This window comes from Lathyrus oleraceus, chromosome 2 (genome assembly GCF_024323335.1).
Source record: "Lathyrus oleraceus cultivar Zhongwan6 chromosome 2, CAAS_Psat_ZW6_1.0, whole genome shotgun sequence".
Classification (NCBI taxonomy): Eukaryota; Viridiplantae; Streptophyta; class Magnoliopsida; order Fabales; family Fabaceae; genus Lathyrus; species Lathyrus oleraceus.
Window position 1 is genome coordinate 1,512,396 of NC_066580.1, and position 72,089 is coordinate 1,584,484.

Below are 72,089 nucleotides of genomic sequence, written 5' to 3' on the forward strand. Positions count from 1 at the left end.
TGTCTATTGCTGAGCCAATTGAGAAGAAGTCTCCTTCATTTGCTTCCTATCGTGATGCGAAACTGGCCATTGAATATGGTGCAGTTGCTGGTTTAGGAAAAATGATTGAGCTTGAAGATAATAAGTCCCGGTCTGGCATTGGCTATTCTTCTGGGGTCTTCAACGATAAAGGGTTGTTCAAGAGTGGAGGTTTCATCCACGCCGATCAAGCTGAAGAAGCTGCTGCTATTTTGGAAGAGGATGCAGAGGATATTGATAATTTTGTCATCCCTGGCGGGATCTGCCACAATTGGGTCGCTGTGGATGTTCCTACGGTCATTCATAAGTCAGCGTAATATGTTCACTTTGTTTGAAAACCCTTCTCCCATGCCAAAAGGAGAAGTGATGACATTGTTGGCAAAGCATTTAATACAATGATATTTTCATTCGATTAACGCATGTTAAACATTTGTTTTTCCAATTGTTTTCACTTTTTGCTTTTTGCATGAAATCGGTGATCACAAAAAACCCTGAAAAACAAATAAAAGCAATCTTTTCATCTGCATAATGATTTGCTTGTTTGTTTTCAAAAGCTTTTTATTATCCAAAATCATTATGCAGGTTGATTCTAAAACCCATTGAACATAATGATCCAACGCCATCTCCCAATCTTGAATTCCCTGTATTTGAGGCAGAGGAAGATGATGTTGAAGGGATTCCTGATGAAATTTCTCGTCGCCTTGAGCACGAAGAGAAGGTCATTCAACCGCACCTTGAGAATCTGGAAATAGTCAACTTGGGGTCTGAAGATTGTGTTCGATTGGTGAAGATTGGGGCACTCCTTGAAGAGTCTGTCAAGAAGGGGTTGATCAGTTTGCTACGAGAATATTCTGATATCTTTGCTTGGTCGTATGAAGACATGCCAGGTCTAGATACAGATATTGTGCAACATTTCCTGCCTTTGAAGCCTGAGTGTGTGCCTGTGAAGCAGAAGCTCAGAAGAACTCATCCAGATATGGCAGTAAAGATCAAAGAGGAAGTTCAGAAGCAAATTGATGCAGGGTTTCTGGTGACTTCTACGTATCCTCTATGGGTGACCAATATTGTGCATGTGCCTAAGAAAGACGGAAAAGTCCGTATGTGTGTTGATTACAGAGATTTGAATAAAGCTAGTCCAAAAGATGATTTCCCTCTACCACACATTGATATGTTGGTAGACAATACAGCTAAATTCAAAGTCTTTTCGTTTATGGACGGATTTTCCGGATATAATCAAATCAAGATGGCACCCGAGGATATGGAGAAGACAACATTCATCACACCATGGGGAACATTCTGTTATCGAGTGATGCCCTTCGGTTTGAAGAACGCCGGAGCCACGTATCAACGAGCTATGACTACCTTGTTTCATGATATGATGCATAAGGAGACCGAGGTCTACGTCGGTGATATGATTGCTAAGTCTAGAACGGAAGTTGAAAATATTGAGCATTTGTTGAAGCTTTTTCAGCGTCTAAGGAAGTTTAGACTTCGTCTGAATCCGAACAAATGTACATTTGGAGTCCGTTCTGGCAAGTTATTGGGTTTTGTTGTCAGCGAGAGAGGTATTGAGGTTGATCCTGCCAAGGTCAAAGCAATACAAGAGATGCCTGCACCCAAAACTGAAAAGCAAGTCCGAGGTTTTCTTGGCCGCTTGAACTATATTTCCAGATTTATATCTCACATGACTGCCACATGTGCGCCGATATTCAAGCTCCTCCGGAAAGATCAGTCTCTTGATTGGACCGAGGGTTGCCAGAAAGCTTTCGACAGTATTAAAGAGTCTCTGTCTGAACCTCCGATCTTGTCTCCGCCTGTAGAAGGAAGACCTTTGATCATGTATCTGACTGTTCTTGAAGACTCGATGGGTTGTGTACTTGGTCAGCAAGACGAATCGGGAAAGAAAGAATCTGCTATCTACTACCTGAGTAAGAAGTTCACTGATTGTGAGTCTCGATACTCTATGCTTGAGAAGACGTGTTGTGCTTTGGCTTGGGCTGCTAAGCGTTTACGCCAGTACATGATAAATCATACAACTTGGTTGATATCCAGAATGGATCCAATCAAGTACATCTTTGAGAAGCCTGCTTTAACTGGGAGGATTGCCCGTTGGCAGATGTTGTTATCTGAGTATGATATTGAGTATCGAGCTCAGAAAGCTATCAAAGGTAGTATCTTGGCTGACCACTTGGCACACCAGCCGATTGAAGATCATCAGTCTGTTCAGTACGACTTCCCAGATGAGGAGATTCTGTATTCGAAAATGAAAGATTGTGATGAGCCTACACTTGATGAAGGTCCGGAACCTGGTTCCAGATGGACGATGGTGTTTGATGGCGCTGTAAATCAGTATGGAAATGGTATTGGGGCAGTAATCATTACTCCTCAGGGCATACATATTCCATTTACAGCAAGGCTAACTTTCAAATGCACGAATAATATGGCAGAGTACGAAGCCTGCATTATGGGACTGGAAGAATGTATTGATCTAAGGATCAAACATCTTGATGTTTATGGTGATTCGGCCCTGGTTGTCAATCAGATCAAGGGTGAATGGGAGACGAATCAGCCTGGTCTCATCCCGTACAGAGATTATGCGAGGAGGATTTCAACGTTCTTTACAGAAGTTGACTTTCATCATATTCCTCGAGAGGATAATCGAATGGCAGATGCTCTTGCTACACTTGCTTCAATGATTATGGTCAAATATTGGAATGAAGTTCCCAATATCACCGTGATGCGCTTGGATAGACCAGCTCACGTGTTTGCAGTTGAAGAAGTGAATGATGACAAGCCTTGGTATTTTGATATCAAGAATTTCCTTTAGAACCAGGTCTACCCGCCTGAGGCATCTGTGAAAGATAGGAAAACTTTGAGAAGGTTGTCAGGCAGTTTCTACCTCAGTGGTGAAGTGTTGTATAAGAGAAATTTTGACATGGTTCTGCTCAGATGCGTGGATAGACACGAAGAAGACCTGTTAATGACTGAGGTCCATGAGGGTTCATTTGGTACTCATTCCAATGGACATGCCAGGGCTAGAAAGATGTTGAGAGCAAGCTACTATTGGCTGACAATGGAGTCTGACTGATGCAAATACGTGAAGAAATGCCACAAGTGTCAGATTTACGCGGATAAGATTCATATTCCTCCGACACTTCTGAATGTGATTTCATCACCATGGCCTTTCTCTATGTGGGGAATTGACATGATCGACATGATTGAACCGAAAGCGTCCAACGGACACAGGTTTATTCTCGTAGCAATTGATTACTTCACCAAGTGGGTTGAAGCGGCGTCGTATGCGAATGTGACCAGGCAGGTGGTCGTGAAGTTTGTCAAGAATCAGCTGATATGCCGTTATGGTGTGCTTGATAAGATCATTACTGATAATGGATCTAACCTGAACAACAAGATGATGGAAGAGTTATGCGCTGAGTTAAAGATTGCACACCATAATTCCTCTCCTTACAGACCCAAGATGAATGGGGCTGTTGAAGCTGCTAATAAGAATATCAAGAAGATTATCCAGAAGATGACAGTTACGTACAAAGATTGGCATGAGATGCTGCCATTTGCTTTGCATGGATATCGTACATCTGTCCGCACTTCAACAGGGGCAACCCCTTTTTCTATTGTTTACGGCATAGGGGTTATGCTCCCAGTAGAGGTGGATATCCCATCAATGAGAGTCTTGATGGAAGCCAAGTTGACTGATGCTGAATGGATTCAGAGTCGTTATGACCAACTGAATTTGATTGAAGAGAAACGTTTGACTTCCATGTGTCATGGTCAGTTATATCAGCAGAGAATGAAGAAAGCATTCGATAAGAAGGTCAAGCCTCGTGTATTCCGAGAAGGTGACCTCGTGCTCAATAAAGTCTTGTCTTTCGCGCCCGATTCCAGGGGCAAGTGGACTCCAAACTATGAAGGTTCATATGTTGTCAAGAGAGCCTTTTCAGGCGGTGCTTTGATTCTCACAACAATGGATGGGGAGGATTTCACTCGTCCTGTGAATTTAGATGCAGTCAAGAGATACTTCGCCTAAAAAGAAAAACAGAATGGCTCGCTAAGTTGAAAACCCGAAAGGGCGGCTTAGGCAAAAATGAGCGTCTCGGTGGATAACCCGAAAGGGCTATCCAGGCAAAAATTCGAGACATAAAAAAAATGAATTTGCATCCCGCTAGATTGAGTACCTCACCCTGGGGCAATCTAGGCAAAAAGTAGGAATTTGGCAAGTAACTGCATCCTGACAAGACTTTCTGTTCCACAACCGTCTTTTCGTCAGAGATTCTCGCTCAGTTGTCGTCAACTGAAGCTTCAAATAAATCGGATTCAATTGGTAGAGAAAGGATCATTATGTTCAATGTAGCCCTCTTCCAATATATATCACCGATTTCAAATTTGTACAGATCTATGGAGTCTTTCCATTTGCAGGCTACCATTCCATCAAATGAATTTGAGCTTTTATCCAATTATTTGCACTCTTATTTGTTTCAATTCAACAAATGTTTTGCATGTTTTAATTGATAAAATGTCATTGTTTTAAACAAACAAATTTTTCAAAATTGTTTTTAAACAAAGTGAACATTCACAATGATGAAAGGATACTTAAGAATTTCTCAGTGCTCTCCCAAGGGTGGCATGATTCCCAACAGGGTAAGACATTTGTTCATATTCCTGGCATGGTTGTATCCTCTTTCTCCAGATTGTTGTTGGGATTGTTCCCCAAGCAGAGCTTCTATTGAGATTTTGTGTTCCCAGAGCAGAGTGCTTGTTGGAAACTTCAGTTTTCCTCTCCAGCAATCTTCTCTCCCCAGCATGGGTGCTTTCCTTTTGGAAGATTCGGTAATTGGTGGGTTGACATCCCGGTATTTCGTCGTTTCCTCAGTGAAGTCGCCAGCAGAGTTGTTGGTATGATGTACTTCATCTATGCTATCTCCCCAACAGAGAGTTTTGTTGAGGTTTTCACCTCTCCTCCCTTCAGCAGAGCAGTGATTCTTTCCTCCTCACCAATTGTGTTTCCTTTTGGAAGATTCAGTTTGGTGGTTGATCCCCGGTTCTCCTTCTCTGCCTCAGATAAATTCCCAGTAGATTCATGGTGACGGATTGTATCTATGATGATTCCTCCCTGCAGAGATTTGGTGATTCTCTGATGTTTCGATCCCCAGTAGAGTGGCTTGTGTGCATAACCTACTTGTGTGATCTTTTCTCCTTCAATGGATTTATCCCCAATGGAGTTGCTGACAGTATCCCCGGTAGAGTTGCTTGTGCGGCCAGATTCTACTTGTGTATGCTGTTTTCTTCAGCAGTTTCTGCTTATGCAGTAAACTCCTTTTCTCAGTTGAGACTGATGATCCCCTTGCAGAAATCTCGTGATTTCTCCACTTCCCCAACAGATTTGTCTTTGTGGCAGTTTCTGCCTGTTGTGGACTTTTGTTCCCCGGTTGGGTTGATTGATGATCCATCGCTCAGAGATTTTGTGATTTCCTTGACATCTCTGGTTTTTTTTCCAGCAAATCTTTGCTTTTTAGCATTCAGATCTCCAGCAGATTGGCTTTCCAGTTGGATTTCTTGGTTTTTCCTCTGGAAGTGTAGTACCGGGCGTTTGATTCCTGGACCTGTTTGTGTTAGAAATGTCTGTTTTGTCAGCATTCATCAAACATAAATCACGCATATTCATGCATACTTTCAACATTCAGATATTCATGTTGCATTTTTTCCATATATCTTTTGTTTGTTGTCTCCTGCTAATGGTGATATAGATCTCTCCAGTAGATCTCCCCAAGCAGATGTCGGGTGTTTAGTCTCTCAATATAGAGTCAGCCCCATAAGCAGAAAGTATCTGTCTTTTCTTCTGCAGTTCCCCACTGAGATATATCCTCGTGGATGACGGTTGTTTCCGTTTCCTCCCAACACATACATTGGGATGGATTTTCCCTATTGAGTTATATCCTCATTGGGACGAGTCTTGATTCAGTTTGCCTTTTTGGTTTGATCCTGAATTGGCCTTTTTTCAACTGTCTCTTGTGCTTCCCTGTGGAATAAATGAATAAATTGCCCAGTAACCGGCAATAGTTCATTCTATCCCCAGCGAAGTTGTGGCCTTCTACCCAGTAACCAGTAGTTATAAGTCCTATCCTTTTGGGCCTTCTACCCAGTAGCCGGTAGTTATAAGTCCTATCCTTTCGGTTTTCTACCTGGTAACCGGTAGTTATAAATCCTGTATACCTTTTTTTCCTTTTGTGGAATCTGTGGTTGTGAACTTTTTGTTCCTCAGCAAGAGTCGGTGGTTTTCTACCCAGTATTCGGTAGTTGTAAATCCTATTTTCTTGCTCTCCAGCGGAGTTTAGTGGTGTTCTACCCAGTAACTGGTAGTTATAAACCCTATTTTGTTTTCCCCGTGCGGAGTTGTGATCCTTTCGCTCCCCACGCAGAGGCTTTGGTTTTCTACCCCGTATTCGGTAGTTGTAAACCCTATTTTTGTATCCTCATCAGAGTTTTGGCCCTCTACCCAGTAACCGGTAGTTGTAAGTCCTATCTCTTTTCCCCTAGCAGAGGTAACCTTTGTGGTTCATCCTGGTTGATGGTGGATTTTTTGGTCTTCTACCCAGTATTCGGTAGTTGTAAATCCTATGTATGTTGTTGTCTCCCTATCGGAGTCTTTGCTTTCTTGTGGATAATTGCCGTATGCTAGCAATTTCATCCTCGGCTGAGTCTTTGGTTTTCTACCCAGTAGTCGGTAGTGGTAAACCTCTTGTTTCCTCAGCCAAAGCCTTTGGTCTTCTACCCAGTATTCGGTAGTTGTAAAATCCTTTGTTCTCCCCTTTGCAGAGTTAACCTTGTTGTTCATCCTAACCGATGATGGTTACTCTTTGTGGTTATCTTCATCCAGTATTCGATGTTGATATTCCCTTGTTTGGGTAATTGCTCTGAGTAAGCAATTGTATCCCAACGTGTTTTTGTGGATAATTGCCGTATGCTAGCAATCTTATCCTCAGCGGGTCCTTTCACCGTTTGCTAGTGATTTGTTCCCCGGATCATTGATTTTTATCAATGCATCCCCAGTGAGTTCTCTTTCGTTTACCCTTTTCATTGGTAATGATTGTTACTCCATTTGATTGGTCATCATTATATACCTAGTTTTGGTATCCCGATGCCTTTCTTTTCGGTCGATTTATCCTTTATTAACCCAGTAACCGGTTGTGGATAATCTTCCATGCGAGTATACTATCCACGTTCTGACGGTAATGGATAATATATCTCATGCACTCTTCAGTCGAAGCCTTTTGTGTTTCCCCAGTCGAGTAAGATCCGTGTTCCTTTTGCGGAATTGAATATTCTTGTTTCCCTTTTTTGAGCGTATATCCCAGTAACCGGTGATATGTCTCCTGGATAATTGTCGTATGCTTGCAATTTATCCCCCAGCGAGTTATCTTTCGTCTACCCTGTTGTTGTTGGTAACGATTGTTTCTCCTTTTCGGTCGGTCACCTATTATATGCCCAATAACTGGTATCCCTGGTGTTCCTTCCATGCGAGTATATTATCTATGTTCTGACGGTAATAGATAATATATCTCATGCGAGTATACTATCCATGTTCTGATGGTAATGGATAATATATCTCATGCACTTTTTGGTTGAAGCCTTTCGTCCTTCCCCATTGGAGTAAGATTCGTTTTTCCCGTTGCGGAGTCGAATATCCATCCTGTAAGTCGATTTGCTTTTTCAAGCCCTCCTTTCAGATGATGAGTGTTTTGGCATATATACCAATTCACGCTTTGGTCGGTCACCTATTATATACCCAGTAACCGGTATCCCTGGTGTTCCTTCCTTTCTGCTCCCTATTATGACCTTGGTCCCCTGTGGAGTCAGATTTTCCTGAGTTGACGTACCTTTTTCAGGTCTTCCTCAGATGTTGTTTGGTTGATTGATATCTCTCACCCTTATACCGGTCTTAGATATTCATTCTTCCTGAGCTTGTTGTTCTTTCACCCAGTAACCGGTGTTTAGATCACATGTCTCTTTGAGCTTGTTACCCAGTAACCGGTAACACCTCATCTTGCAGATTTTCCCCAGGAGAGTCTCTTTGTTAGACATTCCCCAGCGGGATTGCTGTTGTGATTTTACCCTTTTGTTGTATTGGCGTTTTCCCCAATATATGCAATTTTCCCCCAGGCAGGGAGGTTCTGTGTGAATCTTTTCCCCAGCTTGAGTTCGGATTTTTATCCGAAGTATCCTTTGTGGATAGTTGTGCTGTGTTGGTGTTTTCCCCAATACATGCATCTTTGAGTCAGCTTGTGTCTTTCCTTTGGAATTTTCTTTTCCCCGGTTTGAGTCCTTTACTCCCTAGTGAGGTCTCCAGTCGAGTCGTGTCCTGCTCACGCAGTGTCAGTTCTTGTTTACCCTAATTCAGAGTCGTGTCCTGCTTACGCATTTCTTTTTCTTATCCCCACGAGAGTCCTGTTAGAGTCTTTGTTCCTGGTGAGTGTATTACTCCGATGGATCGTCTTTTCTTCTTTGTGGACCCATATTCCCCACAGAGTTGTTTCTTTTGCATACATACATTTGCATCATGAGGTCTCTTAGAGACCAAAATTTGTCTCATTATTGTTATTTAAGCCCATTCTACCGCATCGAGATGAAAATTTTAACCTTCACTTCTCCGGCTAGAATGACCTTAAATAGGGGCATCTGTAAGACCCCAATTTTGTCCCTAAGATCCCTCATGGCATCATATCATATCATTGCATTGCCTCAAGGATCATTGGACACCTTGCTTCCTTCCCTGTGGGTGGGACCTTCCTTTTGAGAGTGGTTCTTGATCACCAAACATTGCTTGCATTTGTATATCATTGCTTTTCTCTTAATCTCTAACCAAAAGTACAAAAATATGTCATTAACCCTTGTTACTTGCAGCTGAAGCATTTGCAGGTCAAGCACATCAAAGGCATTCATTGAGCAATAGATGGTGGTTATTCTTGAGATTTGGACCCCATGATCATTATCAAGAGTTCATATGAATTATGATGTCATTTTGAAGCAAAATCCCAAGGGATAGAGGCTTAAATCTCATCAGAACATTTTCAGGTCATTTGAAGACCCAGAAAGTCAACTGCAAAGTCAACTGTGGATTTGGAGGTGGGAAGTGATTAGAAATACTTCATTCATGTTCAAACAAGTCTCATTTGACATTTCAAACACTCACATTGAAGAATTTGAAGTCAAGGCAAAAATTTCCCAAAATGGAAAGTGACCCATAATTTGAAATTTCCAAAAATGGAAGGGTTTTAGACCAACTTCAACTCAATCTTACATCATCAAAAAAGCTTCAAATGAAATTTTGTTGAACATGAAAGTTATAGATCTTTCTCTCCCATTTCCAAAATGTCCAAGATCATGAGCATCTGATGTGTGGTTGAGGAGATATGATCCGATCATTGCCAAGTGTGCATGGAACTTCAAATGGCCATATCTTTTGATCCATAACTCCAAAATTGGTGGTTCTTTTTGCATTTTGCTTCTCATGACATGAGCTTTTCAAAACATTCACCACATTGCATAAAACATTATCACATGATCATTTGTTAATCCATGCCTTTTTTGGAGGGAAATTGCAAAATTCAAAAATGGTGCATTGTATGGACTTTCTACCATTGCCAATGAGTTTAAAAGATGATTTTAAGTGACTTTGATGAAGGGAATGGTACTGTTCACGTGTAATTAGTCCATGCACCATGCATTTTTGAGATTTTGCAAAACACCTCATTTTCATTAACCAAGTTAATCATGGATTAGCAAGGTGATTAGGAAAGCATATAAATACCTAATTCTAACAGAATTTAGGAGGTTAATCACAATTCACCATTTCTAGATCTAGTTTTCATCTCCCTCCAAAAATTTCCTCAAAATAAAATTTCAGAATTTTTCAACATAACACCTTGTTTTTGTTGAAGATTCATGATCAGTAACTTGGATAGAGTGTGAATCAAGTGTTGGTTTGTTGAATTCGTGCAAGAATCAAGCAGTTGAAGCTCATGAAGTTGAAGATGGAAATTCAGAATTAAGCTAGATCTACACGTGTTCAAGCTTTCTTTTCTTCATCAAACATCATCACAAGCATTCTGGATTGGATTTGGATCAATACAAGCTGTGGATCGTGCATTTCCAAGATTCTGCTCTTCAAGAGGTCAATTTTCGATCCTCTTAATTTTGCAATTCATGTACATATTCTGATAGATCTTGTTTCTCTGATGATTCTGAGCTAAAAATCGTGTGAATTGGTGCATTATTGAGCAAGATATGTGTGATTAAAGTTTTGCACTCAAAAATGTTTCTCTTCAATTCTCCTTGATCATGTGGATTTAAGCTTAGACGTTAATTGATCTGTAATCTCCTTGGCAATAGCTTTCGAATGGCATAATTTTTGTTGATTTCTGGAAATTTCTGGAAAATGCGTATGAATTTCATGTTACTGTTCATCTTTTTCCTCATGAAGAAGATGAAGATTCATAGGTAGCGACGGATCCTTCATAGTTAGCGACGGATCTGGGCAGCGCTAGGGTTACAGGCAAAACGATGTCGTTTTGGCTTGGCGCACGCTCCATTTGAAATTCAACTTGGTTCGATTCTGGCGCATGACATTTTTAAATGTTCATTCATTTTATGCATTTCCCTCCTATTTTCCATGTACATGTCCATTTGGATTTTTATTTTTTTTCTCCAACTTAAAATTCACAACAAATTGAAAAATGATCCAAAAAATGCCTGGTTTTTTGCTACATGATCCTTAGGATGTCTAGAATTTAATGATGTTAAATTTTGAAGTTGTGCATGGCTGGATTTTGATTGGTGCTAGAATCTTTGATCATATGTGCATTTGTGACCTTGCCTTGCTCTTTCTATTGTGAAATGCTTGATTTTAATCTAATGGACATGAAATTTTACATGATGATTCTTGATACATTGATGGATGTTGTAGGCTTGGTTTGGTATTTTTCTCATTTACCATTTCTGTTTTATACATGTGTTTGCATGGTGTGACAATTTGTGTCACACCTTTGGTTGTTCAACTTGTGCAATTTAATTTCCATATCAAATGACTTCTGTTGATCCTGATTTTTTATATGGTGATTGTATTGGGTGTTTTGGATACTCATGAATTTTTCCAGAATTATTTGAACCATTTCTGTTTTGTTTTGGAATTTTCATCCATGATGATCATATATGAGCTTTAAAATTGTCATTGACTTCCTTTGCACATGAAATGCTTTTGCTTATTGATTTTGATGTGATCCTTTTTTGGATGTGTTAATATGTGTTTGAAGTTGCATTGTGTTGAATTTCAGCTCCTGTTTTGGATTTTTTCTTCACCTTTGACCCTAGGCTTTGACCTAGTGGTTTATACTTACATGTGAGCTTTGAATTTCAGGTTCAAGCATCCAAATTCCATGGTTAATGTTGCTTCATCATTTGAATGTTGATATTTGCTTTTGATTGCTAACATTTTCTGTTTTGTAGGTTGTTGATAAGTCACTTGAGTTTGCCTCATGGCTTATGTGTTGTACATTGGGATTGTCTGTTTGTTATTGACTGTTGTCTGTTTGTCTGAGTATTGTACTGATTTGTTTAGTTGTTTTCACAGGTACCTAAGTTGCTTTAAGTTCATTTGAACTTTGCTTTGCTTTTGTTTGTGGTTGGCATACCACTTAGGTATAATCCCTTGATCTTCATGTAGTCTGGAAGACCTGCTGTTATTGGCAGGCACCTGTCTGAAGCCCTCCTTAAGAGGCCATGTCTTTGTATATTTATTTTTGTGCCAAGCAGGTTAAGTCCTCTTAAGAGGCAATTGGCAGATAAAAGGGATGTGTAATCCATCCCATGCTATTCTGTCGTGTCATTCACTTTGCTCACACCATGTGTTGATGCATTGTGAATAAAAACCCAAAAATCTTGTCATAGAGTCAGTCATTTGTGGAGAAGAGTTCCTACATTCTGAACTCCCACACTTTCTATTGTTTAAAGCTCTCCCAGACCAGGGATAAGAGCTATGAGGCATAACCCTCATCTCCATTTCATTTGCTTCACCCTAACTCTCAATGTTAGGGTTAAGAGCTCAAAACACCCCATTCCAGTTGGCTTGTTTCTAAAGCCTAACCTTGCTTGAGCCCATTGATTGTGTATAGTGTGTGATAATTGACCTCTTGTTTGCTTATTTGCCTATTTGTGCATAATTGTTTGTGTGTGCCTCTGTGCATTATCTTTGAGCATTAATTGTACATCATTTCATGACCATTGTTCATTGCTTTGTGACATTTTGTTTTGTCCATTGAGGAATCAATTGTAAGTCCATTTATTGGTAGTTGTTTCCTGTGATATGGTAGGAGACTAGTGTAAGTCCATAGATTGGCATCTGGTATTCATGTTTTCTTTGCTTTGTGAGACTAGTGTAAGTCCATAGATTGGCATCTGGTATCCATGTTTTCTTTGCTTTGTGAGACTAGTATAAGTCCATAGATTGGCATCTGGTATCCATGTTCTCTTTGTTTTGTGAGATTGGTATAAGTCCATTGATTGGCATCCGGTATCCATCTTTGTTTTGTGAGTCTGGTATAAGTCCATTGATTGGCATCCGGTTTCCATTTTATTTTGGCTATCTCTGATACCATGTTTTACTTGCTTATTGCTTGTTGCCTATTCCAAAGGAGTCACTTGGATCATCTACATATGATCTCAAGAAGTGAACAATTAAGAAGTTTTGCATCCCTTAACCTCCCACCTTTTATTTCTTTACAACCTCCATTTGCATGTTAACCTAAACCAAAAACTTTGTGCAAACATTTTCATCTGTTTTCAAATTAGAAACCTAGGCCTTAGGCCTTTGATTTTCAAGTTTCATTTTCATAATACTTCTTTTGAATTGAATTCTAATCATACTTTGACCCTCTTTTGTGAATAATTCTAATTGATTAATTCCACTCATTCAATTGTTTTGTGGCTCAAGTCCACTTCTTGATAAGTTTTCATACATTAGCCATAGGTTTGATTTATTCTAGTGGTTGATGTTAATCTCACCTTTTGTCCTTAGTGATTGAATTGTAAGACTTCCTTGCTTATTATAGGGCATGGTCCCTCACTAGCAAGTTGAAGTTGTTCCCACATGGTGGACTTAAAGCTTTTGTTTTAAAATCAATTCACCCATGTTTTGGAAATCTTTTAGCCGAACTACGAGGTTTTGATCCTGTAAAGGTACGTAGGCAATAGATTTTTCCATCCAAACACAAAAATAATAAAAATTGTATATTCTTTTCTCATCTCCCCAATCAATGTTTGCACAAAAATATTTCATAAACAAATAATTTTACAACAAGTTGTGAAAAGAGGTTCCCTAGGAGTACCTAGGATGCATTGGGTGCCTAACACCTTCCCTTTGCATAATTACCCCCTTACCCAGATCTCTGACCTTTCATTAGTTTTCTATGTGTAAAACTTCTTAGGCTTTTGTTCGCTTTTTAGCCATTCCTTTGGATAAATAAAAGTGCGGTGGCGACTCTATCTTTGTATGCTTTGCTTTTGATTTAGTCAATAAATCATAAAGTGACGAATACACCGCTACAACATCCATCATAGTCCATGTCTCTTTGCTTTAAAGTCATTGGTTGACTATGAGCAAAGAAAATTTGCTCAAGAACACGAAGAACCCTAATTCTTCAAAGTAAAATTAAATGATGAATACGAAGAATAAATTTCAGGTAAGTGAGGGTGTTTTATCAGTGAATTAAGATGAACACACTGGTAACTTGTTTGCTCAGAAATGTAACTGGTATCTACCTTTCCAGTTGAAGTTTTAGAGGTCAACAATGGTGAGCCTAATTCAAGAAGTTTCAGAGCACGACAACGCTTCAGTCAACTTCAGATGACGTCGATGAGGGATTATGGGCGAAGAAATGAAGCTAAAAGAGCTTGATTCAAATAAATGGTTAACTGATTTTTTTAGGTATCAGGTTCAAATGGTTTCAGAGTTTCTTTGGCTATACAAGCTTGCAAATGAAGGCAAATGCTTCCTCTATTTATAGGAAAAATGTTGCTGATTTCACACATGTGAAATAGATATGAATTCGTGTTAATGGAGTTGGAATTTTGTGATTTGTAATCCGTGTGAGAGCAAGGATGAAATGCGTGAATTGATGATGAAACCAAGTTGTTTTACACTTGTTCGAATGTGTTTTGCTTTGCCAAAGAGGTTGCACATGTGTAGGTGGTCCCATTTTGAGATTGGCATGAATTTCATGACCTGAAACTTGCGCAAGAGCAGAGATTAAGGTACCATTTAGAGCTTAGGCCAAATGAAATTCACTCGTGCGTTTTGATATATTCTTCATGCCAAATGAACTCCTCATGATGAAGAATCAAATCAAAAGGATGCTTGAGTTGAAAATGATATGGATGGAAAGTTGGGGTCGTGACCTGAAATTCTAGGCTAGGAATTAGGTCAACCAGGTGTTGGGCCTACTTTTATGCATACTTGGGCTTCTTGGAAAATTCCAAAATTGATGGACTTAGAGGCAAAATTGATGTTTGACCCTTAAAGCAAAGTTGTAGAGAAGTTCATGTTGGTGTAAGCCCTAGAGGCCAATACTTTTGGTACTTGTATCGAATTATTTAATAATAATAAAAGGCTTTTTCTTTATTACGGTTGTTTAATAAAGTCCCTAGAATAGCTAGTCCGTTTAATGCATCAAGTGTGACTTGATCATGAGACCACATTAAACATAAGGACACTATTCTTAAAGTATCCGTAGTCGAGCTTTATTGTGAAGTGGGATAACATTAAAGCATTGAGACTATTATGTTTGTAGACTGATGATCACATCTCATGGATCATGGATAAAGAGTTATCAAGTCTTAAACATAGGTACGAATATTAAGAGTAATATTTATACCGGATTGACCCGCTATGAGAATACTATATATAAAGTTATGCAAAGTGTCATAAGTTATTCTCATGGTGATAATGGTGTATACCACTCTTCGACCTGAAACCACTATGGACCCTAGATGTAGAGTCGAGTGCTTTGTTGTTGATCCAACGTTGTCCGTAATTGGATGACCATAAAGACAGTTGATGGGTACTCCACGAAGCATGTTGAGGGACATGAGTGTCCTAGATGGAATTTGCCCATCCTGCGTAACATGATAAATGTCTATGGGCCCAATATTGAACTGGACAAGGATGACACGGTCTATACCTTGTGTTCAATATAGACATAAGGGTAAAAGGGTAATTATACACATAATTATTATCACAAGAGGTTTTGTCAGATCACATGACATTTTCGTGTCTTGGGTAGCAGTGATGTGTTGCTAGATACCGCTCACTGCTTATTATGTTAAATGCGTGATTTAATATAATTGCCAACGTCGCGAAAACCTACAGGGTCACACACAAAGGACAAATTGATGAGAGATAGAGTAACTAAGGAACATCGTAAGGTACGGTGTACTTAAGTAGAATACGAAATATGGTAAGGTACCAAATACTTAAGTGATTTTGGCATATTATGAGATATGAGCCAAAATACACTTAAGTGGGCTTTTTGGCTTGAAGCCCACACAAGTGGTTCTATAAATAGAACTCTTGTGCAGAAGCATTGTATGGGAATACAACACAATTGAAGAGTTGGAATTTCGTATCTCTCTTTCTCTCACTCAAAGCCTTCATTCATAACAGCTAGCACTGCGATTGAAGGAATCCGTTCGTGTGGACTGAGTAGTGACGTTGTCATCGTTCAACGTTCGTGATCGCCACAAGAGGTAACGATTCTATCACTGATCATGCCCATTCGTAAGGATCACTAAATGGAGAAAAAATTTAAATTTCGCTGCGCCTTGGATGGCAATTCTCCTTCAGTTCAAATATGACATTAGGGTCAAAGTAGATTCCAAAAATGTTGAGAAATGAGAGAGTTATGGTGTTTGTACCATATGATATGCCATACTTGATTTTAGGTCAACCAAACATGTACCAACTTGTGATTTCTTGCCATTTCCTGCATCCAAAGGCCCAATGATGAACACGTGAACCATATTTGAATCAACTTTAAAATTAGGAACCAAACTTGAACTTATCTTGATCAAATGATATTGAATGAAGCTTGACATGAATGTGACCTAAGATTATCGGTCACGCCTTGAAATAAAAGCTCTTGTGGACCACTTGTTGACCAAACTTTGACCTTGGGAATCAAAACCCTATTTTAGAAACCAAGCTTAATCCTTTGATTGGAAGTCCCTATCTTGTACAATAAGAAAAGGAAACAATACATATTTTTGTATTTTGAATAAGGTTAGTAAAGTTAGAATGCAAGTAAGCAAAAAGGTAAAAAGAAAACACAAACGGTGTTTGCTGATCATCCACAAAGGCAAACCCAAAGAGGTGAAGGTTAGGATGATACCATGCTTGTACTTTTAGTTGAAATTCAAATGATATGATAGGTGGAATCTTATGGGTAAAATTAAGGTATGACATATATGAATTGGTTTAGATCGGTTACAACGACACAGTGTTATGTCTGAGCCGATGTATTTGATTGATCCATGCCAAGAGATTCGTCATCATACGCCCAACAACAAACCCCCACCCAACAACCAACCCCAAGAGCAATTTCAACCCACCCAAACCCAACGACTAACATCACAACGTCACCATACCATATACACAACCACCAAACACCCAACCTCACAACCAATACACGCCACACACCCAAACACAAATCCAATAGTCTAACTCAATTCAACCAACCATACCTTCCACACATAACCCAACCACAACGACCCCCAACTACGACAACATGGATGCCAAACTCAATTACGGATTGGCGACAACCCCTCAGCTATTGGAGAGAAATAATGGCAAATATGTCAAATACGTCAGGATCCTCACACTAACTACCTTTTACTCACACCAACACTCAAAGACTCCAAACATCTCAGGAAAATCGTGGGAGACCTCGAAGGCAGACTAATGCACCGAGATGTGGAACAAAGGGACGTTTTGATCTAGCGGGTTATTGATTTTCTATTCAATTGTTGTGTATTTGAATTTTATGAGATAATATTATGAATTAGTTTTAATTTTTTTTATTTCAATTTTTTTAAAATCATAATTATTAAAAAAAAATAGAAAAAAATAAAGGAGTAGCCACTGCATGTGACACATGCTCCTAGTGGATGCATGCATGCGCCACTTGTAGTGACATACATGCGCCACTTGCAGTGGCATGATGTGCATGCAGTCGCCACCACTAATGGCGCCTATGTGTAAAAATGCAATGCATGCGCCAACCCTTGTGGCTACTCCTCTTATCCTGTGTCAGAAATATGGTTAGTTTGATAAATAAATTGAAAAGATGGTTATTTTCGTATATAATTTAAAAAAATGTTTTTTTTTAAATCTCAAATATATATATTAATTTAATTAAATGACGGTTTAACCTCTAACATTAATATTTATTTGTATTTAAGTTTTAACTTAAACAATTTATTAATATTTATAAATTAATAGCTTAAAAAATAAACATTTGTATTTCTATAGAGGAGATTTTTTTTACTAATTAGCAACAAATTCCATGAAATTATTATATAACTTGTATTTGTACAATTCACATATATTTATTTTGTCCACTAAAAATAGTTATAATTAGGAGTCAAATAAAATAGTTAAGAGAATTGTCAGAGGTTTGTCAGAGATTTTTAGAGTTGATGTAGTGTTAAAGCAAGCTCATGCAAAGATGATGGGAAATTATGTATGTAGTATTTTTTGTTAATAAATTGGATTTTTTTTTCATACTCAAGGTTGATGCATTTATAAGAAATTTCTAGATCTAGACATAAAACTCCAAGAGAATAACAATTGCTCCCAATAATGTAGAAAGTGAGTAGTCTGGTCCTTATTAGTCAGGAGAACATGATTTTCCATTTTTTTAGTCCCTCTTATAATCGTTGTTAACTGAGGCATGTTACTCCCATATTCTCATGAATCAGGCAAGTCATCTAGGAAACATGCGACCTATTCGATAAATGGATCCTCATCCCGATAAACTAGTGACTACGGAGTCTCGCGTGAGTGACATGCCACCTTACTTCTCCTGGGAGTTCTGACACCTTTCTAGGGGGGCTTCACACTTATACTGACACACAATCCTTCAAACACGGGGTCTTTTAGTTACACATAGATACAATGAAATTTAATAATCATTCATTTGGTCTTTGAGATTCGACAACTTATTTTACTACTTCGACATTGTCGTGCACTTGCAAAGTATCATAAAATTATACAACAAAGATATAATTGAGTTATGTTCACACATTATTTTGTTAAAACACGTTAAAATTTTTTGATATGTTCTACCAATAAAATTCAATGAAATTTATGTACATTTCCTCACACTTAAATCCCGAAATAGGCATTAAATTTAAATAGGAAAAATTATAAAAGAAATTCCTTAAATTATATGAAGAATTAATAATTTAAAATTATTATTAATATGCTAAATTAGAATATTTAAGTCTAATTCATTTTTACAATATTTAACAACACAAAATAAATATTAAATATTATTACTAAAACAATTACCATTTAATAAAAAAATATAAAAAAATTAATAAATAAAATTTAAACTACTTATATAATATGAAATAGTTAATATTAAAACTACTAATTACATTAATAAATCTCATAAATATATCCCTTCTATCTTTCTTCTAGATGAACAATAACTAAATGGAGATAAATAATTAACCTGACATATAAAAAAGAGATAACACGAGTAATAGTAGAAGTAAGTTCCGAAATCATTATTATTACTGCAATCAGAGTTACGAAGATTGAAGTGTAGGGTCCACTTTCCAAGTCAAAAAAAGTAAATACAAAAAAACTCGAACTCAACTCAACTAAATAAAATCAAAGCATATCATTAAAACAATCAAGGTGTATGATATATGTAATAATAATCTCTGAATATTATTTGAAGTCAGTTTCAACAAGAGATAGTGAGAGAAACAAAAATAATGGGTTGTTGCCAATCCTCTTTGTTCACAAGAGTAAAAGAAACTGAAAATAATCCTCTAGAAAAAGAACCACAACAACAACCACAACCCTATCACCAATTTCATACCAGTAACAACACTTCGAACGAAACGGGGAAGGATTTTTCAGATCCTTCTTCGTTTACGTTCTCGGAATTTTCACTTTCCGACTTGAAATCAGCTACGAATAATTTCAGTTCGGAGTATATAGTTTCCGAGAGCGGCGAAAAGGCACCGAACTTGGTTTACAAAGGTAGGTTACAGAATCAGAAGCGGTGGATTGCGGTTAAGAAGTTCAGTAAAGCTGCTTGGCCGGATCCGAAGCAGTTTGTTGAAGAAGCTTCCGGTGTTGGGAAATTGCGTCATGCTAGGCTTGCTAATTTGATCGGTTATTGTTGTGATGGTGATGAGAGGTTACTCGTTGCTGAGTTTATGCCTAATGATACTCTCGCTAAACACCTTTTTCACTGTAATTGATTTTTAATTTTATTCCGAATTTCTTTTTGTTGCTGCTGGTTAGTTATTTGATGAATGAATAATGAAGGACTGAATTGAAATGAATTAATTGATTGATTTTTCAGGGGAAAATCAGACGATTGAGTGGGCCATGCGGTTGAGAGTTGCTCTTTATATTGCACAAGCTTTGCATTATTGTACTTCTGAGGGTCGTCCTTTGTATCATGATTTGAATGCTTATCGCGTTCTTTTCGATGAGGTTTTTTTTTTTCATTGCTCTTGCTGATTTATGCTTAGTATTGATTTTAATGATTAGTTTTAGTTAATTGATTAGGTAATTAATGAACTATAACTAATCATTAAAATAGTTTTTGTTTTTGTTTTATTTTTGTTAGTATTGCTCTTGCTGCTTCATGCTTAGTACTGATTTGAATTATTAGTTGATTGATTAGGTAATTAATGAATGATGACGAAGGTTTGAATTATGTTTAGGAGATGTGTCGGATTTAGTGTTGCATTTAATCGGTTTGTTTGTTTCAGGAAGGGGATCCGCGTCTTTCTTGTTTTGGTTTAATGAAGAACAGTAGGGATGGAAAAAGTTATAGCACAAATCTTGCTTATACACCTCCTGAATATTTAAGAAATGGTTGCTTACTAATACTATCGCTCTTTGTTTTATCGCACAACTAAACAAATTGTGTTAACTCTATTAAGTATTTTCCTTTATTATTGCAGGAAGGGTTACCCCTGAAAGTGTAATTTACAGCTTTGGAACTGTTCTTCTTGACCTACTGAGTGGAAAGCACATCCCTCCCAGTCATGTAAGTTTCTGCTATGTGCTCTTCGCCTTTAACAACTCTTTTGCAAACAAGTTTGCTCTTTTTCTTATTAACTTCATCCACCGACACCCTTTGCCTAAAACTCGTCTCCACGAAAAATTAAATATCAAATACTAGTTTTCGCTCAAGCAGTAGTACCTTCGCAAAATAGCTTCACATAATGAATTTCATTGCAATCAATTCACGGGCTTAACATATGTAGAGTGAAATTTGTTTCTCAAGTCGCGTTGAATTTCAGTATTGAGGTTGCTTTTATGTTGCACATTGCCAAAGTCCTTTTCATTTGAGCTAGAATTTGGAAGTGAGATCTAAACCCATTTAGCAGTCAATGTCACTTTCTTTCACTAAACCGCCTTAACTACCTGAGAGCCAGGGTCGTCTTAAGTTTTCGAAGGCCCTGGGTAGGTTTATCATAGTTTAACCATGGAAAAACAAATCGAGGCCCTATTTTGTCATGGTTTAACCATGAAAAATATTTTATGAGGCCCTTTTTAGGCACTCTGTAACTTGTTACTGTGACAAGTTTTGGGCCCTGTGCGGTAGCCTGCCTTGCACGCCCTTAAAGACGACCCTGAACCGACTTTCCATTCAACACCCTTTTCAAAATAGCGCAAATGTCCGTGTTTTTTAACTCAAACCTTTTTGTGTCTTAAATGTGTACTACCTCTGTCCCTATATGGAAGACCCTCTTGGCCAGGTCAAAAGATTAAGAAAAGATTATTATAGTTTTTACATTAAGCATATATTGTGCACCTCCACCTCACGTTTTCTTGCATTTCACTATGATTTCCACAAGCTGCAATGTGTAGCCTCCTCGTCGACGTGGTTTTCTGCTGCAGTTTTAAGGGTTGCGGACGCGGAGCCAAATACATGATTAATTAGTCAACATTTTTCCAAAATTATCGTTCAATTATTAAGATAGAGAAATAGTTGGTCTTTTTTATTCTTTCTATTTAATTATGAGCATTTTTGTGAAAAACTAATTAATGCATATTGAAAGGGGTCTTATAAAAAAGGGAATTTTTTTTCACAAGAATGTCATACATATAGGGACATATAGGGACGGATGTAGTAATTCTTACTTCCTGTACATTGCCTATAGTCATTGGTTGTTATGATTTATAACCATATTTACTCTGTGGCATTGAAGTTATGAATGTATCATAAATGATATTACAATGTTGTTCAATGCATGTAATATGACTTTTTATGAGACAATTTGAGGTATGGAATCCTTTCGGTTAGATTGATACTTAATAATATCAAGAAATTGCTCTTGCTCCTGAGATATGTCTAAATAACATGTAAACCCCTTCTATTTTGTGTAATCCCTCTTCCACCAGTTTCCCTCAATTTTGTTAAATTAGAGTGTGGTGTTATTTAAACATGCTTGAGGGGAAGTGTTAAGAGTTCTATGTTGGATGAGAATTCAGTGTTATCAAATTGCGGCGCCATGACTGCTATGGCGGATATACATGGCAGTTTTTTGTCTCGCCGCAATGGTAAATATTGGCCGATATTGCGGGTTTTTTCGCCATAATCCGCTATAACGGCGCCGCAAAGTGACTGGTATGGCGGGATTTTGGCTCTTCTGCCATGAACCGCCATCTGCCATCGACAACACTGGATGAAATATGACATAAAAGTGAATTTATAAATGGCGGACAGTCCTCCCCTCGCCTTACAATCCGGTTTTGTAAGGGTTGAGAGTTAGACTCATCCAAGATCCTAAGAGAGAGAGTGCTGACAAATAAGGGTGCTGTGGTGAGTGCTTTTTATAAATAAATGAGAAGGGTGTGTGTTTGTGTGTGTGTGTTATTTAAGCATTATTCAAGGAGGTGAGTGCAATTTCCCCTAATAACATTTGAAGCTGCAATTACTATGATATATGTTGAAGTTTAACATCAAAGACAAGTTTACATCACGTTTCTCATATCATTGCCATCAAGTTCTCAAATCAAACTAATACATGGGATAATTCTTTAATATTCAGCAACATATTCTAAATGAAGGTGATTTAATTTAATGTTAAAAGAATGTCTACATGTCGTTATTTGATTTGAGAACTTGATGATAATGATACAAGGAACTTCCAAATTTTATCCTAACATTGGTGTGTTTTTTCTTACACAGATTTATTCATTAGTTTTTTATTGGTGCCATATGGAATTATCTGATTCTGTTTGCAGGCACTTGATATGATACAGGGTAAAAACAACATGCTCTTGATGGATTCTCATTTGGAGGGAAAATTTTCTACAGAAGAGGCAACAGTGGTGGTCAATCTTGCCTCTAAATGTTTGCAATATGAACCGCGAGAGCGGCCTAATACAAAGGATTTGGTCACAACACTTGCTCCATTGCACACTAAACCCGAAGTATGTATCCCTTCTCTTATAAAAAATGGAATGAAACACATTATTTACTTTATCTAGCGGACAAACCTTTGTTGCCTGCCCAATATTCCACTGTCACTTGAATAAGCCATCACTTTGGATGTTTAAGTTTTTTTATGTATAGCATTAAAATTAGGCTAATGCTAACATGTGCCTCAAGGGCACAAGTTAATGAAGTATTTGTAGAAATATTTTTTTGAAAAGTGTGCATTCAATTTTTTGAAACTTTAAATATTATTTTATTTAACTCAAATTTTTTAATTATAGTAATTTTAGGGCACAAGTTAGCAACACCCTTAAAATTATATGTCTTCCAATTTTCAATGTTTGTCATTTTATTGCTGAATGCAAAATGGAATCTAGCTAAATATTCATAAATTACATCAAGCTTTGTAACCTAGATATTTGGGGCATTTTTTGTAAGTGTAAGGAATACAACTAATTACATAGTAGCTAGTACAGATTGGACCGATTTTAGATTTAATCTAGTCCGTCTATGCTACCGGGTGCAATTTGGCCTGCTTTTGATCTGTGATGCAATTTGGCCAATCTCTGTTTCATCCCATATCCAGTTCTAGATGGTGTCTGACCATCTCTCTTTCGAGGCACTCTTTCGTATCACTTGGTTATTATATTTTATATTTTTGCAAGTGTGGTTTTAACAAAGCTTTAGTTTGATGGAGGATAGTCTTGAGTATGTGATAACAAATATCTCATAATATCTTGATCATATCTCAGTAATTTATAGCATCTTATATTATCTTCTAGGATTAGTTTCTAGATTTCCTTGTAATATTTTATTTGTTTTCATATGTGATAAGCATTAGCAGGAGTTTAGTACTTGCATCACTCGAGGTTCATGGAACTGGATATAGTATAGAACAGAGATTGTTATTCACCTTGAAAATAGTTTCTACCTTTCAATTGTGTTCGTGTTCGTGGAACTTGATTATCACTAGGCCCATATTCTATGTTTCTGGGTTTCTTATTTGCAATGGCTGCCGTATTAAGTCCCAGCCTCTAGATCTTGTTCCATTGCATGTCCAAATTACTGTTCCAGCAGGTCTTTCTGCAAATTGGGTTCATTTTAGTCTGTCTTTCCATAAGTTAACTTTGTTACCACCTTTCTTTTTGTATGACTAACTGCTCTAATGCGACCTGCCCCCAGATGTGCAATATGGCTTCTCTTTGATCTCTCTTCTCCCAATTGCTGTCCAGGCCTTATCCTTGATGCAGTTGTCCTGTCCTATCTCTGGTCCCTGTATCATTATGCCTTGTCTCCACCAGCTAATTCGACTTTGTATCCTTGTCTTTTGAGAGTCTCAAATTGGACGATATGACCTGAAAAAGTGTTTATAAGTGGTGGATATCTATCACATCACAAGCCTATTTTTTTAGGGTTGAGTTAGGTCCAACCCAAATTCTAATATGCTATAAGAGTTTATCAAGATCCTTTTGACCATGTCCTATGAATGTGTTCCCGAACCTTGTACGCACTATTTGAGCTGAATTTGATTATTGTCGGGCCATTCAGGTCACACTACGAAATGTCTAGTGTTAGGTGTGATGGTTCTGTCTTTAGTCCCATGTTGGATGAGATATGACAAGTAAAAGTGTTTACAAGTGGTGGGCATTCATCTCCTTGAAATCTGTTTCTCAACCTAAATTATAACAACAACAAACAAGTCTTTTCCCACTAAGTGGGGTCAGCGCCAACCTAAATTTTAAGAGATACTTTTTTTAAAAAAATTATTTATTTTTAATTTTTTAAATTCAAGTTAGTTGCCTACAGAGATCAACATGAGTTTGAGGGGAGTTGTTTGCAATATTTGTACAAATAATATTCACCTTAATTGACATCATCATTTGTTTGTAATCGTCTTTTCTTCTTTTTTGTATTGCTTGATTATCTCTTGTTTATCCTACATTTGGTACTATAAAATCATAGGACTATAAATAAGTTCAGCATCTAGTATTTTATAAGAAATGTTAATAATATTTATATAATCTTTAACTCTTATGTATAATTTCTATCTTTGACTTTGAAAATTGCAAGTGAGACTAAAAATAAGTATATTCCTTCCACATGATATTTTATAACCGCTCTGTATATTCCTTCCACATGATATTTTATATCCTCTTGAATTTTATATGCTTTGATAGAAATATTCCTTAGCAAATAATATTCCAATGTTCCTTTCTTTGATGTATTTGGATAATAATCTAATTAAGCAAGCGGTTATTCATAAATCATAGCTTATATAAGAATCTTATTGAAATAAACTGTAAATATCTTATAGGTAGATATAAGAATTTATTCATTAGCTGATCTGAGAAATTTATTCGCATAAGCTCTTTTGAGTTTATACACAAATAGTGGACTATTATAATAAGTTTAAGCAAACATCTATATTAGTCTTTGTATTATAAGATAAATCCTAATAAGCTCTACAAAAGTTCTTCCAGAAGCCTAGTTGGAGAGTTGAGAGAAAAAATAAATAATGTTAGAGACATTAAGACAAGCCTTGGAAGCCCACGCTCTTCAGTTTTGTACAAGTAAAACAGAGTATATGGAATGCTTAGATAGCAGCTACTAGGAGGCATACAAACCCTAACTTAGACGTGAAATTGAAAGCATACCATGTTTACATGTTGTAAGTCAAACAGCTCAAGTACATTGAGTCCATACAAAATGATAGGGTTATGGAGAGAAATGTAAACCATGGATCAAAGTAGGGTGGAAAAAATGGAGAATACCCCACATGTGATTTCTGAAAGAAAAGTACCTCTAAAGCTGTAAGGCCTTGTATGAGGCTGATTGTTGATCGATAAAGAAACAATAAGAGAGTTAGCTTAGTGTTCCAGATACAGAATTGTTACAGTGGACACACATGCTTTAGGTAGTCTTTGTTTTAGAAAGATGGTAGACTCTTATCGAAGATGATTTGGGCATGTGTGGGAAATACACGAATAAGTACAAATAAGGAGGATAGACAAAATGGGTGAAAGTTCAGTTATTAGAGTTACAAGAATACTAAGGAAAATTTCAGGTCAAATCGTTTAGGAGATTCATATTTAAACTGTCTACCATTGAAATTGATCATTATGAGGTTGTTTTATCCATCTGCCAATCTCACCAAGGGGACCAAGTGGGATAAGGCTTTGGTGGTGGTTTGTTTTGTATTCCATGACGAATTGGATAGAAACATGGTATTGGATAGAACATTATGATGGAATTTGATCCATGTGTCCTACCCCACTTAGTGGGATAAGGCTTGGTTGTTGTTGCTGAATAATAATAACAAATGTTTTTGATGAAAATGTAGTTGAACTTGAGTGGTCTGCATAAGTTTGTTTGACTCTGATTACGGTATCTTTAGGTCATTAACTTTTTCTACTTCAGATTACACAATATGATAATGGTTTTGTGTATGGCAGATTAAGAGGTTGCGCGTGTTTGATATGTCAGTCTATGTTCTCAAATAGCCTAAATAAGTTGTGTATTGTTCTAGCTGACTTTTTCTGAAGTCTACTTAGCATAGGATTGGTCATTGTTTGTTGGCTTGGTACTTGTTTTGGAATCATATGGATAAATATATTACCATGTGATATCATCCTAAAATAGTGGCATGTGACTTACGAGAAACCTTTTCTTTGAGTATACGGATACCTCGCCAGTAAACAGTTTAGTCCAGACACTTATTAATAACTAAATAACATGTTTTCCTTAAACTCTAATTCTATATTTCACCAGTTTCTAATAATTCATGTAGAGGCTGTTTATTGTACTGCATTTTTATATTGTAGAGTCATTTTCATTTGGATGTTGAATGGTTGAGTCCTTCTGAATTAGATGCTCTCAGGCTAGTGCATATAAGATAATGTCATTTCCATGCAAATACCAAGCTATTTCTATGTATGCAGCATTAGATGCGGCTAAGCAACAATGTTTCATGCTTTTGGTATACTATTGTCAATTTGTCATGCATGCAACTATTACTACTGTCTTCGCGACTTAGAATTTATTTCAGAATAGATGAGTGATTAAATGTACATATTGGGTTGTCGCAAAGCAAATATCTTCTAGTTGACTGTTATTATTTTGCACGGTTTAGGTTCGTTCTCACATCATGCTTGGAATTCCGAAGCAAGAGGAAGCTCCATCTACCCCACAACGTCCTCTGTCCGCAATGGGCGAGGCTTGCTCAAGAATGGACCTCACTGCAATACATCAGATCTTAGTTGCAACACACTACAGAGATGATGAAGGGACTAATGAGGTAACTGATGATGCAGTTGTTTTCAATTTACTACTTTTAGTTTGATGCTATGCTATAAGATTTGAATTTCGATTGGTTCAGTTGTCGTTCCAAGAGTGGACTCAACAGATGAGAGATATGCTCGAGGCAAGGAAACGTGGGGACTATGCATTCCGTGACAAGGATTTTAAGACAGCCATTGATAACTATTCCCAGGTGCAATTCAACACTTGTTTGACATGCTCAATATGATTGTAGCTTAGTACTGTACTTGTTGGTTATTCTGATACTCTTTGGCTTATGTGCAGTTCATTGATGTGGGGACGATGGTCTCACCCACAGTTTTTGCTAGGCGAAGTCTATGCTATCTGTTATGCGATCAACCAGATCCTGCTCTACGAGATGCAATGCAAGCACAATGCGTTTATCCAGACTGGCCCACGACTTTCTACATTCAGTCAGTTGCTCTTGCAAAGCTGAACATGCACAAGGATGCAGCTGACATGTTAAATGAGGCAGCTGCATTGGAAGAGAAGAGGCAACGAGGAGCGAGAGGTTCATAGTTTTATTGTATACAGTGGGGGCTAATTCGAGGGTGCCAAGTTCTGTATAAAGGTTGAGCTGGGAAGCGAAAACTAACGTTTGAATCCTGAATTAAAAAAAATGCCGAGAGACAATCAACACTGGTGGAGTAGATAGCACATGCACTTTGTTTCACCAACTTATAGGAATCAGTTATAACCTGAAAAACTGTGCTTATGCACTACAAATTGTGAAGGTGATTTTTCCACTGTTGATGAAATTTATTGTTTGATGCCTACAGAGTTACTGTCAGATTGAGGTTATTCTAACTCTATACTAGTCAAGGCGATTGTGTTCATAATATTTTTACTTTATTTGACTTGCATCATCTACATAAAGCAATAACAATACATATGCAATCTTTCTAAGTCTTTCATTGTTAATACTCCCTCAAATTCCTTATTATAAGCAAATTTTGACTTTAAGGAATGGATGGAGTATTGTTTTGCAAGAAAGTTGGATGAGTTTAACAAAAACCAATTGAACACTTTACTCATGAATTGTATGAAGTGTTGTGTGTGGGACCCTTGACATTGAACTGCACATGTAGGATTGACATTTCTTGCGTTTTTGGTATGAATGTTCGGTGGGAAACCTTAATAATGATGGATATGTCGAAAGGTGCACCTTATGAAATGACCACAAATAGATATTATAAATATTGGGATTCTTTTGGGAAAAAAACAAGCAGTTTCTCAATCTACCCCTACAGAAAAGATACTAATGTGTAGGGGAATGACTGTCAAGAAAATATTTTTGAAGATGCATTCTCTTTCAAAGCTTCATACGAGAGGATAAAGCTTCATTAAAAGAGGATAGTAAACACTAATCTCTTTAAATAGAGTATTCTAATCTAATGGGTTTTATTAAATGCCCAAATATGAATTATTAAGAGAATTTTTTAATACACCTTATATATTATTAGGGCACCACGTGAAAATACAAAAATATCTCTAGATTTTGAAGATGCATCTCTGGACACATATTGAGTCAATAGAATTTTGACTTAATGTGAAAAATTATAGAGATCATCTTCGTGTATATTACGGAGATGCATTTTGAACACTATTTGTTCTAAAACGCGCTAGAACTTCTTCTCCATCCTCACTTTAAAAAAACAACTCTAAACCTTTCTCAAATTTTCTTAACTCACATTCCCTCAAAATGAATCAATCAAGTTCAAAACTTCTTCCATCAACATCAAGTACATCAAAGAGATCATTCAACACTGAAGTAAATTCACAATTTGTAAGTTTTCTATTTTTGTAAACTTTTTTGAATTTTTGTATAAATTTGTAGAAATTGATGATTAGGTTATGAAATATATAGCTTTAGTATGAATGTAGTTTATATATAATGAGAAACGTGTTTGATGATTAAAAATAACGATCAATGCATTATTTTTGGGAGTTTGGAGGTCTGCATTATTGCCATTGATGTAGATGAAAGTCGCATGAAATTTTAGAGATGTATCTTCAAAAAATTTCAACGTTTGGATTCTCAGAAATCGAAGATGCATCTCCGTGATTTATCTGTGTTTTTTTTTTGCTTTTTTTGTTTGTAGGGTTGCTTGTAGTAATTGTGTGACACATGTCTGGTTAGCTTACAAGCATTATGACTGATAGAGACAACAAACTATGGCACAAGAGGATTGCATAACATGCATCTGTCTCGAGGGAAAAAAGTCAGGTTTTGGAGGTTCCTGTTCCCTCTAGCCCGGTTCATGCGGAGGCGACGACTTCTGGGGATCATGCTTCTACATCTTCTTCTTTCCGTAGGAGACGGACGTCACCTAGTGACACATCACTACCTCCATCTTCCTGTAGGCGACAAGTTCCACCTATTCAGGCACCCGAGTAATTGGAGGAGGCCCGTTAGAGTAATCATTGCTTCCTTTTTATCATAATCATACTTCCAAACATATTTGGGACGAAGAGGTAAAATTAGTTGGATTCTTTCTTTTTAAATTATGATTGTTATTATATTACAAGTTTCTGACGATGATTTATTTTTCTGTAGGACCGTGATCCACTGAAATTCATTAGCCATGGAGGAAAGATTACCAACTTGCATCAGCCTAATGACGAGTAGTTTCAGGATGTTTTGTCCATATCTGGGATGAATGACTTATACAAGACTAGTTATGTTACGGTGAAACACGGGATGCTTAATATATTCGTGGAGAGATGACACACACATATCTCATCATTTGATCTACCACTTGGTGAGATGTCTATCACACTTGATGATGTGTCGTGTCTGTTACATCTTCTGATTAGGGGGGAACTCTTAGATCATTGGAGGATTAGCAAAGACGAGGCATTTAAGTTGACGTAGATTATCTGGGAGTTTAACCAAAGGCTTCCTTAAGGGAGATGGAAAAAATCATAGGGACTCGTGATATGTTTGAATTCATGAAAAAGATATATACATATGAGCTCCTTAGAGCATAGCAGACTAGAGGTGATGACGAGCAGGTGAGGCTTCATAGAGCGTATGTTATGAGAGCATACATGTTATATTTGGTTGGCACTGTCATTTTTATGGGCAAGATTGTCACTTATGTGGATATTGTCTATCTACGATACTTTGAGGACTTTGAGCAGATCCATGATACAACTAGGGGGAAGCTTGTATGTTCTACTTGTAATTTAAGTTATCAGATGGTTGTAGGTGGAAGATGAATCAGGCGACATGCAACATCACACTTTTGACGGTAATATTTATTGGTCTTTTAGAGTTTGTGTGTCATTTTCATTACATTTTTACAAGGTCTTTACTGATGATTCGTTTGTTTCAACATTTTTCAGGCTTGGATCCTCCCACACTTCCCACGCATCTCTGGCTGGTCGTGTGTACCGACCTATACTAAGGATACGATGCATGCTTCTTCATTCTCTCGCTCATAGAGAACCATGCGATAAATCTGTTTCAAGTGTATCTTGATCGATTGGTAACCGATATGCACTTTAATAGCTATGTCGATCACTATGAGACGCACCCATTTGGCGACATAGTATTATACTCGGGATGGTTGGTTTGTGGTTCACATCTAACATTTCCTCATCTGCCTGAGCACGTCATGCGGAGGTTCGACTACACCGAGACTATTTCCAAACACCCTGCTGTCTCTGCTCCTCATGCTATGACATGTAGAGATATGGATGTCATTATTTGATGATTATCTTAATTATCTGGTACCAGAGGAGGCACAAAGTACCATAGATGAGAGCGACTGGAGCTATGTGAACGAGTACATCAAATGTTTCTTCAAGGTGTCAAATCCATATATGGTGCAGGCTGCTTCATTAGGTCAGTTGGACGACACCTAACTTAATAAATTGACTTCTTAAGTTAATTAGAGAACACATGCGACTTAAGTAATTTCATGTGAATTATATATATATTTATTTTATCTTTGTTAGATCAATTTTAAATGCACCCGACTTAACTAAGTTATAAATATTACATAATTGTCATTGTGTCGCTTCTTAAATCAGGTGATCGATAAACTTACTTAAAAACCATTGTTAAAGAGGTATTTTTGTACTTATGAGTATTTTATAACAACTTGTCATTTACATGTTGATTATGCTGTTATTTAATATATGGATTGATTAAACATAAATAAATTGAATATTTTTAATAAGTAGATCACCACAAACTAAAGTAAGACATGTTAAATGTACAAAATGTCAAACTTTATTTTCAAATAAATCAAAAGCTATTTTACCGTTTCAAAAAAGGAAAATACTTTATTTCCTCTCATTGCTTCTTTTATTAACCAAGTTTAGAAATGGCAAGAAGATGGAAATACCACGACTCTGATATTTAATAGTTTTCTTTAACACGATAATAACATTAAAAAACAATTTTACAATAATTGAGAGAGAATGAGAAAAACAAATGAGAATGGAGAGAGAGGAAAAGAGAGATAGAAACTCTTGTGATATATGGAGCAACAAATGAATCAATGAGATTCAAAAAGAAAGAATAGTATGAATTGTATATCATTTTCAATATTATTAATTGGAACCTAGCGGTGGGGGTTGGAGAACTAGGATCATTAAACCAAATTCTTATTGTCAAATAATAAAATGCGAATAAGGTGTTGAAGAACTCTTGTCTAGCATTAAACGTGAACTTATACTTCTAATATAATTTAATTTATTATATTATAATGTTCTAGTGCAGATTGAAAGTTTTATGTTTAGTGAGCATTGGCGAAATAAGCATTCACATAATTTATAATAAAATCAAGTTTATATATCACAACGGTGTTGTTTAGCACAACCATTGTTAAATATGTTGCATTAAAGGATATCACCACGGTTGTTTAAAGTAATTGTTATAGTAGGTAACGCACTATGTAGATACAATCACGGTCACACGTCCGTGGTTGAAAGTATCATACATACAATCACATCTTACCTCACAACGGTTGGACCAGCGTGGTGGTTTCTCATTTCCAACCATTGTGATAGGTGTTTCCAGGGCCGGTCCAATCATCTCGGAGACCCCGTTCTAATTTCAAAAATGGGTCCAAATTAAAAAAAAAATATAATTATAATAATTTAAAAAAATATATCAAAAAAATAATTATGTATTAATCAAAAATTAATTCAATTATAATTATTTTAAATTTTGATCAATCTTAATTTTTTTATATGTATTGAGTTTTAATCATAATATTTTTTTCAATTATTATAGTTTTTATAACATTTTATTTATTTTTATTAATATTTATGAAAAAAATTAAAATTTTCAAAATTTGGGGATTTTTTTTTACGAAAATAACCCTGGTTTAAAAAAAATCTCAAAGTATCCCACTTTTAGGAGAATGCGTCAATTCAATTGGCGACTCCTCTTAAAAATTGAATGGATGCGCCAATTGGATTGGTTAGGGCACATGGTGCAGCCAATCCAATTGGCGCCCATGTGTATTTTTACAAAGGATGCGCCAATTGGATTGGCACCTCAGTGTAAAATGCAATTTTTTTATTATAAATAGATGTGTTGTGTGAATCATTGTTCCACATCTTATTTCATCATTTGACAATCATGTTTGGTGTTCGTCGCCGATACGGAAAGGTGATTTATGCGGGAGACAAACCTCAAATGCTGATGTTGTTCTGGAACATCACTACGTTCGTTGGTTAGATGGGAAAATACCATAAGAGAAAAAAAATATAAATATTGAGAGACTCGATAGTATCTTTGGTTGGGTGCGAGTGAAAACTGATAAGGATGCTAGAGAAATGATGTTCGGTCGAGATGACATTAATGATTGTTGTAATCAGTTAGAAATATTTCTGTTTTCAGTTAGCTTATTTTGTACTGATGTTTGTTGTGAACCTCGTTGTAACAAAACTTTTATGATATATATAATGATTGAAGGTTACAGAAATACAATCTTACAAAAAGCTTATGACCCAGATGATGCTCCTCGATTGGGACAGTTGTTCTTGTTGTGTCCTGATTGACGACAGATACTACATAATCTTATCATTTTATCTATCGGATTCATTTATGTCCTGATACATGTGTTGTTTGGCCTTCCTTTTTTCTTTCTACGCATCTCGTCGTTGTGCCAAACTATATCACCTTCGTATGGAGGCCAGTATTCCTCCATTGGTAGTACCGAGAAGATTTTATTATATACATTCATGACGGTGACGACCTTGTACACATCAAATAAATGGTTGTAAGCGTCTTGACGAGTATATGTGCATGATGCAATGACATAAGAGCAAGGAATGCGGAAGCCCTGGAATTTTCCACAGTCGCACCAACTTCTGTTTAGTCTAACAGCATATGCTAAATTTGGTCTCCCCTCGTTGTGGTCCATTATTTCCTGGACGTTGAAATTTTGCCTATGACGGTCAAAGACTGTTACAGCGCGTGTGCTAGATTTGATGCTCTCCTCTTTCATGACTTTCATGCAACACTCACTAAATACTTGCCCAGACATTAACACTGCACTCCAACTTTCACCTATGGTTGCGAACGTAGAAGCCAGCCTATAATAGGTCGATCTTACCAAGGCGGTTATTGGCAGATTTCTAATTCCTTTGAATACCCTATTCATGCATTCCACAAGGTTTGTTGTCATGTGGCCCCATCGACAACCTCCGTCAAATGCCTTTGTCCACTGCTATACTGGTATGTTATTCACGCATGAAGTTTTGTGCAATATGTCTAATACAATAGACATGGGTAGAAGAAGGATCATGCCATCCGTTGTCATGGTTGTTGTAGGCACTCTCAATGGCAGCATGTCTATCAGAAATCAAACAGAGATTGCCTTGTGGAGCCACATGCGTTCTGAGATGTCGAAGAAAGAAACCCCATCCACCAGCTGTTTCACCTTCAACCAGAGCAAAGGCAATGGGAAAGACATTGTTGTTGTCGTATTGGGCAACAACCATAAGCAAAGTACCCTTGTATTTTCCGTATAACCAAGTGTCATCAATTTGAATAATAGGTTTGCAGAATGCGAAACCTTTGATGCATGGGTCAAACTCCCAAAAGAGATGGTGAAAGATTCTATTACCTGTAACATAGGTTTCGTCTGACATCATTGCTGGAAATGTCTCCATAATTGCCACAGTTCCTGGGACATATGTTTTTAGTGCCCATAAAAATCGTGGCAATTCTTTGTATGAATCCTCCCAGTTGCTGAATACATGTTCAACAGCCTTTGTCCTTGCAATCTAGGCTTTCTTGTAAGATGGAGTATAATTATATGTTGTTCTGATATGGGATATAATTATACTCACCTTCACTGATGGGTCTTTATTAACCAACGCCAGAATGTCTTGACATATCAGTGCAGCGCTTAGTTTACGGTGATCTTGTTCAACGTTAGTTGCAATGCAGCTGTGAGGTGGGTCTATTGAAGTTATCTCCCAATAGTCGATTTTCTTTTTGTAAGACACAGCCAACCAAAACTTGCAAAGGATATTACAACATTCGATGACATACCTTCTCGAATCAGTGTGTTTCACTGTAAAATCAGCAGAGTTGTTCATGTGGAACTTTTTGATAGCTCGCACACATTCTTCTTTGGTACAAAACATGTCTCCCACCTTTAATTCGCCTTCTGATCATGGATACAGGTTATAGAAAACACTGTTGGATGTTTCATCATCATGCAGATCCATGTTTGTCATATGTTGAGGCGGATTGTAGACATGTCTATGAGGTATTCGCGGTGGTTGATCATCATCTTCAATGTCGTTGTTCAGCATGTGATCAACCTGTATCTCGGTCTCCTCTTCTTCTTCATCAACGATGTTCACTTCTGCTTCTGGGTTGACGTCATCTGACCATTGTGGGTCAAATTCACCAGATTAATCCTAACTGGTTATTTGAGACTGTTGAGATGGTATACATGGTTGAAGAGTAATATACAACTCAATACAATTGCAACCTGAATGTTCATGACTAACAAACATGTATTCAACATCTTCATCATCCCGTACCTTAAGCGGGAAAAACTTGCATTGACTGTTCTAAAAAAATATTGGATTTTAATACGTGATGTTTGACATAATACCCGATCCTATACATGATTGTGTTCTTTTTTTTAAATGCAAGAAGGTTGCATTTCTCTTGATTGTAAGTCGAATGGTATCGGTGTTTCGAAAACAAAAACCGTATAATTCAGACTCGTATGTTTCACCGTTGCAGTGAACGTTGACACTGTATTTTGATGAAGATGACATTGTGCAGATGAAAACTATTTTATTACGGCAGATGAATGTGGGTTGAGATTTGGATGTTGATAGTAAGACACTTAAATAGGTGAGTGATTTGTCTCACATGCAAGCTAGTTCGAAGTGATGTGTCGCACATGCAAGTTAGTCCGAAATGATATGTCAACGATGCAAGCTACTCAGAAGTGACATATCCAATATGCAAGAGAGAGGACAACCACGTGTCACACATGCAAACACACACTCCAAATGAATTGGCGTCTCCTTTCATTCCTTGCACATGGTCGCCAATCCATTTGGTGACACCTTGTCTTGCATGTATGCAGACCTCGAAACCAAGCAATCAGATCTAGGTGTATCATGCATGTCCCTATGGAGGCGCCAATTTGAATGGCGACACCATGTACAAAATGTACATGGGCGCCAATTCATTTGGAGACCACATGCAAACACAATTTTCCATACTCCAACTCATTTGCCTATAAATCCATCCACACCATCAACACTTCTTCCACATTATCACTCACTTCTTCTTCTACAATTTCATCTGCAACAACTTCTTGTAGTTTCATCTGCACCAACCGCTTTCATCCCCGACAAAATGTATATCCTCACAATGGGCGAATCGCACAGAGGAACGGTTGCAAACATAGCAACTTATGTAAGCGTTTTATTGTTTTGTTATTTGTTTTAATAGAATCCCTTTTAATAACATATCAACTTAGTAAAGTTTTTTGTTCTTTCTTTTATAGGATGTTTCAAGGTTCCAGACTCGGGTCCACGAATATGTCCACATGGACCCGATGATTCAACCTTATGTTGAACTCGACGGTTTTGGTCATATAAGCAAAATTTTATCCTGGTCGGTAGATAACAAATTCATTCTTGCTTTATGCGAAAGATGGCGTCCTGAGACACACACATTTTGTTTCTCAACCGGTGAGTGTACCGTGACGTTATAAGTCGTCTACATGCTTTTGGGACTGCCAATTGAAGGTAAGGCTGTAAATGGTAAAACCAACTATGCAAATTCAATTTGCATGGACCTTTTGGAGACTGATTTGTTAGATGATAACTTAAGAGGTCAAGGTATACTCCTTTCACGCCTTAAGTCATACTATAACAGTTTATCCTTAGATGAGCATTCTACCGAAGATGCTCGAATAATAAAAACTAGGTGTTACATTATGCTTTTAATTGGTTCTTTTTTATTTCCCGAAGGTAGTGGTTCTAGTATACATATTATGTATTTACCTTTACTGAGACATGTAGATAGAATAGGAAGTTACAATTAGGGATCTGCTTGTCTAGCCTATCTCTATAGCTCTTTGTGCAAAAACTCACACAAAGACACATCTATCTTTTTTGGATGTGCTGTTTTTCTCCAAGCATGGGGTTGGTCAAGACTACCGTCCCTAGCACCCGTCAACAACAACCCTTTCACATTCCCGTATGCACAAAAGTAAGTTGTTTAAATTGCTATATATTTACTTACTTCTTTACAGATTATTATCTCTAACTAATATTTTTACCTTTTTGGTGCAGATGGTTTGCACGTGGAATGAGTTATAACAGATGTCCTAGACACTGTATTACTCAGTATCGTAATCTGTTGGATCACCTTCGATCGACAGACGTAAGGATAATAACCTCATTATTTCGTTATAATTTGTTAACTTCTTCTGCCAAGATTATAATCCAAGTTACTTTCACATTTCAGTTCATTTGGCGTCCATACCTAAATTTGGATCGTGACCATGAGGTCAACGCTGAAGACGCGGCCGTATGGACTGCATGCACACCAATAATATGATTCATAACTGTGGAGATGCACAACAGTGATCGTGTGAAGTTGCAGTTCGATATGCCCCAAAACATCCCAGATCCCCCAGCAAGCCTAGGAGAATGGCATTTGCGCAAAGTTAACGACCAATGGAACTTCAATCCATGGCAAAGCTTTGTAAGATTGGAGTGTCGCAAATGGAAGCACCGCCATGACCATGTCTTAACTGACGCAGTCATGCCAAATGAAGAAAAACCAAGTTGTACTTATATGGCTTGGTACAGATCGGTTGGTTTTCAGTTCATCGCCAAGGATATGTAACTGTACAACCCACGCCAACAAATTTACACACCAGACACCTTAACATCTAACCCCCAACAACATTGTCAGACCGGATACACACAACCCCCTGTCCGTCAAACTTTCCGTTCCACCAACACACAAACATACAACTAAAACATGTCATACACCCAACCCCAATACCAAGAGCATACTCCATACCACCACCAACAAATTGATTATCAACTTGAGACCCAACATCGCTTCATACCTAACACATCACCCTACCAAAGCCGCCTTAGCCAGAACACTCAACGATCATTCAACACCAACCTCCCCTCCTTCTACCATAGCCAAGAAGCCCAAACCTCACAAAACCAAAACATCCAACAGCCCTATCTCTACCAAACACCCTAACAATCTTTCCAACCTTTCCTCGATGCATCATTCACACCCATGTCTCTCTTCAACCGTCCCGGTCGCCCACCAATGAGTCAAACACAACCCAACTACTCTGGCATGGATCATGAACTCAGCTACGACGATACACCCTCGATGCATATTGAAGACTATGCCGATTTCTCTGACTATCTCAACAGGCCATCTCCTGTAGTTGGTAGTGACGCTCCTGGCCCCTCAGATGCTCAAACACTAGTAGTGAATCATCAACGTGGGTTAGGGCCACGAGTTAGGGTAGATAGGGGATGTGGGACCGGAGGTCGGTTAGGTGATCCCGGTCATCACCATTAGGCTTTTTTGTGTAAATGAAATTTTTTATTAATATTAATTGGTCCTATTTCAAAATTATGTATCACGTAGACCATTTAGCAAAAAAAAATTGCATTTTACACTGAGGCGTCAATCCAATTGCCGTCTCCTCTCAAGTGATACACATGGGCGTTGGATTGGCTGCACCATATGCCCTAGCCAATCCAATTGGCGCCTCCATTCAATTTTTAAGAGGAGTCGCCAATTGGATTGGCGCCTCCTTCTAAAAGTGGGGTACTTTGAGTTTTTTTTTTAAACCAGGATTATTTTGGGAATTTTCTCGAAAAACAGGGTTATTTTTGTAAAAAAAATCAAATTTGGGTTCCTGTGCACTTGCTGCACTTGCACAGGACCCGCCCTGGATGTTTCCATGGTAGGGGATTTATGAATATTTATATTTTAATACTTTTGTTGATTATATATGGACTACTAGTGAATATCTGAATAGGATTCACTAGAGAGTAAGTATTAGTTTATACTATTATAGTATTATTATTTATCAAAACAAATATTGTTTGAATTTAAAATAGAGAAATAAATTTCATGAATTAGATAAAGTAGGAGAATCTAAACCTTAGTTAAACAAAAATTAAACAATAAAAATAATTTATTAAACTTTAAAAATATGTTGAGCATATTATATTCATCTATAACATTAAATGGATTAGTTGAGTTCATCTTTAATTTTAAATAAATCGATGAGTTTGATGAATTTTAATTTTATTTTAACTAATTTTTAGAGTAATTACAGATTTATTTTTTTTATCGAGTAAAATAATTTTGAGATGATTAATGTACAACTCGCTAATTCTTCCGAATGCATTTCACTACTTACTAATTCATATTCCCTTTAATAAAATTCATCTTTTTCAAATTATTTCTCTTATGAGTTGCTTGATATGCAAGACAACTAAGTAAGACATGTTTTTAAGTCAAACCAAAACAATGAGTGATGGTATCAAATATTACTTTTTATGTGTGAAAGGAGAATAACATAAATGACCTCAACTTGTCTAAGAAATAGTATTTTCTTCTTCCTCAAAATAATTATGCATTTCTTGGACTTCATACTCAATTTGAGCATGATAAACCCTAACCTTCCGGTAGACAAAAATTTTCGGCAGGTCTTTCCTGAGACCTTTTCTAAACCGGCTATTACAACAAAATGATGTAACCTTATAACATTATCATTGTTTATTTCATTAGATTGATTAACCATTTAAAGGTAACCTTGGTTTCTCATGGCCGGGTTTAATTAAAATAGCAAACAAAGAATATTGGAGATTAGAGAGGAAAATCATGGAACTTGCTCGTATAACCACTTTAACCAAACTTAATATTTTCAATTGATTCAAAGTATTTGACATGCAGGGGGGGTCTTTATAATACTCTTAAAAAGTGTCACTCTCCTCCGTGTCATAATCCCTTATCCTAAAGATCAAACTATTACCCCCATACAAACCCATAATCCGCGTTTTTAGATTGAATTTCAATGCACGAACGACGAGTTATATCAAACATTTATGTGTTTTGATGAATTGTCCAACACTATTTCATTTATACTATTATGAATTTGAGTTGGATTGCGACATTTGTTATTACATCAGATATTTTAAACTACACGTTAATGTTTTATTCTCTTCAAAGTTGAAGATTCATGTTATTATAAAATTGGATTGTATGTTTCTATTTTTTAAAGGGTGGTGTATGGTTCTATTTGATATAAAATTATAGATACTTTAGTGTATTGATAACATTCAATACTTAATTATAATGATTATAATAAAAATATAGTGTAAAAAAATTTCAATAAAAATAAGTATAAATTCAACTATGTTAGTTGTTGTATTGCCAAAGTATTGAACCTGATCAGTCTTTGCACAAATAATATTCTCTTTAACCTGATCCAAAATAGTGCCCTCAACATATTTAAGCAAATCTAGATATATCACGCGCATACACACACTTTTGAAATGTAGTACAGATTCATCATATAATTCATTCATGAAGAATTTACTATAGCATTCCATGCATCCATTATATTTTCCACCACATCACTAGGTTTAACCATTTTTTCATCTTTACCTTTGACTTGTTTCGCGTCAACCGCAGGTTTTACTTGACTACTCACATTTTTGATTATGTGATACATATAAAGTAATGCAGGCGATGTAGGAAACAAAGTTGCAACAAAATTCATTAGTGTGGTGTTGCGATCGATGATTATTACTTGTGGCATGTTTTATTGATCCTTCAACACAATCTTACACATTTCCAAAACTTATGTAACATTGTCCTCTTTTTGGGATTCCAAAATGCAAATTCGACTGAAAAAGTCATCTTCGTAGAAGTAACACCAACAATTTCCAATAGTGGAAGTTTGTACTTATTTGTTTTGTATGTTGAATCAATTATGAGTAATATGGGAAATATGTTAAACAACTTGATAGAATTGAGATTACTCCAAAATATATCTCAAATGATGAATTTATCCTCACAGATTATGTACCTAGAAACATAACCATCATCTCTAAAAGCTTTAATAATTATTGCATCTGAGATCTTGGTCCTCTTACCGCCTTGTTGTCTTGAGCACATACGTTGTATATTTGCTTGATATTAGAAACATATAGAGGTCTTTTACATTTCAAATATGCGAGTATGTGTTTCGGCACCACCATGTTGAATGTCATGTCCAAAACAAGTTTGCTCTCCTCCGGAATAAGGCGACATACAATGGGATGATCGGGTATCTTATTAGTCAATGCATGATAATGTATACCAGAAATCACATTAAATTTCCATGTCTCATCCACCATACAATATCTACACAATTTAGACGGACACTCACATTTCCTCAATCCAGTGTAATCTCGTTTCAACTTCCTAATCCGTAGTTGATATATTCCACTTCTTTCGCTCTCATTGTTACAAATGTTTGTCTTTTATCCGAACTATTGTTGGACCCCCAAATTTCTCGACCTCCGTGCGAACCCATTAAACTCTTTTTATGTTTTTTAAAATTATGCATAAACATCTACCTCAATAACAAGCGGTCGAGCACCAGGTTTAACATCATCATTCATTTCATCTTATTTAACATCATCATTCACTTCATCCGATTTAACATTATGATTCACTTCGATCGGTTTAACATCCACACTCACAATAGATTTGGGAAATATTTTAAAAAGTCATAGTGCCACTGATGAATTTTTGGATGCATTTTTGGATATTTTAAAAAGTAAAATAAATGATGATTCACTTGCGTGTCACTGGAATTTTAGATGTTTTCTGAGATGTATTTTTAAATACATTTAAATTTTTTTACCAAGCCTGAGATAATGGGCTTGATTGGGCCATAGTTTCCCAAGCAAGTCCAGACAGTGACCCACATTTTCATTTTGACAAAAAACAAAAAAACTCGTCATTCCTAAATCTCAACCATCTTCGTTTCCATCTCCATCTCTCTCTCTCTCTCTCTGCAACATTGAGATCGCTTTCGCCAATTTCAATGGTGAGTCAACTTATTTTCCTTCTTCTACTTTCATTGTTTTTCATTTTTGTTTCTTTTGCTTGCTCCTCAATGAATTTTAGTTTCTTCATGCTGTTCTTTCTTGCTCGTTAGATTTACTACTACGAATGATTCAGTTCAATCTGCACTTAGGGTTTCGTAATCTGATTCCGTGCTATTTCTTTCATAAACCCGATCTGTGTTCTCTAATCTTTTCTCCAGGTTTGTTTAACACCTAATGCTAAACCATGGATGAATTGTTCTGAAGATGCTGTTCTAGGTTATTGCTAATTTCTAGATCCAGTTAATTGTTGAATAATGTTTTCTCATAGTTTTGTGATCCGATCTAGCCATAGTTTGTTGAGACTCTAGTGTCAGTGTGTATGTGGACTTAATTACTATAAAGACACCATATACACGTCGACACCGGTAATAATTTAAAAAAATAATAATAAAGTAAATGTAATCACAAGTGTACAAGTGTCGGTATCGGTTTTCTCGGAGGTGTGAGTGTTATATAGCTTAATTACCCAAAACTGCCAATTCCGTCAATGATTCAATGTTTTCTATTAGGGTGAGTTTATCAGAGCCACCGTGATTTTGCAATAACTGCAAAGTGTTTGTAGCTTTTGCAAAATAACAGTTGCTCGCCTTAATTTCGGAAAAACAAAGTCAGCTTGTGATTCGTGGCTGCCTTACCATTAAATTTGTGGGTGTTGAAACTACACTGATAGCTTTCTTTCATGTTTTGACTTTTGGATTTCTATTACTATCAATCTTGAAGTTGAACTTGATTCTTAACTTGCATTTTGTTTTTGGAATACATGTTTCTATGACGTATGCATGCTTCTCAGTGTTGTCGATGGTGGATGAGGGTCCATGGCGGAGAGCCAAAATCCCTCCATATTGGCCGCTTTGCGGCGCCGTAATTGTAGATTATGGTGGGAAAGCCCGCAATATCGGACGATATTTTGCCATTGTGGCAAGCCTAAAAATCACCATGTATATCCGCCATAGGGTTGCAATTCGATAACACTAATGCTTATTTATTGTCTGATTGAATTTTGAAAGTCTAGGATGGAAGACTATAAATATACATATGCATTTTTGTATGGAATACATGTAGTAAGATCCAATTTCACACCATTAATTGGATATAAAATGATTGTTGACGGTTTTGATGTTTAGTATGTTTTGCATAATACCATGAAATTGCTTAAAGACAACTGAAACTCAGAAGTGATACGTTTATAATGCTAATGTGTTTGGGTTTTCAAAAATAGATTAATGTGCGAGTGCGACAGTGTGTGTGAAAAATTGTGTCCCAAAGGAGTGTGTGTTCTTGATTCAATTACTCATTAATTGATATGTTGATAGTTAGGGTGATATATATAGCCTTTCAATTAATAAGGCAAATATTTAAGAAATGAACAATATTGTTTAGACATTACTTGATCATAGTCTTTCTTCTTCGGCAAGGCTCCATATTTATTGTTAAGACATTGAATTAGAACATTTTAATTCACTAGCATCTCTTGTTTATTTGTGATTTCTATCTAAGTGTATAAGATAACTAAGTCAAAGAAGTGGTTGATTCTCTATGTAAGTAAGTGTGATGTAACAAGAAGCATGAAAACACTGATCTAATTACTTATTCTATTCCAAGTGGTTATCAAAGTCTCGATTTAAATCTTAAAATCTTGCGATTTTGCGATCTCACTCACCCCAACGATCTAAATCTTAAGTAGAATCGTGTGTTCCAGTCAAATGGTAAAAACATTGATTATGTGCGATCTTGGCCAATTCCGGCCATGATCGGCCATTTTCTGGCCACCACCATTTCAAGCCGAGAAGGATGACGAGATACAGAGGCGCAACAATTATGGTTCGGCAGCGTCCATTTTCCCACGAATACACTTGCCTACAAAAATATCATGTAGAAATACTTCAAATATGTAGTATTTTTTATGTTTTAGTAGTATCTTGCGGTTTTTGTTACGATCTTATGTTTTACGATCTTGCTACCCACTCTCGATCTTACAAAATAATTGAGTATAATCTTCCGATCTTAGTTACGGCCTTATGTTTTACGATCTTACTATCCCCTCTCGATCTTATGCAAGATCCCGATTTTGACAGCCTTTCCAACTATTACAACTTATCAGAATTGTACAACTGTCAATCAAAACTCAAAATCCACTATAAATTATAGCATGACTAATGAACTTTATAGTGGATGGTAGGACTGTGCCACTCTGAGCATTGTGAATAGGAGACTCGATTAATTGATTTCCGTTGCCGCCTATAATTAAATGTATTTTTAATTACGTATTATCATTTATGTATTTCATATTTGAACATGCATGTTTTATTCCTCTTCCTAAATGTAGATACACTTTGTGCTGCTCATTAGTCGTCAAGGGAAGGTCAGGCTCACAAAATGGTATTCCCCATACACTCAGAAGGAAAGAAGTAAGGTAACTAACAACCTATCATTTATTCACTTTATAATGGTAAATTGTTATTTTCTTCCCATTCCTTTTATCTATCTGTATATAATGATAGTGATGGTCATTGCATGCTGAGCACACTACATTCCTTGATAAACACTTTTCATACGTATTTATATCCAATCTTTTCTTGGCAAGGTAATCCGTGAGCTCAGTGGAGTGATTCTTAGCCGTGCTCCCAAGCTATGTAACTTTGTAGAGTGGAGAGGACATAAAGTTGTTTATAAAAGGTATTATGGCAAGGGTGTTTTACGTCATACAAGAATGCTACTCCTTTGCAATGCACTCTTTTGTTTTGCTTGATTTTTAACTGACTGTCTTATTATGAACATATGCTGCAGGTATGCTAGTCTTTATTTCTGTATGTGTATTGATGATGCTGACAACGAATTGGAAGTCCTTGAAATGATTCATCATTTTGTGGAGATTCTGGATCGGTATTTTGGCAGTGTAAGTTCTATTAAAAGTTAACTTTTGAATAGTACTGCTTGCTTCATTAGTTCAAAGTGGAAATATATGATATGAGAATTTCTTCGTGTCTCTCTAACTAATAATGGTCACTTGTCAATTTGCAGGTATGTGAATTGGACTTGATATTCAACTTCCATAAGGTCTGTCCAAGTATAATGGTTTATGTCCAAACTTCAAATTAATGGCTACTTATTTTCCTGTAACTCTTATTAACAATCCTTCCAAGGTGGATTCACACTGAATGAGACTGGTTTATTCAAGCATATAACCTGTGATTATTTTTGGTCAAGCAATGTCCCTTCTGACCTGTTCTCTGTTTTTTAATCATGGAAGGCCTATTATATACTTGATGAACTTTTAATTGCTGGTGAGCTTCAGGAGTCAAGCAAAAAAACTGTTGCCCGGTTGATAGCTGCACAGGTAACAATGATCTTTCTCTTTTGGATATATTTTGATTCTTCAATCAGTTTTTATAATCTAATTTTGCTTAATATCGACTTTTAGGATTCATTGGTGGAGACTGCCAAGGAAGAAGCCAGTTCCTTGAGTAATATTATCGCACAAGCCACGAAGTAAGGATATCCGATGTTGTAATTGTTGGGATTTCTAGGAATGCAGAAAAGTTTGGTGCAATTGAAGTGTGAACTTACGGTTTATGTCTATGTTCCATCTTTATTTTTAAGTTGAATTTGTAAAATAGAAAAGAAAGAGAAAAAACAAGTCTTGACATGAACATTGATCTGCGTTGCAATTCCCATGGATGGCTATTTCAAGTTGGTATACATGTGTAACCTTTTTATTACCCGTGTTGATACATGTGCTTTGAAATTGAATTTTTTAATGTTGATTAATTTTTGTTTATATTCTAAAATGATGATTTGTCTGCACAATTCAAAATAATCAACTTTTTTTATGGAAGCTGCAAATTTTAGTTTTTAGAAAGATAGTATTATCTTGTGTGATAATTAAAAATCCTACAAATTTTTGTGTGATAATTAAAAATCCTACAAATTTTGAATAGACTACCAAATTTGTCTCTGATTTTGTTAGATCCTCTCAAATGAATCACTGAAATTATGCATTTTCCAAAATAGTCTTCGGTTCTGTTAAACCATACTAATTAATTCTTTGAACGTAATGTTATGGTTAAATTGATTCTAAGTTATTAAATAGAAAGGTCAAATTAATAATAAGTGGTTAAAATGTGATTAAATAGAGAGATTAAATCAATAGTAAGTGCTTAGAATATAAAGATATACTTGTAATTGATAAGAAATGGGTAAAATGAGTCAATCTTAGATATAATTTGGTTGTTTACTTGTTTAATTTTATATAAAAAAACTACACGCCCCACTTCGAGAATAAGGTTTGTAGAAAACAATCAAAAATTGTTTAAATTTGTTAAGTAGTACAAGGTTTGTAGAAAACAATTAAAAATTGTTTAAATTTGGTAAATTATGGAGGGTCGTTGAAACGTCAGATCTAATTGTGCTTTGCATACTAACATCTCTATCATGTTTTTCCATCCCTCTAATTAACTCTGAAATACCCCACCAGATTGAGATGATTTCTATCTTGTCGACTTAAAAACTTCATTTTACAAAAACCAAGAAAAAGTGAAAAACAATAATGAGATTACAATCATATCACCCATTTGGAAAACCAACTGTAGAGGATATTTTCAATTCAAATCTGAAAAGTCTCCAATAAAAAGACATCACAGATCAAACTTTATTATCCTAAAACAAACATACAAGTTAAAGACAAAATAATAATTCATGTTTCTGAATCGTTGACCACCACAAAAAATTTCAGGTTCAAAACCAGCACTCACAATACAATATTGGACAAGCAAAACCATCACTCACAATACTGATATATAATGTGCTTCTTGCTAGTTAACAATTACATGTAATGTAATTGTGTTGAGTGCTGTGTTTAGGATGAAGAAAGTAGAAGTGGTGTTTATCCCTTCTCCAGGTGTGGGACATCTAGCATCCACCCTTGAGTTCGCTAAGCTTCTTATCAACCGTGATAACCGTCTCAGTATAACCGTCTTGGTCATCAAGTTTCCAAACACTGATGAACAAGTACGAGCCCTTTCGTCCTCCTTCGATTTAGAAAATCTCCATGTCATTAACCTCCCTGAATGTACTCATGTTTCCTCCACTACTGATGGAAGTTACTCTGCCGGTGCTCTCGCTGAAACCCAAAAACCAAACGTTAAAGAAGTTGTTGCCAAAATCAATGGACAACTTGCTGCTTTCGTTGTTGACATGTTTTGTACCACCATGATTGATGTTGCCAACGACTTTGGTGTCCCGTCCCTTCTCTACTTCACTTCTGGTATTGCTTACCTTGGTTTGGTGCTTCATCTTCACAGACTTATCGAAAACAACTTAGAAGCGACTCGATTGTTGTTGCAGCAGGACGAGTTGGACATCCCGAGTTTCTCAAATCCAGTTCCTACAAACACATTGCCCACTGTGGTGCTCCGCAAGAAGTGGGAATCAGCTTTCATCAATCATGGCAGAGGACTCAAGAAAGCTAGTGGTTTTATAGTAAACTCGTTTCATGAGCTAGAACCACATGCGGCTCACTCATTCTTGGAAGACCCGGGTCTACGTAGTATACCCATATATCCGGTGGGCCCCATATTAAACCTTGAGACCAAACCCAAGCCTAATGGTATTGTTGATTCTAATGACACAATTAAGTGGCTCGATGATCAACCTCAATCTTCAGTAATTTTCATCTGCTTTGGGAGCATGGGTGCTTTTGATGAGGATCAGGTTAGGGAGATTGCATGTGCTATTGAGAAAAGTAGAGCCCGCTTCCTGTGGTCCATGCGGAAACCTCCGCCAAAGGGAACCATGGGTCTGGTGTCTGATTATCCTTTTTCTGATTTGGTCGCAGTTTTACCTGAAGGGTTCTTAGACCGAACAGTAGAGATTGGAAAGGTCATTGGATGGGCACCTCAGGTCCAAGTACTCGCCCATCCAGCCACTGGAGGCTTCATTTCGCACTGCGGTTGGAATTCGACTCTTGAAAGCATATATTATGGTGTGCCTATTGCCACATGGCCACTCTTAGCTGAGCAACAGACCAATGCTTTTGAGCTCGTGCGGGAGCTGAAGATGGGTGTGGAGATTGCCTTGGATTATAGGATGGAGTATGATGTTGGACCTGACTATCTTTTGACTGCAGACAAAATTGAGAGAGGAATAAGAAGTGTGATGAATAAGAATGGAGAGATAAGGAAGAAAGTAAAAGAAATGAGTGAACAAAGTAGGAAGACATTGTTAGAGGGTGGATCTTCCTACACTTGTTTAAGTCATTTGATTGATTATATTATTAATCAAGTGTAAAACTATGCACCTGACTACATACAAAATGGTTGGAGGGTAATAGTTGAATTACTAAATAAATCTACTCAGCTTGACTTCACTTCATAGAAAAGAGGCGTGTTTTACAAAATTGTGTACAAAAATTACAATTAATTGAGAAATCCAAAAATTCCAAATACAATAGTCTCAGAATTTGGGTTGGGTCTTAACTTATTCCTACAAAATTGTCTTTGTAAAAAGAGAATTTCCCTCATTTATAAACACAACACGGATTATATCTTTAAGCAGTGTGGGATTAAATTCACCCCTTCAAACCCAATATAATGAATGTGATGGAGGCTGCAGTGAAGGCAAGTCAAATGCCACAATTAAGACGACTAAGGACAGACTGCAATGAAGGCGGAAATTCCAACACACTATCTCACGTTCGGGCCTCAATGAACACAGAGCGTGGACGACGCAGGAAGCCCAACAACGGGTCTAGGATACGCTATGATACCATCTTAGAATTTATGTTGGGCATAACTCATTCTTACAAAACCGACTTCTAGGATGAGGGTGTCACTCAATATAGGCTTTGTTTGGTAAAAATAGCGGTCGATGGCTTATAGCTTATGATTGATGGTTGATGACTAATAGCTTATATCTTATGGCTGATCAATGACGATGACTTATAGTTGATAAGCTAATTGAAGTGTTTGGTAAACTTAACGGTTCAATTAGTTGATAAATTAAAATGACATAAAAGACATTTAATATATTGGTTTTAAATTAAAATAAATTATAAAGGGTAGTAGTGGGTTTTAATTAAAATAATAAAGACAAAAGTGGAAAAAAAATTATAAGCTATAAACTATAAGATAAAACGCTATTTGAAATAGCTTCTGAAAAATAACTATAAGTTAGTAAAATAAGCTAAAAGTTTGTGATACCAACCAGGTCTTTTATTTTGTCATATGACCTTATAAACTATAAATTATAAACTCAAAAAATGTCATGCCAAACAGTACCATAAACTCTTTCAATGCTCTATGTTTATCCAATGTGGGATTTGAAATTTTCCAAATACACACCTTCAAGCCCAACGGTCTTTTGGGTTTACCTCTTCACGTCCAACACCTTTTTGGATTTAGTGCATGTATATAAACGGTTGGTGATCCATGGTCCGATCGAGAGGCACTGATACCAATAGATAGAACAAAATAGAATATATGTACATGCATAAAAAAAACTATGGTATTAAAATCTTAGTCATTCCTTCATAATAACAATTGACAGGTAGCTGATATAGTTCTGCACTTCATAATCTAAACTAAAATACACCATTTATTTTAGTAAAGTGAAATTCATAAAGAATTGTTTGAATGTGGATCAAAATTACATGGCTTCAAGATACAAGTCATCTACAGCATCAAATACACTTGTTCAAGTTACGGTACTGCAGGTATTCAGATTTTTGCTAATTATTAAACTGATGAATTAAAAGTAGATTGCATCTTATTGTAATTGCAACATTACCTGAATAGAAGAATAATACAGATAAATAGAGTTATAGTTCTCTCAAATTCTCTCTATATAATGTGCGCTCCTTGTTCAGATATCTAATATCCAATTATTTAACTAATATTGACTCTTCATCACATAAAAAAAATCACCAAGTCACAAATTAGTCACAAACAAAACTTTTTATATTGGCACATTTCCAATATAAACTGCTATGACTATGAGCATACATGGTATTTTGTTTTATATAGACACCATTGAATTTACATTTAGTCTAAGGTCAGACCTATTGGAAATTTATACATCCAACTGAATAGACATGTAGACTGTGTTCTGTACATGTCAAAGCAGAGAGGATAAATACTGATGTAGTTTATGTGAAAATGTCAAATTGAGCCCCTAAATCATGCCTTCTCAGACTTGACGTGACTTTAACAGACAGGAGTTTACATAGCCTAATGACAACCATGGAGCATGGTTAAGGACAAAGAATCTAGACTTCTGAATTCTGAGAAGAATTAAGAAGTAGAATTAACCAAATTTAAAACACTAATTAGAACTGTTAAAGTTAAACACAACCTTTCATAGAACCTTTTTCCTCCTTATAGAAAGATAGGTCCCTCTGATAAAATCTGACAGCTTGCCATATTCCATAGTACTCATTTGTAAAAAGGAAATCCAAAACAATACAATATTCTTACCGAGCATCCAGTGAGAGAGAAACAAGAAAACTTACTCATCATCCTGCTTTTAGACTTTAGTCCTAGTGTTGTAACCCTATCATGTACCTGGACCCCAAACAAATTCGAAACAACAATATTCAACCTGATATGAAAAACAATATAAAATATTAGAGCTAGCTTCCATATCAAACTTAAATAAACATATCTCTTGAGAATAATAAATGTGAGTAGTGTGGGGAACTTCCACATTGGTTAGAAGAAATGTGGAGACTTGAACATTTATATATAGGAAAACTCACACACCTATCATCTTAAAGTTTTGGGTGAGTATGTTGTGTGTCTCTCACAAAGTTGTGTTTCTCTTAAAGAAAAACCCCAAAATAAAAATGTTCTCTCATATTGATCCTCCAATTTGTAGCCCCAGAGTTCGTTGAAGAGTGTCAACGGCGATACAAGTGTATGTGATAAAAAAAAGTGTTTCTGCTTGAGAGGGTTGAGAATAACAAGTGTGAGAGACTTGAGCATTTATATGTGGGAGAACCCACACACCTATCGCCTTAAAGTTTTAGGTGAGTATGTGGTGTGTCTCTCACAAAGATGTGTTGCTCTTAAAGAAAAGCCCCAAAATAAAAATATTATCTCATGTTGACTCTCCGATTTGTAGCCCTAACAATATCGCCCCATCATAAACAATTCTTTTTGTGTACACTTTTATTAAAGGTTGATAGAGTTATATATTATATTGCATATTCTGGTAGCTTAGATTCAATCTGAGCCTTTCCTTTAGATTAGATCTGAGCCACTCAGTTATGCTGGGCTGACATAGTTTGTTACACTTGTGTGCTTTATAAGCATTTCTCTTGTAATTCTTTCATTCAAGGAATACAATATGAATTTCCCAATTATTCTCTCTAACAGATTCTGAGATTCTATCATGGTATCCAGAGCTTCTTCATCTTTTTCTTCGATCCAGATCTAGTGCTCTTCCATGGCGTCGCCGTTTAACAGCGACGGTGCCTTTCCTTCTTCTCAGCTCAAGCTTTCGCATCTGATCTCCGTTAAGCTTGACGATAAGAATTTCAAACAGTGGAAGCAACAGATAGATGGTGTCATTCGTGGTCACAAGCTTCAACGCTTCGTCACTTCACCAGTTGTTCCACCGCAGTTTTCATCTAACTCAGACGCTGCACTCACCGGAACTATCTCAGCTTACCTTGACTGGGAGCAACAAGATGCACTTATATGCACTTGGCTTCTCTCAACAATTTCTGACTCTCTTCTTCCCAAATTGGTGGATTGTCGTCACTCATGGCAGGTTTGGACGGAAGTTCACCGGTACTTCGCCACTCTCCTCGCCACCAAAGCTCGTCAACTCCGGTCGGAATTGCGTCATCTCACGAAAGGATCGCTCGTGATTACGGAATTCATGGTTTGTGTTCACGAAATCAGTGATTCGCTGATTTCTGTTGGAGATCCAGTTCCGCTGCGTAACCTAATTGAGATCGTCCTCGATGCGCTACCTGAGGAGTATGATCCTATAGTTGCCGCCGTTAATAGCAAAGAAGATCTCAACTCTTTGGACGAGCTTGAATCAAGTCTTCTTGCGCATGAATCGCGCCTTGGGAAGCATCGTAAGGCTGTTCTCCCTGAGCCGGCGACGGTGAATCTGACTTAAGCAGCTCCGGTAGGTTCATCAGTTGTTTCTGAGCAATCCGTCATTGGAACAGAGTCGTTTCCTCAAGGTACTAGTCATATTACTGCGCACGCTGAGAGCCATGGTCACAATTCACGAGGAGGTCGTTTTGGCCGTAGTGGTGGTCGGTTTGGCCGTGGTGGAGGTCGCTTTGGTAGATCTCAATGTCAGATTTGTCACAAATCTGGACATGATGCCTCTATCTGCTATCATCGTTACTCTGCAGCTTCGTTTACTCCTCCAAGAGCTTCCTTCAATCCATTCATGATGCCTGCACGTCCTGTGTATCAACCGTCCTTTGGTTATGCTGCTCCTAGGCCACCACCTCAGCGTCCTCCTCAGCCTCAAGCTCTCTACACTGGTGTGGATCCCTCATTCAGCAATCAATGGTGGTACCCTGATTCAGGTGCGTCTCACCATGTCACACCTGAGGCGTCAAATTTGTCTGATTCGATTTCATTGCCTGGATCCGAGCATGTGTATATGGGTAACGGCCAAGGTCTGTCTATAAACTCTGTAGGCTCTATGTCTTTTTCATCACCTGTTTGCCCTAACACGCCTCTCACCTTACACAACTTATTACTTGTGCCTAAGATAACTAAGAATCTTATCTGTGTCAACAAGTTTGCACAAGGCAATAACGTTTTCTTTGAGTTTCACCCTAAATTCTGTCTTGTAAAATCTCAGGATTCTTCTAAAACTCTTCTGCGTGGCTGTGTTGGTGCTGATGGCCTATACAAGTTTCCTTCTGCCCAAATGTCTCAGTTGTGTTCTAGTTCCAGTTCTTCAGTACATTGTAATTTAAGTACATCATGTTATAGTGATCCTAGGTCTATTACTCTTAATGATTGTACTTCTCCTTGTACTGATGTCTTATCTAATAATAAGATTGATTCAGCTCTTGATTCAGCTTGTTCTCAATTTCCTGAAATTAATGTTGCTGCTCTTAATGCTTTACCTTCTATTTCCAACCGCAAGTATGCCCTATGGCACTCACGCCTAGGTCACCCTCATCACCATGCACTTACAGAAGTTTTGAAGCTTTGCCACATCCCTATCCCATCTAAGCCTAGTGGTGATCTCTGTCATGCATGCTTGGGTAAATCTCATAGATTGCATGCACCTTTATCCAATACGGTTTATAATCATCCTTTTGAACTTGTGGTTTGTGATTTGTGGGGCCTGTCCCTGAGAAATCCTCAGGTGGCTTCACTTATTTTTTGACATGTGTTGATGCCTACTCTAGGTTTGTGTGGGTCTTCCCTCTTAGGCTCAAATCTGATACTTTGCCTCAATTCATTCAATTCAAAACTATGGTTGAAATGCAGTTTAATTGCAAAATCAAAACAGTACAAAGTGATGGTGGGGGTGAATTTAGACCTTTTACAAAGTACCTTCAAGAGCTAGGCATTATTCATCGATTTACTTGTCCCCATACTCATCATCAAAATGGCTTAGTTGAGCGCAAACACCGTCACATTGTTGAAACCGGTCTTGCCTTACTTGCTCAGTCCACCCTTCCCTTAAAATTTTGGGATCATGCCTTTGTCACGGCTTCCTACTTGATTAATAGGCTCCCAAGTCCTACTCTTGGAAACTTATCACCTTACTTCAAACTTCTCCATAAACATCCTGATTACACATGTCTCCGTGTCTTTGGCTGTGCGTGTTTCCCTTTCCTCCGTCCCTACAATGCTCACAAACTTGATTATCGGTCTAAGGAGTGTATTTTTCTAGGATACTCCACTGTTCATAAGGGGTACAAATGTTTGGCTGCCAATGGACATCTCTATATTTCTAAGGATGTTCTTTTCCAGGAAACAAGGTTTCCTTATTCCCTTTTATTTCCCACTTCCACTCCACCTTCTACTGCTGCTCCTACTTCCCCTGTTTCTGCTTCTTCATGGTTCATGGCTGAAGCTTCTCCTCATCCTCACCTTCTTAATTCTGACAGTCCTACACCATCTCTTTCTTCTACTGCTGTTGGTGTCAGTCCTACTTCCCCTCCCAGTCCTCTTCATACTCCTGCTAATATCAGCTCTCCACATACACCTATTCCCTCCACTTCTTCTTCTCCTGGCCTAATTCTCTCTGATATTGCTGAATGCAGTACCATTTCTCCCTCCTCTTCTCCTGCAGAATCTTCTGTCAGCCCTGTTCCCTTACCCTTTAACCCATCCCAACCTTTTATTCATCCCCTTAACACTCATATTATGCAAACACGAGCCAAAAGTGACGTCACTCAACCAAGACTTAATCCCACACTCTTACTCACTCACATGGAACCTTCCTCTGTCAGTCAGGCCTTGGCTGTTCCACACTGGTTTCAGGCAATGAAAGATGAATTTCATGCACTTTTGAAAAATCAGACATGGACGTTGGTGTCTCCATCTGACTCAAGGAAGCCCATTGGTTATAAATGGGTCTTTAGGGTCAAGGAAAATTCTGATGGTTCCATAAACAAATACAAGGCTAGGCTTGTGGCAAAGGGCTTTCACCAACAAACTGGCAGTGACTTTCAGGAAACCTTTTCGCCAGTTGTTAAGCCGGTTACAGTCAGAACAGTTCTAACACTTGCTGTCACTCATGGGTGGTTCATTCAGCAAATTGATGTGAACAATGCTTTTCTCAATGGTAGTCTTGAGGAGGAAGTTTACATGCACCAACCCCCTGGATTTGAAGTATCTGATAAGAGCCTGGTATGCAAATTAAATAAAGCTATTTATGGGCTCAAGCAGGCTCCTAGGGCCTGGTTTGACAAGCTTAAAGGAGCTTTATTGCAACACCAGTTTACGGCCCGCAGGTGTGATCCTAGCCTGTTTTTCCTTAACACAAACAGCCTGCATATTGTGATCTTGGTCTATGTTGATGATATTATCATCACTGGAAACTCAGCCTCATTTATCACCTCCTTGATCAAGAGCTTAAATGCTGCCTTCTCCCTCAAAGAACTTGGAAAATTGGATTACTTCCTAGGTATTGAGGTCTCTCACCTCCCTAATGGCTCTTTGTTTCTATCTCAAACTAAGTATGTGCGTGATTTACTGGCCAAAGTCAATATGCTCAATGCCAATGGGATGCCAACTCCCATGGTCTCTAGTAGCAAGCTGTCAAAAGTTGGCTCTGACAGTGTTGCTGATCCTGCTTTGTACAGGTCAGTGGTTGGGGCACTGCAGTATGCCACCTTAACAAGACCAGAAATTTCTTTCTCTGTTAACAAAGTGTGTCAGTTTTTGTCCAACCCTCTCGAGGAGCATTGGAAAGCAGTAAAGAGAATTTTGAGGTACTTATGTGGCACTTTACAGCATGGGCTGCTTCTCCAACCTGCTCAAACCCAGCAGCCCCTTTCTTTACTAGAGTTTTGTGATGCTGATTGGGCTTCGGATCCTGATGACAGAAGATTCACTTCTGGTGCGTGTGTTTTCCTTGGTCCCAATCTCATATCTTGGTGGTCTAAGAAGCAGCAGCTGGTTGCTAGGTCTAGTGCAGAGGCCGAGTACAGGAGCATGGCACAGCTTGCTGCAGAGATATTGTGGGTGCAATCCTTGTTGAGGGAGCTTCACTGCAACTTTCAAACTCCAAAAATTTTGTGTGACAACCTCAGCACAGTTACACTTGCTCATAATCCAATCCTTCACAATAGAACCAAGCATATGGAGTTGGACATCTTCTTTGTTAGAGAGAAGGTGCTTAGCAAAAGTCTTGTGGTGGCTCATGTTCCTGCTCATGATCAGTGGGCAGATGTGTTCACCGAACCTTCATCAGCTGTGAAATTCCTTCCTCTCCGTGACAAGTTAAGAGTGGTCAACAAACAAAGCTTGAGTGACACACCCTCAACTTCTAAGGGGGAATAATAGAGTTATATATTATATTGCATATTCTGGTAGCTTAGATTCAATCTGAGCCTTTCCTTTAGATTAGATCTGAGCCACTCAATTATGCTGAGCTGGCATAGTTTGTTACACTTGTGTGCTTTATAAGCATTTTTCTTGTAATTATTTCATTCAAGGAATACAATATGAATTTCTCAATTATTCTCTCTAACAGATTCTGAGATTCTATCAAAGGTGAATGAGCTTTAACACAGACATATTATTACTAGCTTTTAATTGTTCAGTTCAGTTTTATCATAATCAATTCTTTTTGTGTACACTTTTATTAAAGGTGAATGAGCTTAACACAGACAGATTAGTACTACCTTTTAATTGTTCAGTTCAGTTTTATCATAAAAGCTCCAAGACTACAAGTAAATATTATATTAAAATGTTAAAAAATGTGAAAAATGCTGAGTTGAAGAATGGTACCTAGATGTAGCCACAGTTTCTTGAATTGGAGATAAAAGTATGATCAAACTTGTAAGTAATTATTTCACAGTCGTAATATACATGAATGGTTTGATTTTTTAACCAATTACAATCTGTTTCAAATGAATGAACAGCCTAAGTGTTTCAAACAAGTGGCTGTTGTGGTGTACATAGGATAAATTTATGCAGGTCCAGAAACTATTATCAGTTGTTACTTTCATAACAATTCCCACCATAAACCAACCACCACCTCCCTCTGATAAAAACTTGTGATAATTATTCAATTCATTCATTAGAATCCAAAATCATATTTAAATTTAAGCCGTAAAGTGGTTTGTAACCCGCGTCCTTCATGTCCATAGTCAACTTGTCCAACATATAACATATTTCATCACTTTGAGGGTGCTTCTCATCTCTAGATACAAAGCAGTTTACAAACCCAGCAATCTCAACCCAACTACATCCTGTTTCTTTTTGCAAACCATTTTCCTTCATCTGCTTTCTCACTCTATCAACATTTTCCCACTCTCCTTCCTCTGCATAAATATTTGAGAGCAGAACATGATATCCTGCCATTCTTTTCTCCCTACCCATATTCAGCAATTTTTTGGCAACAACTTTTCCCAATTCAAAATGCCCGTGATTTTTACATGACCCAAGAATAGATCCCCAGATTTCCATGCTGTTACCATCCTCACCCAGTCCCTTAACAAACTCATAGGCTTCAATCACCCTTCCAACCCTCCCTAACATGTCGGCAACACAACAATAATGTTCGATTGAAGGCTTAATTTTATGTACTTTCTCCATAGATTCAAATATTTGAAGGCCTTCATCAACCAATCCAGAGTAATTACAAGCAGACAAGATGGCAACGAAAGTAATTGCATCAGGCTTAATGCCAGATCTCAGCATAGAGTCGTACAGGGTAAGAGCTCTCTTACCCATCCCATGCTGACCATAGCACATTATCATTGTGGTGTATGAGACCGAATTCTTCTCGGGCATTCTCACAAAAACATTTTCAGCATAACTAATTGCACCACATTTGGAATATGAGTCAGTTAAAGCAGTTCCCACATAAACATTTTTCTCCAAGAAATGACGGATGGAGAATCCATGAATTTGCCTAGCGAATCCCATGCTTCCCATTGAACTACAAGCAGGAAGAATTGATGCCAATGTCACCGCATTTGGTAGTACCTTTTGCACCAACATCTCATTAAGAAGAAGAATAGCTTTCTCATTGAGCCCATTCTGAGTATAACCAGCAATCATAGCATTCCATGTGGCCTGGTCTTTATTACTCGGGCAGTTATGCTCAAACAACAATTCAGAAGTCCTAATTGAGCCGGATTTTGCATACATATCTATCAAATAACTCTCCATCCCCTCAAACTGTATCCCACGGCGAATCAAATATGCATGAGTTTGCCTTCCAATATACATATTCCTAAGATTAGAAGCTGCAGAAAAAAGAGCAGTCACGGTAACAGAATCAATCAAAAACTTTTGCTTCTGCATCTCACAAACAAGCATAAGCGCCTCCTCATTGAAACCATTCTGTACAAAGGCAGATATTATTGTATTCCACGAAACAGCGTCCCTTTCCAACATCTTATCAAAAACCTTGAACGAAGTATTAATAAGATTGCATCTCGAGTACATAACCATTATAGCATTGAGAATTATAATTAGCGAAGCAGGCAAACTTTTTAGAACAAACGCATGCAGCTGCTCAGCCAATTTAATTTGCTGCACCTGTGAAACAGCAGTAATAACAGAGAGCAAAGTTACATCATCGCAGAAACCCTCCTCTTCCTCTGACTCCAAGGCTTGAACAAACACATCAATTGCTTCAACTGGGCAGTTATTCTGAACATAAGCAGCAATCATAGTATTCCAAATCTCAGTATTTTTGTTCAAACATTGGTCGAAAACCTTACGAGCATAATCCATGCAACCAAGATCAGCAAACATAAGTATCGCAGAACTAACAACAAACACATCATTAACATACTCATTACCAAATTTGAGAAGAAATCCATAAAACAAATGAGCAATTCTAGAATCACCGAATTTCGATAAACCAGGAAAGAGATTAACAAAAGTAACAGGAGTAGGCGCAACGGAAAGACTAATCATAGTACCAAAAGCATCAACGGCTTCGTGATACCGATTGGTCTTAACATACCAAGAAATCAAAGTATTCCAAGCAACAACATTTCGTTTACGCATTACACCAAACACCTTGAGGACATAATCATGTTGACAAGAAGAGTACATATTCAAAAGCGAATTGTAAACAATTCTACTAGGACCAGGGTTAGTACTGGAATGAGAACGAAGAAAATGAGAATGAATAGCTTTACCGGTAATAACATCATTGGTTAATGCACAAGCTTTGAGAGTGGAGGAGAAAGTGTAAGGATCAAAACGAGTGTCTGGTTTGGATCTCATTTGAGCGTACAAAAGAAGAGCTTCGAGAGGCATATTGTTACAGATGAAACCGATGATGACGGAGTTCCAGACGACGGTGGAAGGACGGGGAAGAGATTCGAGGAGTTGACGAGCGAGGTGAGGTTGGCCTTCTCGGCATAGTTTGCTGAGACGTGAACGGATGCTTGTGCTGATTGCTTTGTTCCACTCTTTCTGTTTTGCGGCGACGCGGATTTGAGTGGCGGCGGTTGACGGTGTGGATGTGGTGGAGACGGGGAGAGGGACGGCGGGAGAAGTCATCGTTGTTGCTGTTTTTCCATTCATTGTTTGTTTTCATGCATGTGGCTCTTCTATCACTAATAATACCATAGTTTCTCATCTATCTACTTCTATTACTACCCATGGTTAAGGAAATACCTCATTTGTCCTAACATAAAATTCTATTACATGTGTCATATCGGCTTTTTGATATTCCTAAACTATCATTTATTTGTAATTTAATTTTATTAATCTATTATTAATTTGATTTTATCATTTATATAGTAATATTGTATTTTAAGTTATCTTATACTCAATTAGGTTGTATTTTAAGTTATCTTATACTCAATTAGGTTGAGGCGATTGCAATATTTTTTAATCTTGAATCACAAATTAGAAGTTTTAAAATAAAATAGTTTTAAAGCTTAATTTGAATCACAACTTTAGATGATTCAAATCAAGAATTAAATCGAAATTTGGAATTTGGCATTGTAATAATTGTTTGAATCAACGACATGTCTGATTCGTATCAAAGGTACCTTGATGTGACTTGATGTGAATCACATCAAGGGATGGTTCGAATCATGATTAAATAAATTCTTTTGAAAATCACTTGTAGTTGTGTGATTAGAATAATGTAATTTCTTGATTCAAATGACGTGATTTAAATCATGATCTGAATCAAACAAGTCAAATCGATATTTTTGTTGTGTACAAGTGTGAGTTGGAAGTCTCACATTGATTTAAAAAATGAAGATTCAGCACTTTATAAGTGAGAGGACACCTACACATATCATATGTATGCTCCTCATGATGATCCAACAAAGGTATCTAACCGAACCGCTATTTGAAAAGCTCGGATATACGTAATTACAATCAAAGTATGATAATAAATACAAACTTGATCAACAAACTTTCAACCACGGTCAATTGGATGCAATAATAAAGTTAGAGACTATTTCCAATGAAAAAATACATAAAAATATTATTGAGACAAATTATCGAACACCTTGTGTGCAATCGGTTTCGTTTAGAAATTTGTATAGTTTTGTTGATCTTAAAATCCAACCATAATCTAAAGGATTGAGATCAACTCAACAAAATATTTTTCAAATGGTTTTCAAAATGATTAACCAAATGTATTGATCGCACAATCAATGAATTCAATAATTTACAAATGAAATATATATATATATATATATATATATATATAGAGAGAGAGAGAGAGTATATAAGGATTTATTTAGGCAGTTGCCTAATCGACCTCACTATGGGTACGTTTGCCTTCAATTCGAACTCAAATTAAGATAATGAAATTAACCTTACTTTGCAAAAGTAGAGTACAAGAGAAATGTAGCAATATAACCCTACAAATCCTAAGTTTGATGTTGATTTTAAACTTTTCTCTTTCCTTGATCTGAGCTTGATCAAGTAACCCAACAATGCCAATTTGATTCACTATCTCACGCTACCCCTTTACAAAAACTTTTTGTTCTTCAAAGCCTTCACTCGATCAAGTCCAAGTTGTGAATTATTGTAACCCAATATTTACCAATATGATCCACAATCTCATGTCACTCATTTGCAAGAAACCCCCGTTCTTCAAAGTCTTCACTCGATCGGATCCAAATTGCATAATCGTTTCCAAAACCTTCAAAACCCTAATTGATCTTAAAGGAAAACCCCAACTTGGTTTTCTTATTTGAATCCCTCAAAGATACCAACACAACTTATAATTCAATAACCTAAATTGGATGTTATCAACCGATTATAGATGGCACAAAAAAAATGATTACGTGTAGTTTATTTGTGTGTATGCATAGAATGTAGGTTGAAGGTGCTGAGAACTCTTTGAAATCCAGGTTTCATGTAGGTTTACTCTATAATCTTACTAGAAATGAAACATGTATGAAGTATATATATGTGTGCAAGTTTGAAGCAAGAGAAATGCAAGAGGTTTAGAAAACAATGCAAATTTTCAAGATTGTTGATGCATGTGTTGACCTATGTACTCATGTGTTGACCTATTTGATGCATGTGTCAACTTGTATAAGTCATGTATCGACCTTTATAGGTCATGTATCGACACATACAATCGGCACATCAAACATAAGCTATAGACTTTAAAAGTGAGGTACATGTGTCGACCTGTAACTCGTATGTAACGATACATAGGAAAAATTTTCTTCTATGTGTCGACCTATAACACGTATGTGTCGATACATAGATTTTTTTCCCACAAAACTTGTTTTTAATGCATGAAACCTTTTTTAAATCATTTTAAAGTGTTTTTATGTTTTCTAATGCTAAGATGCACATTAAGACTTAGAGGATATCGTCCAATATACATAAACGCTAAAGTATCCTAGTTTTGAAATCATATAAAATACAACTAATGAAAAGTTGCACTCCCACTCCTCATGATGACCCAACAATTTTACCATCTTGATTCAAGTCATTCCTTCATATGATTTAAACCATAATTGTATGATCTGACTTAAACTAATTTCTTATCTATTTTGTGTATTATCTCTAGCACCCATGTAAACATTTTTGTCATTCTCAATATACAATAACAATTGATAATCAGAGAATCAATATTTTCACAAATCTAGAAAAATCATGAATGTTGTTTCTTTCACACCTTTTCTCTCAAGTCAAGCCTATATAAAAACTTCATAGTGTGTTTAATGAGTTTGTGTTGTTTAGTAGTTGCGTCAGATTATTTAGATGACTAATCATATTCAATCTTGAACCAAGAAACCCAATTATTATGGTACTTAACTCAGGAGATTGAGCATGAGTGGTGGATGCAAGGTACATTAGGGAATTTAATGTTTTCTATGAAGATTTTATGTGTATCAAATTGAAGAATCAATTTCGTGATTATGGTGTTTGAAGAGTGACTTCCAACAAAGAAAAAAATGTTTTCTTCTCCATTGAAGACTTCGGTAGAACCAAGTGAATGTTTATACAAAACAAAGTTGGGAGTTTCCAAGATCATTCAGTAAAACAAAGGCTTAAACAAGGGAGTTCTAGTAGGTTTGAGTGAAGAATGATGTATATGGAATTTTGGAGCTTAATTTTGTGTCTAGAAAGAAAATTGGTTTAAGATCAAGTGAATATTTTGTGAATTTGGTAATTTTTAGTGTTCTGCTACAACAGAAGGAAAATGTATATTTAGACTTGTGTTTGCTTAGCATTTTGGCTCGAAGTGTTTAGTGTTGTCTTGATTGTGTTCTAACAAAAACTCTTGTATATTAATTTATAAAATAATGGAAGACATAATGAACTTTTGGTGGATCTCCATTGAAGACTAAACTAAGTGCAAAGCAAGGGCAAACACGATGAACGAGTATAAACCCTATGTACAAATTTCTCTTTCCACGTCTCTTTTACATTCAAGTATAGATTTACACGACTTAGGTTTTTTTCGCTTTCTAAAATCACATGTTGATAGATTTTTTATCTACTTATATTGCTTTATTGTGTAAGTGTAGACCTGTGATAATTTTTGTCATTTGAATCTTCTTTATGGCAATAATGTTTATATAAACTCTTAATGTTATATTGATTGTTTAATTAATCAAATTCAGTTTGGTCCTTATGTGCAAATTGAATCATGTTAATTGATGCATTACACGTTTAAGCATTTTCATCTTTCTCAGTCGTTGTAATTTTTGATAATTTGTGTCAACTTTGAAATCTATTCAAACACATCTTTTATAAAATTCTACTCTCACACTTTCGTTTGTAAATTGTGCTTTTACTTGTAAAACTCTAATATTTGAAGAAAATGTTTTTGATAATGGTTTTAGAGAAACTGTTTATTCAACTCACCATCTAGACCATTTTACACCTATATTCTCCTTCAACACACACTTTTTTTTGAATAAAGAATGCATGAACAACCTACCAAAGACTTATTGGTAAAATATGTATAAAGTAGATTAAAAATAACATCGAGATCTACACAAACAATATGGTGATCAAAACCTAAGGCGTTGTATCAAATTTTGAGTATCAAAAAATAATATTTGAGTAGCTCAAAATATATAACATGAAGTTGAATCTTAAAAATATGTACATTCAAAGTTCAAGGGGGCATGTTTTTTAGGATTCATGATAATCCACAAGGGAATCAAGTTTAACTCTGACAAATACAAAAATATATTCAAAATGAGAAATCTAACATATTTAAAAGAAGTGCAATGAGTAACATGACAAATAACATTTATGTCTCAATTTCTCTCAATGTCCATAGATCGTTCCTTACCATTATACTAAGTCCTCAAGAAACCAAAGAATTTTCATTGAAACCCTAATGTGAGTAGACCTCCAACAGATTTAAGAAGTTACATTCATCACCTCTGGTCTTGACCAGACCCGTACCATATGCTAAGTTGAGTCTTTACTGTATGAATTTTTGTCAACTACTAAATTATATAACAACTTTTTATTGCTAAGCATAAATTATCACAAACGCCCCAAATACTAATTTTTAAAATAAATTTCTACTTAAAAATATAGTCTTTCATCTCTCTATCTCCCGTGTCACTCCCTCTCAATCCTTTTTATCAATCTCATTTCGATTCTCTCTCTCTCTCTCTCTCTCTCTCTCTCTCTCTCTCTCTCTCTCTCTCTCTCTCTCTCTCTCTCTCTCTCTCTCTCTCTCTCTCTCTCTCTAAATAATATTATTTGTCTAATACAACAACGATTAAGTTCTGATTTTTATTATTTACGATTTTAATTCAGATTTTTTTTGGCAATATTGGATGTTCTAGTTTTCTGGTTTTATTTTGTTTGCCTTATTTATTGGTTTTCCTTATTTCTTAGTTTTTAGATTCCTTTTCGAATATTTTTTATGCACGAGTTTTTTGGTTTCATTATTATAGGATTTTCATCTTATTTTACAATATTTTTGAAATTTATAATTTTTTGGTTTTGATTTTTAGGATTTTAAATCACTTTCTTCATTCGATTGCCAAAAAAGTGTCATGACAAGATTTATGGTCGGTGAAAACCTTTTTTTTTTGTTTTCAACTTTACAAATCTAATTATTTATGTGTTTATTTACATTCCCAATCTGTATCACCGGGGAACTGATATTCATGTCATCATCCCAACCTTCTATAATGCAGCACAAACACTAAAATTTTGACTTTGATTATAAATGATAGTGCAATGTATTCCTTAACATAAAGCAACGTGAAGAACAAGATGTGGGGAATAAGGAAAGGAGGAAATAAAGAGGATAAACCTATGTATCTGAATATTAGCCATGACTTTTGTCCGTTGGGGGTAATTGGTTTAATTAATTTTTTTTCATTATTCTTTTTATAAAAAGACTTTTACATTTGTACCATTAATTTATAGTACAATTAATAGGTCTCATGTGTATTGTTCATCCATTCATTTCATTAGTTAAACATTGCTAAGAAAACAACGCCTAAACCCCGAGGGCTTCCTAACCAAAATACATAGAATGCCTCAACATTACTAAAACTGCAAAATCGCCTAAATTAGCCCCATAGCACACTGCCACCACCACAACAAAATACAGTCTAAAAACACAGAATAAAAAACAACCAATACAGGAATAAACTGGTGTAGACCACACCGATGAATACAATATTTGGCTTTTCCAAAAAAAATCATTTCATATATATGATGTGTTGTATTTCTTTACAAAACCAGGTTTTTAGGCGGGGGTGAGAAAGTTTTGAAATGATTAAGAAGTTTATCCAAATGTCAATAATGTTATAAAAATAATTTAAATCGAATGAATCAAGGCTAGAATCCTAAACACAATCACTTTCCTTATAAGTATTTCAAACATTCTCAAATGTCTTAGAGTTGGGCCGCAAGAATACCAAGGATAATTCAGCTTATACTCGAGTTTGCATAATAGCAATAAAAAATAGAATGTAAGGAAGATAAAATCTGGAATTTTGTGTGAAAATGATAGACTTTTATGTGTTATTTTTCTGAATCTTGAATGCTTAATTTATGGGCCAAAGTAGTGTTGTTTCATAGGTTGCGACCCTTGATGAAGCACCATTTTCAACACCACTTTTACCATGTTGTATTATTTCGCCCACAACAACACTTTTACCGAATGTTGCATTATTTTGCTTACAAAGACACTTTTATCAAATGTTGTATTATTTTGCCTATAACAACAGTTTTCAAAGGCTGTATTGCTTCATATTCTGCAACACTTCATGAAGTGTCGTCTATTTCTGAATTCAAAATATAAATTGCCTACTACAATACTTCACAAGTGTTGCATGTTTCTAAATTAAAAAATTAACCTTCACTTTCATATTTTTTGTCATTTTGGAGCACACTCAAGATTATTAATTGTTAATAATTTACAACAATCCCCAACTTGTTCTAATAATGACAAGACCAATTCCCAAAAAAGAGAGGAAAATAATGTTAATACAGTTAAATATCTTTCGATTTGAACTTATCAGAATATTAGTTAGTTATGCTTTGAACCATTATCTCTTGTGATTATACCGATGTTACCTTACACACATTTTTTAATGGTTCTTCACCTACATCTCTCGCCTAACACTATTTATGACCATGTGCTTTTCCTATTTTTGTGAATTTTTCATGAGAGAAACTCCAACTCTCACTTTGAAACGACATCATCTAGAAATTCATATAGGTGATGTTCATTTTGTATCTATTTCTTGAGATACATATCCTCGATATAGAACTTCATTAAGAGTTTGAAAAAAAAAACTCAACCTTCAATAGTCAACATTGTCACAGAATGTTGCACAAACATCCAAATCAACGACTTGTTATTATCCATTGAATCTTAGGTTAAGGTTTGTTAACTTTAGATTGGGTTGCTACTGTTCTCAGAACCCTTATTCAAGGAGTTTCAATACCATACCTCTCGAGGCAATCTTTACTAAATCTTTGGCAAGTGGTTTAATAAATGGATCAAGCAAATTATAGCTCGATCGTATATATGTAAATGAAATGATTACATCCTTAATCAACTTGTTCACGAAAGAATGTCTAAGTCCTACCTGCATAGACTTTATGTTATACACTTTTTGTATGCTCTAGGTAAAATGGCTTGACTACCACAATATATCAACACCTTTGAAACATTGACTTTAGCCAATAGAACTTCCAACGTAAGGTCCCTCAACCATTCATCTTCTTCACCAGTGCAAGCAAGAGTTTCAAAATCCGATTATATGGTTGAGGAGGTGATCCACGTTTGTTTCTTGCTCTTCTAAGAAATTGCACCCCGACTAGTGTAAATATCCATTCAAATGAAACTTTCTGATATTCAACACTTGATATCCAACTAACATCAACATATATTTCCAACATGACAAGAAATCTACCATAATAGAGACCAAGATTTTTTATTTTCATAAGATAGCCAAAAATCCTAATGATGGTCTTCTAGTGCTCACCATTTGGGTTGCTAGTAAAATCTACTCATCTTACTAAGTGCAAATGCTATGTCGGATCTAGTACATTACATGCACTTACATATTCCAATTGATCCACAACTCTTCCATCATTCTTTTGAAGCTTCACACTAGGATCAAATGGAGTACTCACTTTCTTGAAATGTAAGTATTTGAACTTGTCAAGTACATTCTCAGCATAATGTGTTTGACTAAGTTCATAATCCCCATTATTTTTCTTTACTTTGATCCCTAAAAGTGTGTCAACTAGTCAAAGATCATTCATCTTGAATGTGGAAGTTAGAAACCTCTTTATTTCTAAAATTTCATTCATCTCATTACTAATGATCAATATGTAATCAACATAGAGACAAAGGAATATTACAATGTTGTCACACAACTTTATGTATAAACATTTGTCACAAGAATTAAATGAGGAAAGTTTTAAGATAATCATGCATGATGATGCAAGTAGGTTTTTAGATGAAATGAGAGATGAAATTGTGAGCAATTTAAAGTAATATAGTATGAATTGCAATGAGTATCTTGGTTATGTTCACTTGTCTCAAATTTTCACTTGAATTTCTATGTTCAACCTTATTGATCAACTTCATCATTGATGTGCATGACACTTTTGATCCCTTTCTTCTTTGATAATCTTTGTCTTCATCAAAAATAAACTAGATATAAGATGTATTTTTCACAATCTCCCATTTTTCATGATGACAAACTCTTGTGTGTTTCCCCTTAATCGGTGAATCTTACAATGATAGAGTCAAACTTTTGATGTTATTATTTCAGTGTTTGTTTTAATCCATACAAGGATTTTACAGGTTTGCATACTTTTGTTCATTACCAAGAAGTATGTAACCTTCTGATTGCTCCATGTAAATCTCCTCATTGAGATATCTATTTGGAAATATTGTTTCGACATCCATTTGATGAACTATAAGGTTATGCAAGGAAGCTAATGCAAACGAAACTTTAATTTCGTTGTGTTTACTACTAGTGCATATGTATCAAAATAATCAACAATCTGTGCAGAACCTTCCTCACGAGATTCTTAATTTGTGAGAATCTCGAATTCATTATCCTCTGTGATAAGGTTACCAAAGTTCCACATATAGGATTCAATAATTACATTAGACTCCAAATTCAAAAGTCCATATGCTTTAATGTTAGGTTTATATCCTACAAAGACATATTTAATCCCACGATGATTCAATTTGTTCCTTTTATGGTCCATGTTTTTATAATAAGCTACACACCCTCATACCTCATATGGAGAAATATCATTTTTCTTCAAAATAATTTTATTCTTTATATGACAGAAGAACTTTGTGCTATAACAAATTTTATGACATTCTTCTAATGTCATAACAATCAACAACCATGATCAGAATGAATTCAATGCATTAAATATTCATAGCAATCAACAACCATGATCATAGTGAATTATATTTCTTAACTTCATGTTTAACAATGTTCTATTTTATATCTATATAAGAATCACATTATAAAATAAATAATGAACCAAAATCATTAATATTTTCTATAAAAAATTTCATAAATATTTGTCAACTTTCAATAATAAAGAGAATGTACAAATTACTTTTAATATCCATATGATTAAGAGATAATTTTTTTATATTAGCACGCACATATAATATGGGATAAATAATTTTAAATTTAATAAGTTATTGCACAAACAACGATACAATTGAAAATGTCCTTCAAATTACTATTATTTTTATTATTATTAAAGTATGTATTTTAATATCAGTAATCATTTGATTTAAATTAATTTTCTAAGACATTTGAGAGTGCTTGAAATACTTATAAGAAAAATGATTTTGCAAGAAACACAATTGTTATATATTAAAATATGATTACTGATATTAAAATTTAAATTTATAGTAAAATATTAGTAAATACTTTTATGGCTAATAATTTTTATTTATAGTAATTTTTTATAACATTTTATTTATAGTATTTTAAATTAATTTATCATCTCATTTATATGTTTTCAAATAAATAAATTAATTCATTTATGATCATTATAACATTATATTTTCAATTTAAAAAGTAAAATTTTATTACAATCATTATAAATAATGGTTAATTTAAATTTAAGATAGGCTTTATTTTTTTTAAATTAACTTCTATGTACATGCACCACCGGTTGAATATTTTTAACAAAGAAAGATAATTTGAAGTTGTTTTTAATTTATGATACCACACTTTAAAAAAAAATACAAAAATTAGTGGAGATTTTATTTGTATTTAAAATACTCACGAAGTTAGTTATTAGTATATCATTGATTGAAATTTATCGAATTAAAGTTTGGATGTTTTTTTTATAATAACTCAAAATATAAAATTTCTAGCTAAAAATAGAAAAGACATGGCAAATATTTATCTTAGTATTATTTATAATTCAAAATATAAATGTGTGTTATTGATGGGAATATAGAAAATATATTATTGATCTAAATACGAGGATATTCAAAAAAATATATTTTTCATTCGTTATCAACTCTTAAAAAGTCACAAAAAAAGTATTTTATACATGAGAAAATTCCAAATATTATTATAAATCACTGTAAATTTTTTTATTATTGATCCAAATACTTTAATAAACGATGTTTAAATAAAAGTAATATTTATATATATTAAAAAAATATATTATTGATCTAAATATGAGAAAAATATGTGTACAAAATTTATATAATTAAAATAATGATTGAATATTTTTATAAAAAAGAAATAAATAAAAATAATATTTTACATTGTTGATCTAAGTATTTTTAGATAAAAAAATTTATTCATAATTTAAATATTAAACAATTTTTTATCTACTTATTACTTATCCATTTTTTTTTTTACCTCTTATTGTAATTTGAAAGTGTGTGAATATCAGAATTTTTTATTCCATTAATCCAGTTTTTTTTATAAATTTTTTCAAAATAACTCATAAATTTCCAAATTATCCCATCTTCAATAAAAAAACGTCAACACATAGGTGTCACATGAATTGGCGCATATCCTTAAATTTAAAAAGGAAGCGCCAATTGAATTAGTTTCTGCACATGATGTTGCCAATTCAATTTGCATTGTCTAAGGAATAAGAGGAAGCGCAATTGGTCTGATGCTTGTGTGTATTGTGTATTTTTTTTGTATAAATAGAGGTGTGGTTTATTTTTTCACATCTCTTTTTATTATATTGCAAATATGGTTCGTCTTCGTCGCCGTTATGGGAGAGTGATTTATTCCAGAAATAAGTCTGTGATGGATATGCTTTTTTGGAATATATGTAGTTTCGAACAACTACAGAGGGAGTTGGTTCGTTGGTTAGACGAAGACATGCCTGAAGACGAAAAAATTAGAAGTATTGAGAGACACGATGCCGTACGTGGGTGACTACGAGTTAAAAATGATAAGGATGTAAGAGAAATGATGTTTGGACCAAATGATATTAGTTTGATTGTTGTAATCAGTTAGAAATGTTATGGTTAAGTATTTTTATTTATTTTGATATTTATTGTATGTGTTATCTGAAAGTAAGGTCTTGTAAACATCAGATAGGTGATGCGTCCTTGCGAGTATATGCGCATGCTAAAATGACATGAAAGTAAGCTATACGAAAGGCCTGGAACTTGCCACAGTCGCACCAACATCTGTTTAGTCTTAACAATTAACGATATTTACTTACTTTACCAATTATTATCTCTAAATAACATATTTATCTTTTTGGTGCATATGGTTGGCTCATGGTATGAGTTATAACAGATGTCATAGACACTGTATTATCCAATATCGCAATCTCTTGGATCACCTTCGACCAGCAGATATATTATCATTCATAATAATTTGTTTTTAATATCACCCATTTTATAATCTAATATATTTTCACATTTCAGTTCATTTGCCGTCCAGGTCTAAACTGTTGGTGTAAGCCCTAGAGGCCAATACTTTTGGTACTTGTATCAAATTATTTAAAGATATTTTCTTTATTATGGTTGATTAATAAAGTTCCTGGAATAGATAGTCCGTTTAATGTATTAAGTGTGACTTAATCATGAGAACACATTAAACATAAGGACACTATTCTTAAAGTATCCGTAGTCGAGCTTTAGTGTGAAGTGGGATAACATTAAAGCATTAAGACTATTATGTTTGTAGACTGATGATCACATCTCATGAATCATGGATAAAGAGTTATCAAGACTTAAACATAGGTATGAATATTAGGAGTAATATTTATACCGGATTGACCCGCTATGAGAATACTATATAGAAAGTTATGCAAAGTGTCATAAGTTATTCTCATGGTGATAATAGTGTATACCACTCTTCGACCTGAAACCACTATGGATCCTAGATGTAGAGTCGAGTGCTTTGTTGCTGATCCAACGTTGTCCGTAACTAGATAACCATAAAGACAGTTGATGGGTACTCCACGAAGCATGCTGAGGGACATGAGTGTCCTATATGGAATTTGCCAATCCTGCGTAACAGGATAAATGTCTATGAGCCCAATATTGAACTGGACAAGGGTGACACGGTCTATATCTTGTGTTCAATATAGACATAAGGGCAAAGGGGTAATTATACACATAATTATTATCACAGGAGGTTTTGTCAGATCACATGACATTTTCGTGACTTGGGTAGCAGTGATGTGTTGCTAGATACCGCTCACTGTTTATTATGTTAAATGCGTGATTTAATATAATTGCCAACGCCGCGAAAACCTATAGGGTCACACACAAAGAACAGATTGATGAGAGATAGAGTAACTAAGGAACACCGTAAGGTACAATGCACTTAAGTGGGAGACGAAATATGGTAAGGTACCAAATACTTAAGTGATTTTGGGCATATTATAAGATATGGGCCAAAATACACTTAAGTGGGCTTTTTAGCTTGAAGCCCACACAAGTGGTTCTATAAATAGAACCCCTTGGGTAGAAACATTGTCACTCCAATCCACTCAGACAGAAATTCAAGTAGAGACTTGGAATTTTGTTTCCCTCTTTCTCTCACTCAAGGCCTTCATTCATAACAGCTAGCACTGCGATTGAAGGAATCCGTTCGTGTGGACTGAGTAGAGACGTTGTCATCATTCAACGTTCGTGATCGCCCCGTGGATCTGTATCAAAGGTTTTGATCATTATCAGAGATCTGCACCAAAGGTTTGAATCGCCACAAGAGGTAACGATTCTATCACTGATCATGCCCATTCGTAAGGATCACTAAATGGAGAAATTTTTAAATTCCGCTGCGCCTTGGATGGCAATTCTCCTACATAAACTTGGATCATGACCATGAAATCAACGAACAAGATGCAACCGTTTGGATAACATGCACATCGATCATAAGGTTCACTACCGTGGAGATGCACCATAGTGACCGTGTTAAATTGCAATTCAGTATGCTTTAACACATCCTAGATCTCTCGATAAACCTCAGAGAATGACATCTACGGAGAGTTAACGACCAATGGAACTTTAACTCTTAGCAAAGCTTCACTAGATCTGAGTGTCAAAAATGGAAGCACCGACAAGACTGTGTCTTAAGTGACTATGTGATATCAACTGAAGAAAAACTAACTCGTAATTATATGGCTTGGTACAGATCAATTAAATTTGAGTTCCTCGCCGATGATATGTACCAACATGACTCACACCAGGTAACTTACACACAAGAAGGTTCAACATCTACCCCTCACAACATTA

General features: G+C 36.0%; 4 protein-coding genes across 6 annotated transcripts; 3 read left to right on the plus strand and 1 right to left on the minus strand.

Moving 5' to 3' along the window:
* The first annotated feature begins 18,977 nt into the window (after positions 1–18,977).
* LOC127117457 (serine/threonine-protein kinase BSK1) lies at positions 18,978–27,947 on the plus strand. 2 transcript variants are annotated; one of them, XM_051047477.1, is made up of 8 exons: positions 18,978–19,570; positions 19,683–19,816; positions 20,098–20,203; positions 20,293–20,378; positions 22,586–22,774; positions 26,908–27,072; positions 27,154–27,267; positions 27,360–27,947. In XM_051047477.1, exons 1-8 carry the CDS (start codon positions 19,084–19,086, stop codon positions 27,612–27,614), a joined length of 1,536 nt encoding a protein of 511 aa, XP_050903434.1. In that variant the 5' UTR covers positions 18,978–19,083; the 3' UTR covers positions 27,615–27,947. The 2 variants fall into 2 exon arrangements, with proteins under 2 accessions (XP_050903434.1, XP_050903435.1); XM_051047478.1 differs by having other exon boundaries at positions 22,604–22,774.
* Positions 27,948–41,527: 13,580 nt separating this feature from the next.
* On the plus strand, positions 41,528–45,478 carry LOC127117459 (AP-1 complex subunit sigma-1). Its single transcript, XM_051047479.1, has 7 exons — positions 41,528–41,698; positions 44,086–44,172; positions 44,344–44,435; positions 44,547–44,655; positions 44,781–44,816; positions 45,010–45,096; positions 45,181–45,478. Exons 1-7 carry the CDS (start codon positions 41,696–41,698, stop codon positions 45,250–45,252), a joined length of 486 nt encoding a protein of 161 aa, XP_050903436.1. The 5' UTR covers positions 41,528–41,695; the 3' UTR covers positions 45,253–45,478.
* Positions 45,479–46,369: 891 nt separating this feature from the next.
* LOC127117461 (putative UDP-glucose flavonoid 3-O-glucosyltransferase 3) lies at positions 46,370–48,633 on the plus strand. The gene has a single exon (XM_051047482.1). It carries the CDS (start codon positions 46,620–46,622, stop codon positions 48,042–48,044), a length of 1,425 nt encoding a protein of 474 aa, XP_050903439.1. The 5' UTR covers positions 46,370–46,619; the 3' UTR covers positions 48,045–48,633.
* A 218-nt stretch (positions 48,634–48,851) lies between these two features.
* LOC127117460 (pentatricopeptide repeat-containing protein At3g22150, chloroplastic) lies at positions 48,852–59,054 on the minus strand. Of its 2 annotated transcripts, none has more exons than XM_051047480.1 (2): positions 56,207–59,054; positions 48,852–50,351 (listed from the first exon to the last, which is right to left on the minus strand). In XM_051047480.1, the coding sequence occupies exon 1, from the start codon at positions 58,967–58,969 to the stop codon at positions 56,492–56,494; it is 2,478 nt and encodes an 825-aa protein (XP_050903437.1). In that variant the 5' UTR covers positions 58,970–59,054; the 3' UTR covers positions 48,852–50,351; positions 56,207–56,491. The 2 variants fall into 2 exon arrangements, with proteins under 2 accessions (XP_050903437.1, XP_050903438.1); XM_051047481.1 differs by having other exon boundaries at positions 49,579–50,314.
* Positions 59,055–72,089: the final 13,035 nt, after the last annotated feature.

What these genes read in the sequence shown, in the direction of transcription:
- LOC127117460 (XM_051047480.1), bottom strand. Translation starts at nt 58,969, where the DNA reads ATGAATGGAAAAACAGCAACAACGATGACTTCTCCCGCCGTCCCTCTC.
- LOC127117459 (XM_051047479.1), top strand. An exon ending in CTCAGAAGGAAAGAAGTAAG is followed by an intron (nt 44,173 to 44,343) that starts GTAACTAACAAC and finishes TTTCTTGGCAAG; the next exon opens with GTAATCCGTGAGCTCAGTGG. An exon ending in CATAAAGTTGTTTATAAAAG is followed by an intron (nt 44,436 to 44,546) that starts GTATTATGGCAA and finishes CATATGCTGCAG; the next exon opens with GTATGCTAGTCTTTATTTCT.
- LOC127117461 (XM_051047482.1), top strand. Translation starts at nt 46,620, where the DNA reads ATGAAGAAAGTAGAAGTGGTGTTTATCCCTTCTCCAGGTGTGGGACAT.
- LOC127117457 (XM_051047477.1), top strand. Translation starts at nt 19,084, where the DNA reads ATGGGTTGTTGCCAATCCTCTTTGTTCACAAGAGTAAAAGAAACTGAA. An exon ending in ATCGCGTTCTTTTCGATGAG is followed by an intron (nt 19,817 to 20,097) that starts GTTTTTTTTTTT and finishes TGTTTGTTTCAG; the next exon opens with GAAGGGGATCCGCGTCTTTC. An exon ending in AGCACATCCCTCCCAGTCAT is followed by an intron (nt 20,379 to 22,585) that starts GTAAGTTTCTGC and finishes TTCTGTTTGCAG; the next exon opens with GCACTTGATATGATACAGGG.